This window comes from Pocillopora verrucosa, chromosome 11 (genome assembly GCF_036669915.1).
Source record: "Pocillopora verrucosa isolate sample1 chromosome 11, ASM3666991v2, whole genome shotgun sequence".
Lineage (NCBI taxonomy): Eukaryota > Metazoa > Cnidaria > Anthozoa > Scleractinia > Pocilloporidae > Pocillopora > Pocillopora verrucosa.
In genome coordinates, this window is record NC_089322.1 from 6949496 (window position 1) to 7004769 (window position 55274).

The 55274-nt window shown below is 37.6% G+C and overlaps 5 protein-coding genes and 1 non-coding gene across 7 annotated transcripts; 3 read left to right on the top strand and 3 right to left on the bottom strand.

Annotated features, from left to right (window-relative positions):
• Positions 1-3517: 3517 nt before the first annotated feature.
• On the bottom strand, positions 3518-27058 carry LOC131783624 (rRNA-processing protein UTP23 homolog). 2 transcript variants are annotated; one of them, XR_010719210.1, is made up of 9 exons: positions 26965-27058; positions 26710-26799; positions 25216-25362; positions 24774-24848; positions 24257-24336; positions 21074-21241; positions 20359-20454; positions 7896-18888; positions 6284-7671 (listed from the first exon to the last, which is right to left on the bottom strand). XR_010719210.1 is itself a non-coding variant. In XM_059100385.2 (8 exons), the coding sequence occupies exons 1-7, from the start codon at positions 27050-27052 to the stop codon at positions 20365-20367; spliced, it is 738 nt and encodes a 245-aa protein (XP_058956368.2). In that variant the 5' UTR covers positions 27053-27058; the 3' UTR covers positions 3518-4406; positions 20359-20364. The 2 variants fall into 2 exon arrangements, 1 of the variants encoding a protein (XP_058956368.2); XM_059100385.2 differs by lacking the exons at positions 6284-7671; positions 7896-18888 and adding an exon at positions 3518-4406.
• A 43-nt stretch (positions 27059-27101) lies between these two features.
• LOC131783661 (translocon-associated protein subunit delta-like) lies at positions 27102-31722 on the top strand. Its single transcript, XM_059100426.2, has 6 exons — positions 27102-27220; positions 27610-27728; positions 28542-28616; positions 29812-29901; positions 30727-30789; positions 31520-31722. The coding sequence occupies exons 1-6, from the start codon at positions 27109-27111 to the stop codon at positions 31628-31630; spliced, it is 570 nt and encodes a 189-aa protein (XP_058956409.2). The 5' UTR covers positions 27102-27108; the 3' UTR covers positions 31631-31722.
• LOC131784029 (small nucleolar RNA SNORD61) lies at positions 30904-30978 on the top strand. Its single transcript, XR_009340176.1, has one exon. It is a non-coding gene; the product is annotated as a small nucleolar RNA SNORD61 (small nucleolar RNA).
• A 144-nt stretch (positions 31723-31866) lies between the features above and the next one.
• Positions 31867-41121, bottom strand: LOC131783651 (N-fatty-acyl-amino acid synthase/hydrolase PM20D1.2). Its single transcript, XM_059100414.2, has 12 exons — positions 40855-41121; positions 39568-39800; positions 38634-38720; positions 37591-37724; positions 36735-36854; positions 36173-36251; positions 35349-35410; positions 34816-34894; positions 34303-34374; positions 33955-34068; positions 33415-33466; positions 31867-33166 (listed from the first exon to the last, which is right to left on the bottom strand). The coding sequence occupies exons 1-12, from the start codon at positions 41114-41116 to the stop codon at positions 32940-32942; spliced, it is 1521 nt and encodes a 506-aa protein (XP_058956397.2). The 5' UTR covers positions 41117-41121; the 3' UTR covers positions 31867-32939.
• A 1447-nt stretch (positions 41122-42568) lies between these two features.
• LOC131783840 (galanin receptor 2b-like) lies at positions 42569-44789 on the bottom strand. Its single transcript, XM_059100619.2, has one exon. The coding sequence runs from the start codon at positions 44689-44691 to the stop codon at positions 42898-42900; it is 1794 nt and encodes a 597-aa protein (XP_058956602.1). The 5' UTR covers positions 44692-44789; the 3' UTR covers positions 42569-42897.
• Positions 44790-49257: 4468 nt separating this feature from the next.
• On the top strand, positions 49258-51687 carry LOC131783806 (neuropeptide FF receptor 2-like). Its single transcript, XM_059100579.2, has one exon. The coding sequence runs from the start codon at positions 49705-49707 to the stop codon at positions 50998-51000; it is 1296 nt and encodes a 431-aa protein (XP_058956562.1). The 5' UTR covers positions 49258-49704; the 3' UTR covers positions 51001-51687.
• Positions 51688-55274: the final 3587 nt, after the last annotated feature.

Genomic DNA, 55274 nt, shown 5'->3' on the forward strand with positions numbered 1-55274 from the left:
TTAGTTAAACCTTACTAAAAGTAGTGGGAAAGACACGGACCGGAAACTGGGAGCCCACCAAAAAGCACAGAACACCAATTTGATTAAAATGTTTTGTGCATTATCAAGATTTTCCTAAAATAAAGCAAGTACAATACTAATAAACGAGGCAGTAAACGTCCGCCTTTTACCTTTTTAGGTATGGAAAAAAATGCTGTTGATATGCTTTATCGAAAAAAAAAAGCGCCTTGTTTGCTAGTCAAAAAATTACATTTGATATTAGACCCATCGCTTCTGAACTGATTTGTGATGGTAAACACGCAGAGTGAAAATAGAAACTTTGTTCTATAAAAAGCTCAGTTTCACAGATATTTTCTTCATCAATATATTCAGAATATTGCATGGGCATCTTGGGGCGCCGATATCCAACGCTTAGGGTATAAGCGAGTAACTGATAACGGTTAACTGATAACTGATCACGTCTTGCAAAAAGCGATTAATTTTTTTTTTTTAGTGCTTAAGAATCTTGCATTTGCTCTTAAATTATTCTCTGAAGCTGCTTTAAAAATTACTCTTATTTTTGTACAGGTGCACGGTTGGGGTCAACCATTCACCGAAAAAACAGCAAAAAAATTAGCCGTAGGTAAATTGGTAAATTTTAACCTACAGCGGTAAAAAAAGTTTTCAGTTAAAAATCTTCCTTTCCATCGCAACGTAAAATGGCTAAAATTTTAACTGTTTGCGGCAAAAGCCGTCACCCCATCGAGTTAACATAATTGTCTGTTTCTTCATGTATAGCATCGTACCCAGCATTTAAAATTTAATTTAGTTCACCTGTTCAGCTCTGTAAAAGCAACATTTGGGACTAATTCAGACATAAAATTTTTTTTTCACCGATTACTGAACGGGATTGACACGTTTGCAGATTAGAGGTCAGCATAAAAGAGCTCTCACATTGAACGTTAATAATAATTAAACCGTACAAAAAGTGTACTCTCGTTCCCGAAGGCCTGATAAGCCAAACGTTCTGGACGAGATTCATTATTGTCATTCGTTTAGTAATTGGGATTGTGGATCACCTCGTTAGTTTTAGGTCGCCCTTGACAATTATTTAAAGAACCCTTCAACAACCTTAAGGGCTCACTTAAACGCCGAACATTTCATGAAATAACCTAATTGCAAAATGTACTTTGTAATCAGTAAATTCCTTTGGCTTCCAAAAAAGTAAACATCGGTTACCTAGGTAGAAAGAACCGTCTTACGCTGGTTTCTAATATGTTTCCACATACTCGATATTCGATACTTAGTAAGTGAATGAAATACTTGTATTTCCTATTCATTACATCCAATTCTAAGGCGAATAATTCAATTTCAAGCTGCTGCACTTAATTTTTTTTCTCTAGCAAAAAGTAAATGTGGTTCCAATATTTTCAAGAGCGTATCGATAAAGTCCTTTCTCCGGAAACCCCGCCTCTACCCCCTGTGGATTTATTTTGGCGGAAGTTTACGGGACTTTCCCATTTAAACTGACCGGAAACAACTTGTGAGAACTCAAATATAAAAATACCTTGATAAACTACGACCGGAAATCATCTGCACGTAGAAATTATACGCGTTGATCATTACTTCAATGTCTCTAATACTGCAACTTTGAAAATGTCTCTTTGTTCTGTCAACACCGGCAAGTACTTTCCTCTCCACTTTAAACGGAAATCAATCGTTGTCAAAAAAGTTTGTTTTAAAACAACGATCGATATAAGTCACACAAATGTTGTTTTGTTTTCCAGTCGAGACAAGCCCGGGCATATCTACTCCGTACTACTATGTTTTCGCGCCAAAAACACGAAATCGACCGGTTTAATTTCAGCATGTTAACAGTTAACAACTTCCCCGATTTAACACTTCTTCTCGACTAGATTGCTGTCTATTTTACTACCAAACTTTTGTTAACGCGTTCAAAAAAACGTGACCAAAAGTTAATTTTCATTTCGTTTTCATTCTGAAGAGATCTGAGGAGGCAAATTTTTTACGTGTAGACTGCACGCTGTTTTCGTTAATGAAATAGTTCGTTTACGCAAAAAGAGATTACATCTGTCAGGGGTAAACTTAAACACACGCCATCGGGCACCCTTTCTTTCGGTTTTCGTGTTTTTATGATGAAAAATGAAACACACGCACGATATCGCCCCTGTCATCAAATGATGAAGTGTTTACATTAACGATTTTGTGTTGCTCTCGTTCCGGCAAAATTTGGCGGGAAATTAGCCGGGAGAAAAACTGGCTCAGACTTATTTTCACTGTGCCAAGGTCATACAGGATTAATTTAGGATTCAAATATTCAATATAAACCATTTTTGTTTACATCCACAAACGGGTGTACGTGCAGATGAATAAATTTTCTGTATTTCGCATGGCTATTTCCCAATATAAAAAAAAAAAAAAAAAAAAAAAAAAAAACCTCCTGCCGACATAAGGAACAGGTGAACACATTTCATGCATGAATTCGTGTCTGAATATTTCCGACGGCTTTTTAACATAGTCCTCAATTTCCAGTGTAATCCGTTCCGGAGACAAAGGGAGTCTATACTGCTTATTATCTCATACTAGAGAGGCGATATGGAAATTATTTCACGTCACATCTGTACGTGCGCATGTTATGTTCACGTGCTTTTTGTCAATAATTGTTGATGTAAGCTCATCCTTCATTTTGAGCCAAGATTCAATCAAAGCCAGATCCTTAAATATTGACATAAACAAGAAAAGAAAAAAGAAAAAGAAAAAACGACGAACCAGCCTTTAGCATAAAATTTCTGTTTTTCCACGACCTTGCAAGGAAGTGCAAGGTCAGGAGCCTGACAAGGTTAATTGCAACTATTTTACACGGTTACTTAAAAATAAAAAAAAATAAAAAAAAAAATGAAAGAGAAAGCACGCTAATGTTCCCCATTTTTAAAACAAATTGGTGCTGGGTCAGGCGAGTACAAAGTGTCTAATTGACGGAAAAAAAGAGGGCCATTATATGTACCTCTCTCCTGGGTTGTTTACACAACTCCGTTTTATACTGTTGGTTCAAAGTGGTTAGACTAACTTGTACCCAACAGTCCCAAGTTTGAAGACATTTGTTTGATATGCAGTCGCACTCCAATCTCTCATAATTTTTCAGAGTGAAATTAAAACTCTAGGTTGAGAATTGTTTTCGACAAGTAGTGTTTACTCAGCTGTCAAATTTGTTTCCTCCGTCGATAAATCGTAATTGTGTGACCGAATAAATGCTGTGACGTATTACCAAATGATGGTTCTTCCAAGGTCGCTCGGGCTTTGTGCAACTCGGAAAATGAAAACAGTCGTAGGTGTGAAAATGGAAGATTGAAACAGACTGATATAACTGACCAGTAACTGAAAAGTTGTACCACTTTAAAGGCTATAATCTGTGTAAATGGTTGACTATAGATGAGGCAATAGTGCGTGACGTGACCAGCCTCGTGCAAAATGTTATGCAACGTGACTTTGTTATGTAATGCCAAACCGCAAACTGTGACTATGACCTATGTTTAATTTCAACAAAACTCCGGAATAGAAATTACACGTTCACGAGGTTCCCTTCAAATTTCCGCGGATTTTTAAATTTTTCACGGATATGAAATTTGGATGACAAAAGCCATTAGTTTTACAATCATACTATATTTCCACGCAAGCTTCAAGGTCAAAATTAACCGGGTTCACGATAATAAGATGACTGATTTCACAGCCCGAAATAAGATTTACAATTCTTAAATCGTGTTTACTGGTGACCTTGCTTTACAAGTGCAAACTGATCGGAATCGAAAACAAAGCACACGAATGAAAACTTAGGGAGAACGCTACAATATAACGATTTTATTACGTAACTTTCCCAGCGTGATCACTTGTAGGATGGGATTTTACGGTCCTTTAATTGTTTACCAACGCAAAACTTCCAGATAAAGATGAATACGAATTAAAACGTTGTCGTTGCCCTCGCGTTGCCCTTGTAGTGTTATCAATATTGACGTCGTCAAGTCTTTGATATGACCTTGACAGGGGAATGCGGATTTCCGTCAACTACCCTTTTCCCTCGTCTTCTCGATCGTTTTCTACTAGTCGATGCAACTGAGGAGGAAAACCGCGACGATTCTAGTGTCAGACTGAATTTTTTTCCACTGAGTCCCGATGTTATCAATAACAGTTGCGAACTACATCAGCAGATTTTTTGTGCTATCATTAAAACAAGCAAGGTCAAATGCCTGATTTCATCACTATAAATGTTTACAGTCCAGAGTACATGACGACATGGCACCCATCCAAGAAGCAACACACTTAAAAATTTCGTGCTCTGCCGACCATAGATTGCATTAGAAGGAGAAGGATGACGAACTGGAAAGCATCATCTTGTTGTGGTTCAAATTTTCCTGTTTAAAAAAAAAATAAAGAAACAAATATATGCTTGCGTTACTTATGGATCACAGAAGCTCTTCGATACTCCAGTCTAGGTTGTGCAGGTGAGGCGGTTCGTCGTCATCTAGGTAGTTTAGACGGTTTAAAACAAAGAAAAATGCTAAAGAATAGAGTGCAAACGAGATGACGGACACCGAAAGCAAAACTGGGGAAATTATGTGACCACAGCGTGCGTGACAATCAACAAAGGAAATTACATGGAATTCTTGGAAGAAAAAAAGTTTCCTTGAACATAGAGTCAACTGACAACAATAAAAAATTAGGGAACAAGAGTAATATCAAATTTACAACAACACCTTCCGTTTAAATGAAAGGATTACCGTTGGCAAAATAATAATTTAATACATTTGTTTGTGTGCTACAACAAAAGTGAAAGCTAGGGAATTTTTCGATATTTTTAGTATGCACAAATCTTGATTCGTATAACTTATTCTTATTTTTTCCTCAATCTTAAGATAAAAAGAAAGCCATAAATTAGACTCAAGAAAAAAAATTCACGACAATTACACTGTCCGACAAATGAAAGGTATAAGAGGTTCTTCCACACGTATCTTTAACACAGGATAAGCTAAAACAAAACTACAAAAATTTCCAAAACGACTAGACTAAGGCAATTAATTTCTAGAAATTGTCTGGAGATCGTTGCACATAGCCAAAAGTAGGAAATTGTTCATCAAAAAAACACTTGACTCGAGAGAAACCGAAAAAAAATCGTGCCACTATTAAGCTCTAATTGCGTTAAACAATTTTTTGATGGATTGAAGATTTGATTTTCAACATCGATTCGGGCAAATTTCATCGTGTCAAAACAATTATATCAAAGCCCCTCAAAGTGGTAATATTTTCATAGAAAACAAGATCTTGCGTATTTTACAATATCCACTCTGGATTCAACTGAGTATAAAGCATGTTTTTCCTTGCGTTTACGGCAAGACAATATCGCTCTTTGGTTTTACCACTTCAAGTTAGTGTTGCGTTCGGACTTGTCGAATCCGAGAACCTTATCGCCAAAAGTCACTTTGAAACAAGTGTCTCAAATCTCATCGATACCATAAACGCCTTTCTGTAGAGCTCATTGGGAAGAGCTTTATAAAGACTTCTAACCAGATTAGCCAACGATCTGCCATAAGCACTATTTTTCATTTGTTGCCATCGAATTTCGACAGATTGTTTTTAACAGAGTTTTGGTAACGTTCCCAAGTCTAGACAATATTTCCCTTCTTCTACAGACAGCGGGAAGCTTACTTTCACCCACGCGGTAAAACAATAACACAAACGAGCCTTAGTTAAAACGTATATTGCTGACAGAGCGATAAATAGGAAGAGAATTATTTACCCTTTCGCATTAATATCAGAAATATCGACATTGCCCTTCATTCGCCGTACATGTTGTTTCTAATGGCTTTCCGCCTTTCGGCTAATTCACGTAGACCTTCAAATGAAGAAAAAAATAGCCGACATTCACGTTCAACAAAATCATATGCCGGTACCCATAACTGTCAGGATGAAATTTCAAGTCATATTCCCGAAATCTCATTTTAGTAGACAAAACCTAGCTAACGAGGGCGAAAATCAAAAGAAATCTGTCTCGGAAGGATGTGGTTAAATTTCCTTTCTGTATTGCTAATGACACATTATATTTGGTAATCTCGAACGTGTGGTAGCGAGATCAGTTTATAAATACACAAAACAAAGCCCTATTGTTTCGCGAGAAGATAAAGAGAAAAAGTGAAACTTCCAAAGAGGTCGACGCTTTTGCACTGTAATCTGTTAATTACAAAACCGCCCTTTTGAAACTTCGTACTTAACTAACGACACAAAAACAAGAGCGAGTTTTTCTTAAAGAAGCCTCTTTTATTACAAAAATAAGACCTCTGGAACATTTTTTTTTAAATAGAAGAATTGATGCAATTCATGCAGCCACATAGAATTGTCTAGTTTTAAGCTGCAGGTAAAAAACCCTTGAAAGGCGAATTAACATTACATTACAAATCTGTCGCATTTTCAGCGTTTATAGAAATAATATCATTAAGCTATTTACATATTTACATACGACTTTGGGTGATTATTTACAAAAAGTTTGATATTTACAAGAGTTTACAAAGTATTGCTCAAGTTCGATTAATTTAACGGGCTGAATGTATAAAAGCGCTCTATTTATATTTCCTATTGTTTTGTTTTTTTGTGGCAACAAGAACATTATTAATAATAATGGAAATAATCATGGAAAATGTCTGGTACCTGCCATAAAAGTAACCGTCTCTAACACGAAGGTTTCGTGATAAAAGCGTGCATCTGGGATCCTACACAGCAGTAACCTAACTAAACCTTTTCAGTTCTCTTCTTTTCTCTCAAAACAATACACATCGACAACAGATAAAAAATTTGCATATGAAAGACAATAAGAACGTGAAATGTTTATGTTGTTCTGTCACGACAGCATAGAAGAGAATTGTGTTTTCGCTCGAAGCACACACGCATACGACAACAGTTCGCCAGCGAACCGAGCAACGTGACTTCAGCGACACCTCACAAAAGTTTCCGGAAGAGAAATGTCAAGGTCGATGATTTTTCACTCTTTTCCCTAATTTTTTTTCCCGAGAAGCGCGTGTCTTTCAGAAAATGCAATATCAGTAATGATTTCGCGAGTCACAGTCTATTAATTATCTAATACTGCCAGTCAGCGCTGACGAATAAAAAGATGAAAAAAAAAACCTCTCTCGGTGACAGTCGATCGACGAATAAAATTTTGACCTTCGTTTGAAAGCTGCGCAATATACAGTGACAGAAAACTACGATATGCTAACGCCAGTACGTGAATGTCACTTACTAGCTGTTATTTTAGCGAAGCTCGATAAATTAAGCGGAATTTTTAAAACAAAGTCAGAGCGTCTCTCCTTGAATAGAAGTTATGGTCAAGCCGGGCTTTCGCGGATTCCGGCCACGGATGACTTGCGTTTTGTTGTTATGGAAAAGCGATTTTAGTTCTCTCCGCTGTGACATCCTGGTCTGTGAAGCGGAGGCTTCTCAGTGCTTTTAATCCTGTGTTTGTCAACAATAGGGCGATGAAACATGAGCCATCAGGTACAAAACCAAACACAGTTCTGTGCTTAATGTGCCAGTCTCGAAGCGAGTGTCGTATTGCGTGAAATAAAAATAATTTCTTGCGCTGTGCGAGTCAATCATCCTCAGGGCTAGCAAGTGAATACGCAGTGTCATCTGCAAAAGAGAAATAGAAAAATAAAGATTAGTTAAGTATTTCCAGAGCGCCACGATCGCTGACAAAAATCCAAACGCGAAGGGCAACGAAAACGATGATTACACTATCATTCCCGCGCTACACAAAAAGCGTCAAATTTGACCTCTCTGTAAGTATGCGATCAAGTCATGATTATTAATATCTGCGAATAACACAATTGTTTTCATCGCATCCAAGCGCTTACCTTATGAGTGAAACAACACGACAAAAAGGCTTTCAAGTGTTGAGCAGATTCCACACAAGTCTCCCAACAACGAAGACACCGGCAACAGCACACACAGCCTTGATTGCATCAACAACAATGGCCTGTTCATTGTTAACTTTCTCCCGTCTCGCGGATGCTTCTAGATCGTCCGCGATCTTTCGAAGCTCCCTTCCCACCGCAATGCACGCTCTCCGCTGTGATGGAGACTCGTCAGGTGATAGAAAAAGTGTGGATGCCATCCATAAACCAGCACTTTGGAGATAAGACATGTTTTGTTTTCGCCAGAAGCTTATGTTCTCTCGATTACAATGTTTTGATGCCTTCGGAAGATTTAAAATGGTCTGATGCGCGCTCGTGCCGAACACACGACTTTATTGCCTTACCTAAACTGGATTTTTGATTGACACCTCTGGACAAGCTGCGATTGGTGGCTTGTCATGCCACTGACTTCACGGTCATTGAAAACAAAAGGGGGCCCCCTCTAAAGCTAAATTCGTAAAATTAACTCATGGTGACATTTTGCAGTTTCTACACTCACGTACTTCGCGACAAAGCTCGGCGCGACCTTGGGAATTTCCTGAACGCAATGTATGTAAACAATCGAATTACGGGTTTGCGCACAACAAAAGAAAAATAACCCAGAGACACAACAGCCCCCTGAAATAGCCACAGACCTAGTATCCCCTCCCTCAAAGAAATCCTTTGAGTTCGCTACTATCACATGTATCTTCAGGGCTGCATGTGTTCGACGCGATCAGCAGTAAATTTCGTTTTTAGACGTGACTTCACATTGACCCAAAATTATCATACGCTGACTAACGCAGTTCATGCGACGAGCGCTGACCTAAATCACGGCCCAACCACCCACAAGTAGTGCACTAAAAAACCAGGGCTGATATAAGATCATGGCTTTGCGCCAAATTTGGCCTCTTCGCTTTAAAAAATAAAGAAAAACGAGAAAGATAAACATTACCACAAACTTTGATCACAACAGAATTAAAACAGTATGTTGCAATAACAAAGTGTTCGGTACCTCTGATTAATTTCGAATTAATTGCCATCTCCAAAATAACTAGAAAAATTTTTTATTCTTTCATATTCAAATGTCGCGAAATTACTAGTGCAAAGTTTACGCAAACTCATCACTTAATTTGAAAATGTTTAGAGCAGTGCCATAGCTACAGCTGCTGCTATTGAAATAATAATGGCAACTTTCCAGTTTTCGTATAACCAGTCTACTGACTCGTGAATAAGACACCTACGTTAATAAATAATAAGGAAAAAAAAAGTTCAAGACCTTTTAAGAAGATTACTTCGACTAAAAAATCGTCTCAGGACTTAAGCGCGTTCACAAGTCTTCGTTCGGTCGTCTCAGAGAAAGGTGTCAATTATAATACCGAGGACGAAAGTGAAAAAATTTGAAAATGATATTCTAATTGTTCCGTGTCTTGGCATGCGATCCTGAGGGTTGCTGATTCAGCAGGCGCATAAATTAGGGCGAAACATTTTTTCAGAGTAGGATTATAACGTCTTTACACAACAACTTCCTTCCCTTTCCTTTTTTTCGTGTTTTGGCGAGTGACATTGGCCTCTGGATGACTCTGCACTCGACCTCTCAGAGCCTCCATAAAATATTTCACCTGAAATGAAACTGAAATATTTGTACTCCACACACACACAAAAAAATCATACCCATGTTTTTAGCTCGGAGAAATACCCATTTTGCTGCGAAGTTAATGTGCCTGGACAGGAATTTCAAAAACATAATTTTACAAACCGGCAAAAATTAAAACAAAACCACCAACGGCTTCTTCAGAATGTCATCGAATATGAACCTGAAAGACTATTTAGATTAGCCATAATCATTATTTTTAAAAATCTGTTTTCAAACATACACATCAACTCGCTGTTGAAGTTCGAGAAGGTCTTACTCGCAAAGTATTCGTGCATCAGAAAATCCAACTCAAGGGTATATTTTAAGCAAATTTAGCTAACAATTAGCTAGAGAAGACAAGAACACTTATGTCTTTTGACGAGATTAAACACGAAAAAAAAACCAAAACCAGTAGTTTTCCCCGCTAAACAATCTGTCTTTTATGAGATCAAATTCTACAAGATAAACGGACTGCTGGATTTGAAGTATGAAGAAAAACCACAATCTGTGAATCTCCCTCGAGCCTCGAGCTTCGTACAGTAATACTAACCCATAAAAAAGCCCTAGCATTGACAACCCATGAAAATTCGTCAAATTTAAGTGCAGCACTAAATATATCTGAAACCTCTAAGGGGATTACTGCTGAAATCAGGCTAAGCCATGAATCAAGAATCAACAATCGAATGAGCTTTGGTCCGCTAAATTCCTCCTAACTTCTTAACAAGGTCACCTCTTTGAAGACACGACAAGATTTACCTCTAAATGACGAGTGGTTTATTAACTGACTGTGTGAAACGAACGCTACCCAGTTTTGTTGTTAGCATAAAAGAAGATAATTAAAAAAACGGAATTAAAAACTCAATTAATGAATAAGAGTCGCGAACATACAGGAAAACAACAAAAACCCATTTGAATATAAAAGGCTCTCGAAGGGTTTCCTGGCTTTAAGAGCATGTACCTGCACCTTGCATGGCTATATCCTTCACGTCTAAAAGATTAAAAACAAAAGTTCGATCTGGAGACGTTGTCACGAGGAAATGACGTCGCAATCTGTGTCCGCCCACGATCTGCACTCATTTTCAAAACAAAGGAAAATGAAAGCAAAAATACACTGAACAAATTTATGCCCCAAAGCCTTCTTGGAAAACATTTGTACTAGAGTCTAACTTGAATTTTCTATTGATTTGAATGGGTTCAGATGGCGTAAGCCATTTAAAGTTGTAACGGAATCGAACAATCTCAAAAGGCAAAGTTGTCTGATGATTCTAAATTGTACAGAACCGCAAGTTATACTTTAGGTTTCCTGTGCTTGCTAACACAGAAACCGTACCTGGAAACGAAAAAACTGTCTTAATTCTGTAACATTATTTTATGGTAACGTAAACAACCTCGCCACTGCCTTGTCAGTCCAAACAGTGATTTGAAACGAACACAATCGATTATGTCTTCCACTAGATTATAAGTGTTTTGATTTTGATCAAAGATTCTTACTGTTCGCAGCGAGGCAATATCGCAATTTCCATTGGCATAAACTCAAAATCTCAGGAAAAACTGTTTCTTTGGACAAAAACAACGCACCTTCCCACACAGATAATTCCCTTTCAATTCACAGGCCATCGAAAGTGAAAAGTATTGTAGTTGTTACCGAGCGAAGTGGGTAGACCCGCTTTTAGAACAATAGGTGACTATGTTTTTGCGGCGGTGTATTATTTTCAAGCACCTCGCGAATTTGATCAAAGACAACCGCAATATCAGGCTGAACCTTCACTTAGATTGTGGCTTTGAGCGTGAAAGCCGAATGGTTCTTCCTTGCAGACTGGTAGCGGTGCGCATTACCGTCGGCTATTGTTACAAAAAGTCAAAAATAGCGTCAAAGAATCGCCATAAAGATCTGAATACTTTCACCCTTTGTAATTTGTCTTAAGTGGAAGTGCAGAAACGGTGACAGACTGACGCCGGACAAGTGGAATCTTAAATAAACGTTACTTTGCATCTCTAAAGTCAAAAACAAGTTAATTATCAAGGGGTGAATAGGTCTGACAATAATTCTTTCCACCGTAGACCTGCATTAAATTCAAGATGCACTGATATAGGACGAGATAAAAATCTGCTCATGTTTGAATCAAATCTTCATACAAAAACAACACAACACACAAGTGCATTAGGGTTTTTCAAGTTCAATCTAAAATCGAAGATGCGTCACCATGAACGAGTAGTTTCTTTGTCAAAAGGCTCGACTTCCAAACCGTTGCAATCTAAAAACAGAGGTTCTTTGCAGAGCACGTGATAGCTCCACTACAAACCTAGCTCCATAAGAATAGCAAGACGCCTTTCACAATTTTGTGGGATTTAATTAAAATCCCAGAACCCATTCAAGTTCACTGCACTCGGACAATAGATGTTTACCTAAAAGTTGTTTTGATGCCCTTTGGACCACTGATATTTGACTGTGTTCAGTTCTGCCCTTCAAACCTCCGACACAGAGTACAAAACACCTTTTGTTCGGTGCATCACAACGACAGAAGTAATTTTCTTTGTAAGTTTAGCCGATATACCACAACTTGAAATTAAAAATTCAACCTTAAGCAATTAGCCTTGTATAATTGCTAAAATCGCAGAAAACCATTGTTTCTTTCTCAAACTCCGGAAGCACTCAAATTTTCACGGTGTATTGCTACACTAGTTTCTCCCGCTATCAGTGCAAAGTAATTAAGGAGTGATAAACCCGTAATTTCTCTTTTCAAAACAATATAAAGATATGCTTTCCAGTGGAGAGAATCGCTACGTTTATCAGGCAAAAAAAAAAGAGAAAACAACAGTCTATCGTTTTCTCTACGATTTATTGTATTGACCGGAGCGGCAAAGAAACCTCGAGGATCTAAAACTAGTTTCAGTCGATTCCAAGGCATTTAATAACGATTAACTTTGTTCATTATAATGTTTTGTGTACTCAAGAAATTCCCGACCCCAGAGACAATCGAAGCCATCAGTTTTTGCCATTGTGAATTCAATGCAAAAGGAAAACACATATTTTCTCAGAGTCATTTTCGAGATGTGTTACACAACCATGAGACTTACAATACCAGTTGAATTTAACGACGTGCCCCTTTTTTGTCAAAAATACCGAAAATGGAAACTTATTCTTTCACAGTCAGTTCTTTAGGGGAAGCTTCGAAAATGATTTTGAGGGAAAACCACTTGAAAACATACCTGTTACAGATAAACCTTCAAATTATAGGCTTTGTATTTTTGGGAACTTGTGGACATATATGTTTATTGGAAGCTCTCAGCTAGAATTCTTGACATCGCAACATAAAATGTTTGATACCAAATGTGGGATATATCTTAAGTTAAGAGATAAGCGAAATAATTCATCTGTTTGGATCATAAAAAACTTTGCATATCTCGTGTAAGCTGCATGCGACAAACACGCAGATATTAGAAAGCAATTTTTTTTTGACGTGTGTATGTTGAGCGTGGTCCAAATTTGAGAATATGACGCAAAACTTCCAAGTACAAATAGAACGAAGTGGAATTCAACACAAGAAATTTTGTCAAAAATGAAAATGAAAACTTCCCTAACAAAATTTTTCAGAAAAATGCAATGTAAGAAGTTTCGATCTCTTAAAATTTATGCACACAAATGAAAAGAACTATTAATTCGGATGACAGCAGGGAACTAAAAATAGCGATAGGCTGTATTCAATGCTACCTTGTTGTCGAGATGTAAACTTCGCAAGCAATGTGTATAAACTCGTTTTATTTGTAATGCATTAATACGAATGTTGCTTGCTACCGCTTTGGTAGTGAAAAAGACCTTACTGCAAGCGATTCGTAAAAATAACTAAAGCTACGAGGCATTACTCTAGTATTTCCGCGTGGAAAGACGCGGAAAGTTGCGCAATGCGTTCTTCGCGATGGAGTTTTCGATCTAGAAGACGTATCTTAAATGCGTCAATTCCAAAGAGCGAATTTACATTTACAATGCAAAATTGCGAAAAGGTGCATAAAAAATAAACTCTGGTTAGTGACTGTTCAAAAGAAAGTTTTTTTCTATATCGTGAGCAAGGAGTTTCGACCTTTTAATTTGCATTTTTCCGGCAACTGGCTATTCAAAATGGTTTGGCAGTAGTTATTATTTTTTTTAATTTTAATAAAGGTGCCTTGCGTGTATTTTTCTAATAACATTTATTTTAAGAGGGTGGATAGCCTGCAGTTAAACCAGATAACTAATTGTACGTTAAAAAAAATCACGGTTTCCATGTACAATAGATCATTGGTGTTTGCAATGGTCGCGCGACAGGTCAAAACAAATCCATTTTAAGCACATTGGTTCATCCAGTGTCCAGCTGTGTCAGAGGTACAAGCCTTATTAAATTCACTCTTCAATCTGAGATTGACTGTCGAGACCAAAAGGAAATGATGTGGTCAAACGAAGAAATATTTAAAACAGAACGCCATTATCTCTGTAAAATCAGCGTATGACCTAGTGACCTCGTCGCTTGTTTTTTACGAGAAGAGAACAATCAGTAGCAATATGGCTTCGTGGCCAGCAACACGCAAAGGTTGAGGCGCAAAGAAACATCTGACATTGCAAATAATAGACACTGTGATCCCATTCGGATAGTCAAGTCAAGATAGGAACGTGTTTCAGATCTGGTCAAAATAACTACTTCGTTTGAAATCGACTTCGACTGTCGCGTGGCTGAAAAGAAAAAAAAAACCGTCACAGGCACGATTCTGTATTTAATAAAAAAAACAGCAGAAATCTCAGTGGACTAATCACTGTTTTGCGTGCTTCTCTACAGCAGTCCGTTCACAATCCAGTCACGCGAAATAACACAGAACAGAGTAATTAAAAGCTTATGGAAACTGAACTGCAAACCCCGCAAAGTATAAATCTATCACTGTTTTGTAATGATTACTTAGCAACAGGGTGCAACTGAGCTCAAATGGCTTCTCGTAAATTCATCTCTAAGCGATGCTATTTTTAATTGTTAATCCTCTGTCTGCCAGGGAATCCTAACTCAAACAACCTGCTGTTTTCTATGAATAAATACGGTTTGTATCTTAACGATAGCAGTGTGGTATGTGTAATTCCTGGGGTTGCACTAACAAGAAATCCTTGCTTTGTCATGACACTGCGCTGACTACACAGTTTTTAACAGCTTTAATTGATACAGTACAGGCGTTTGACAAGATAGAACCATCCTACTTATGTCTGATTTACGGTACGCCTTTATTTGATTTGTCCCCCTAGGCAGTACAGTTCGTATCTGACACAACATTTCCTTAAAGATCTGGTAACCAATTTCGATGAACTGTTAGCTAGGAATTCCATTTCCCTGAAGGAGGATCGTTCGAACAGTTCACTACTGACTTTATGTATCGCTACTTGACAGAAACGTTCCAAAAAAACAAGAATCAATTATAAACATCTCTCTCACGCTTTCTTCAGTTAAAAATGAATCCTTTCGTAAAAGTGAAACCAAAGGATGTTTTCATGTAATCATATCATTAATCTTTTAGAAGAACAGGAGCGTCTAAAGAACTATTTAATATAAAGTTTAAATAAAAGCAACTAAAGCTACGATCCACGAGAGCGAGCGGCAATTTAAGCAATTGCAGAAAAACATTGTATAAAAAAAATTGTAAATAAAAAGCAGTTACTTTTTCAAAATGCAAGCCCTCACTGCTTTGTAAACAGAAACCACAACTACCGATAGTTATAATTGAAAATCTTTTTCCTAAAACTTTGTAGCAACTTTAATATCATCTTTCTTCGTTTCATAAGTTTCTTCCAAAAGCCAAACTATTTGATCAAAGTGTATTCGACCAATAAAGAAAGATCATTTTATATTTCTGCTATTAAAAAAAAAACAAAAAAAAAGAAACCCGTTTTGGGATGGTGCCATGCACCGAAGTTACTGGAAGCAACTCATTTTTTTTCTACAACGTGCTTGCAGAAATTTTTTCTATAAAACGGAAATCCTTAAAACTGGAAGTCCCTCTCGAAATCGTAGGCACAAAAAACACTCCACTTTCATTTCCTCTTCATCAAGACTACTAAACCATGAAATCTTTCCCCAAAAACCGCGACACGAGTGAAAACAAAGCTTCATTGTGAAATTAAACAAGGTGAACACGTCATAAAAATAGATATTCAGACCTCGGTTGAACATATTACGCAAGACCGAATTGTCGAGCGGAAGCCTACTTTACTGACAAGATTGCCCACGCAAGTTTGCTGTTACCCAAACAGAAATTTAGAGAGGATTATCAGATTTTTCTTTTACAGCAATTATCACGTGCTGGTTACTTCTTGATTACGCAGCCAACTTTCAACATACAATATCTCAATAATATCATTTTACACGACTTATTTTACAATGTACTTTTACAAGTAATGCCTTGAAAATTTACAGTTTCTGTAAGACGGAAATCCGTGGATTCGAGTGCAGTTTTAGCGAGCACGTAGCGTGGTTTGGAGCAATATTGGGTACTTCAGTTAATAGGGGTTAAAAAGACAACTCTCATTACTTTCCGTTTACTTAAAAAACTTTTTATTTGTCTAAACTACTCTGTCCTTTAACCCTGTTTACCGCCTTGCATACACCGAGGATTACCTCGGAAATACAACTACGTGATGTACAGCACGGACATGAACTAAACTCTTTGTCAACAAATTAAGGGAAGGATCAAAACCTCGAGAAAAACAACACCCAAATCTTTAAAAATAACACAGAATTAATTAACTGCAGCTGGAATCTTCTTTACGCGGATTCAACAATTCGGATATTGAAATTTTGCATATCAAAAATAGCAGTCAAAAGGTACGAATTCCGGCCTATGCGAACCCAATATAGATGATGACACGATCAGACAAAAACTCGGTATCACTTCCTAAATCAACAGACAGAGAAAGAATATTATGATTTGGCCAACGGATAGTTCCCTGAAATGCTGGAATCCTACCAAATATATATATATATATATGTGTATATATATGTATATATATATATATATATATATTATTTTTTCCTTTTTCCTCTCATAATATTTATTCTGCTCTGCTTCAACGTATTGAGCACTGTTCCACGCGAAAATCGACTTGCAGACTTTCTATATATATATATATATATATATATATATAAAGAGCGATTCTCTCAATAAAAAAAAAAAAGGTAACAAAAAGTGCTCCTTTCCGAATCATTTTCGTTAATTTCAAGTTTCTTTTCCCTGTGCTGTCAAGAAAGCATATTTCCATTTTTAAGAGTACTATGAACAGGAAACTTAATCATGTTATCAGGGCTAGGAAAGATTGATGAATTTTTACAAATTTTTAAAACTTTTTCCGTGGAATTTTCGGCATGCCACCGTTTTGCACGTGAGTGACAAAACGGACCTTAACATTTCAGGTCCTTCTGTGGTTAGATTCAACAGTTTTGGAAAGTCCAGTATTTTGATGCGTGAAGTATCATCTATAGAAAAGCGAAGTGACCTCATTTTGTAAAAGTCAGTGGGCACAGAGAAAATTTATTTCGCATCAACGTAAGCCTTAAAATAGGAAAAAATTAGCACCATCTGTCGCATGAGTATGAAAGTCCAAATTAGAATTGAACAATGTTAAAGTTTCTGTTTTAAGATGTTGCACAGGTTTCGAAAATGTGATGGTATGCAGAAATTATGCGAGGTATTTCACGTCTGTACTTAAAACACGAGTTTAAAAATAAACAAAAGAGAGGGCGAGGTTTGAGTTACAAGAACGAAACTAACTGTGATTTTATCACTGCCTGTTTAAAAATAGACCTGATCTCACTACATTCAACAATCTGTGAACTCAAAGAAAAAAGTATTTCTACAAATCTAAACGTGCCGTTGAAGAAAAAAAGATTAGCAAATTTGTATCTTGATGCAATTAACGGTCAACGCATGTTTCGCAAGGAATATTTCCGGCAAGCGTTACGCACTTCCTTAAGAATAACATTTCTATGTTTTCAATCTATCATGATCTCACTTTTTACGGCTAATTTTTACGATTTTTTTGTCCAACTTAGTGGAACATTAACATGGAAATATATAAGATGCGTTCATCTTTTCTTTATTACCAGTTGAGTTACAGCACCCTCTACTTGAAAGCACTGATTACAACAACAAAATTAAAGAAAAATCCTCTCCTCCTCTCTTGAAGCTTTTGCCAACTTCTATCAATTTCTAATTGTACTTTTGGTAGCATTTCAGTATGAGGGATCCAGTTATTAAGCTGTAGCTTTTTCTTACTGATAAAGAGCTGTCCGCTAAACTCCTAAAAATCAACCAACGAAATCCTTGTGCTAAAATTCTACTGAATAGAGTTATTTCTAACTTCGTTGTTCAAAGACTAGCGAATTCTAGAAGCAAGTACTTTTGTCGTTTGAACTATTTAACTTAACAGTACTAAAATGACAACTTAAATGACCGAGACAACGGAAAGATTACGATACACTTTTTATTGCAAACGGGAACGGCAAAATCCAACCCAAGACTCAATAACTTCTCTTCAAATCTTTTATTATTCAGTAAGTCAACAAAAAAACACCTCAGGATTTAAAGGCAGGAGGCAAAAGTTCAGTTCTCAGCCTATGGCACTCAAAAGCGAGCGTGAAGCATGTTCGAAACCTCCAGAGTTTTCTCTTTAACACACACACAAAAAAAATTACAAATATGGCATTCCAAGATTACCCGTACAAGAGAAGTGAAACGCAAAACAGAACAGTACTGTTCTTAGCACGTAGAAAAAAACGGGAGCAGTTTTATATCCAGTGGAGTTTTGCTTCTGTGTTGGCTTGCTTCACCGTGGGAGATAGAGGAAACCAAATTGGAAACTAAATTTAACAGATAAAAAAACCGAAGGTAAAAACTACCTGGCTTGATTTTTATCCAACAGAAAAAAAAAATGGGAGCCGTTTATTTCCAATGGAGTTTTGCTTCGATACTTGCTTGCTTAACCGTGAGAGATAGAGGAAAACAAATTGGACGCTATAAAAATTTAGTCGATAAAGAAACGAACTTAAAAACTACCTGGCTCAGTTTTTATCCACCCTTGAGGAAAAAAAACAAATTATTTTTACAGGCGATGAATATAAACGGAATGGATATAAACGCCAAAGGAATTGTTGTATTTTTTCCTTAACGATGATGACGTGTTTGAGGATGGATCAAATGCATGGTACTACCACGACTGCAACAACGGATGATTGAAAAACTAAACAGAACTTCGTGAACATATTTTCTACAGATATCAGCACAACTTCCTGGCACACCAGCTTGAACTTTCTTCTAAGAATATAACAAAAAAATCGGGAAAGACCTGCGAGTCAAAAGAAACTTCCTCTCTAAACAGGAATCACTCAAAATATCGAAAGAAAGAAAAACAAACTGGTATAAAATTAGTAAATTTCCGATAATTTGTATCATTTAAAAACTCCTCCTTTGTTGCCTAATTGCTCGCCTCCACTGTCCAATACTGTGCTTCTAATATTTAACGACATCGCAGGTTCTCGTCCATTTAGACTTCCTACACCCCCTACATGCCATCAATATAAAATAACTTCCTCTAAAATGCCAGTAACAATGCCCAAATTTTATTCTACGCCTGCAAGCTGTGTGACTCGTTCCTTATGTCAGAGCAAAACTTTGCATATCATTCACAATGTAACGAGGCCTAAGTTTCTTTCTCTGCGACTTTTCTTCTCTTCGAAACAATGGACAAAAGTAATTTTGAAGCCATGTGATTTTTAACAAGTCCACAAAACTTCAATATTGTTAATGACTCTGAAAAAAGAGGAAGTCCTTCCGTGTCCTAATATTTGCCTTCAGAGGACACCAACTCAGATCAAAAACAAAGAGAGAACCGAAATGACTAAAGAAATTACTTGAAAATCTTAAAACCTATTATTTGCAAGTGTTTTATTTTTTTTTCCGTTTTATGCAGCAACAGTACGGACTACTGGGAAAGTTGGCACTTAATACTGGATACCGGTTTTATTGAGTGCGGAGTCGATTTTCACCCTCAACTTTAAAAATTCTACTCTATCTTTCACTTAATTCGAATGTTTTAGCATCGCTCTTTCAACCGAAACACTTAAATATCGTAAAACGGTAACAACAACAACAACAACAAAAGCGTTCTACTTTTTTCCTAACTAAGAGTTCTTCGTTTCAACCACAATGCTTCCTCGCGTCGGTAAGACATTTGAGAAAAGTACCATCAAGAAAAACTATTAATTCACGAAACGTCGAAAGGAAAAACCAAGTCTCAAAAATGTTTGATAACTGCGAATCGATTCTTCACAGTGGATGAAGGGTTGAAGAACAATCGAAGCTCTACGGACATCAACTTTTACTACATGCCTTAAGAAAATAGACATAGAATGTACTTCCACGCCTGGTGAAATTGTAATCACACATTTACTCTTTGGAGCAATTTCCAATTGAGTCTCAAAAGTAATCGGGTTTTGCGCTCTGTGATTGGTCCAGCAGAAAAGTTGCACCATCCTCTCGATTAATCAGATGGAAAACGAAAGAAAATGGCAACCTGGTCACACGCGTTTTCCCGCGCTTCAAGAAGTTTGCTTCTTTTTGCTCTCAGTTCTCATTGGCTACTGAAAATACAAACCTTTGTTCTGGTTGGCACTGTGATTATTATAGTTTTGGTTTTTCAACGCTTGATTTAAGACTGCTCCATAAATGAGTATGAGAGTAAAATTTTCGTAAATAAATGAAACATTTTGCTTCATATTTTCCAACCTTGGATTATGAAGAACATCCTGTCATCTGTTCCTGCAGCGCTTGTTGCACGTGCTCGGCCAGTTTTCTTCTTTTTCTTTTACGGATTCGCTTTTTCTAAGAAGGAGAGAATTAATTTATATTATTATTATTATTAAGATTCAAGATATCCTGAAAATTTATCGCGGGGGGGGGGGGGGGGGGGGGAGGGAGGGTCGGGAGATGGTGTGGAAGGGGAGGTCACATGGTTTTTAGGGGGGAACGGATGAGGATCAGTCATCGCCATCAGAGTATAGACAAGGTCTATAGAACATTGACTGCCAATCTACTGCTAATGACGGGAAAGGATCAGAAGAAAATTGCAGAGCCCCATGGGGAAGCAGGTAAACTGAAATCCTTGGGCGAAATTCCGCAATTGGCTGCAAGTGTTTGTTGTATTTTGCCGCAGCATACCTCAACTTAAGCACAATGTATGTGAGCAGCGTTTAGTTCCAAATGGCTATTCAAATAATTTGCCGTTGGGGTTTCTGTTCTCAGACCGCGCAAATTCTGGTGATTTCCCGTTGTTTTTATTGCAAAGGACGGCTAAGAGATGTACAATGATTTGAAACGCCCGTGCTAAGCCATTATTCTTGCCAATTGATCATTTGGGTCATCGTCATCGTCATTGTCTTCATCATCATCATCATTATTATCATCACTATCATAATAACAATAAACAGCCAGGTATTCCCACCTTAGTTTCATCACCAGTCTTCCTCTTCTTGCTTTTCAACATGGACAGAGGGTTTGGTCCCCCGGGCCTCTTCCGTTTACGTTTCGGTTGAGCATCCGTAGCGGAGTCCTTCAGTCGAACTAACGTTTCTTTCTCGTGAGCAGAGGGCTGCAGACGGGAAATTTGAACCTTAAACGCAAAAGATGGCATTGATTAGAGTGAAATAAAGCGTGAAACTCAAAACAAGTAGTTTGGAAGATAAGATATTCTAAATCCGAAGGGGGGACGACGTCGGCGAAGGTAAAACATGGCAAAGGCTTCACCCTTTACAGCCTAACATCAGTATGTATATTCTCCTTACTGTTCTCTATACTTATCCTAAGGTGCTGACAAGGAGAATTTGTTTAACAATCAAGAGCTTTTTAAATTGGTGATCATTTCTTTTATTCTCGTGCCCTTAATGTATGATTCAAAGGGTGATATTGTAAGGAGAAATTAGATGCTGATTACTCTTAGGGGGTTAAAGTTACCAGAAAAAAAGCTTGTCTTTGAAAGAAGCATAAAGCTGCAGATAAGTCGCTTGTTTATTGGAATATGCCACATGGCCGTGCATCGTTTCTAACTGAGCATAGGTTCGCGCGACATCGCATGGCTTCCTACTTCAAAAACAACAGAAAAAGTGGCATATCTTAGAAAAAGAAAACGACAAAAAATAATGGCACGTACTGTATATTCTCAATTTAATTTTAGACCAAAACAAGTAAAGGGAAAAAAACTTATCGCAGCTTCCCATTCGACCGGAAAAAACAAGTTACGAAACGCTGCGAAACCGCGACACTATGCTTCGTTTTATGTTTACTTTCTTTTAATGCCTTTAAAATGTGTCCTGAGGGCAACACTATAAAGAGAATCACAATCAAGAAAGAATGAAATAATGAGCGTAAATTCGAATAAAGACGAAAAATCCAGATTTCAGGAAACAAACTTGAACGTGCCCGGCGAAATAGCCGTCACGAACTCTTGTCTAAATTTGTCACGCGACGTCGGGAAAAACAACCTTTCTTTTCCTTTTTTTTTTCTTTGAACGGGCAAATAAAATTTAAATTCAAACGAGCCTTAAAAGAAGAGTAACACTACTAATATATATAAAAAACCGAGCACTGTTATAATAACTCCTTTGGTCTCAAAAGTAAGAACAAATAAAAAAACTACTGTTATCTTAATAACGTGACAAAATGTTCAAGTGGAACTGATGCACGAGCGAGGCGAGTGATTTTCACTACAAAGTTCAAAATCCGGTTGAAAACTCGAGTGGAATCGCCCAATCTTTAAGTGTACAACTCGCTTGACTCGTGTTTTCCATTCTACTTTGTAGCATACCAAGGACTTTGCCCGAGTTTTTGACTCTGTAGTAAGTTTTGAATCTCCGGAAAATGGAGACTTCATGTCTCTCATACCGGTCGAGTGCCAAGAACAACTGAACAACCGAGATACGCCCCACATATTGACACGTCACAGCCAGGTAAATTAAAGGAATTCTCATTTCCTTGTAAAAAAATTTGATCACATTCTTTCCGGTAGATGTTACGCGAAGACTTTAGGGTCGGACACAAAACCCGCACGAAAAAAAATAACGAAATGGAGATAAAATGTTTCCCGACTCGGAAAAACATTTATGAATGTGAATACTAACAATTGCGGGGAAAATATTGCAAAGAACTACCATTAAAACGAAATACCTTTCATTCCAATACTGAGTGTGCTTCTTCACTTGGCCGGTTAGCGAGTGAAAAACGATTTTCCTGACCAAACCTTCGCAGCGTTGTATCAAAGCACTATGATATATTACATGACATACATGTAGTCCGTAGAAAATTATATCTTGCACTTGCGTGTTTCATGAGCCCAAATTTTGTTTTCTATTTATCAGTTCAAACGATAATCAAAGCCTGCCCGGCAAAAATAACAGCCATATGAAGTTTGCACCCCGAAAACAACGTTTTAATCGACTTTTTAGCACTTTACGAACAAAGTGCAACTCTTCGCTCGGCCAATGAGCTGACGAGGTAATTTAAAGAGGTTGTTGAGATGGCTTTTCAGGTAATTACACAATTTTGTCGATGACACAACTTTTCAATGGCAGTAAGCAAAATGCTACGAATCTGGTTTTTTTTTTTTTCTTTTAATTTTTTTGTTTTTGTTTTTTAAAAATGCATGGTTTATTTGCAGTGTTTTGATGAAATAAAACGGTGAAACTTTTCCAAAGTAAGACTCTAAAAGCTTCTGACTAAAAATATTCGAGTTAAGGATACACTTGGCAAAACACGTGAACAACTCACACGTGTAACTAAACAAACCATGTCGGTTAGAGAGTGTATCTTGTGAAATGTTTCATGACTCCAATTGTCGACATTGCTCAAATATTCTAGAGGTGTACAAGACGCGTGTCACATACATATTTGACCCTAATAATAGCCTATCTCTCTATAGAGTCTCAGTGACTCTGTGGTAGAGCATCGGAGAGCGGAATCCGGAGGTTTGAGGTTCGATTCTTCATGGGGACTTAGAATAGTTTCTTTGTCGCGCGCTCGTGACAAGACGAATAAACATCTTCCTATATTTGATTACCGAGCTCAAACTGTACCGTACAATTGTTTTTTAAAGAATCTATTTGTTTTAAACAATAATCAAAAGATAAAACTTCTTGAGTGAGACGTCTTCAACAGTAACGCTCGCGTGTGCTGCAGTAAATACGCGCGCGTAAAGCACGTGTAATTCGTACACGCACTTCCAGTGCGTGCACTTTCGCGGGGTTTCGTCTATTTGAAAACGTGTTTTGTTAATCTCTTTATGTATATGCGTGTACTCTTTCACACGGATTCAACGGCTGAGGAAGATTGCATTTCAACCTATCCCCTAAATGATGATAAGGAAGAGCCAATCAAAATACTGATATAATTCAGCCTATCACATGTATATTAACCCTTTAACTCTCAGAGATGATTTACATGTAAATTCTCCCCACAATATTCACATGTTATCCAGCAAACAGGTAATGAGAATACTTAAACTTATCAGGTAAAAGTTGTTATTGTAATCTAACACCAAATTCTCCAAACTCAATCATAAGGTAATGTGCAAAAGCTAGAGGGGAGAAGTAACAATCAGATCTTGGGAGTTTAAGGGTTCAAAGAGATAACAAACCTGGTCAGAGGCTTGATGAGACGCCCTTGAAGGTTTCTCCAGGAGTATTGTGTTGTGGTTAATAAATAAAAGTGGTACTCCTGTAAAATATTTGAACAAAGTCAGGAAAATCATGAATTTTATAATTAAGGGCTACCCAAAAAAAATCCTTCTACAATCAAAAAAAAGAAGATTATTAGGTAATGATCAGAGCAGCATTGGTTTGTAAACTGCATATCATAGTGTTAGGTGTGCAACCTGGTCTTAAAACACCTTAACCCTTTAACCCCTAAGAGTGACCAGCATCTAATTTCTCCATACAACTTCACCCCTCAATCATGCTTTATGGTCATGAGAATAAAGGAAATTATCACCAACTAAAGAAACTCTTGATTGCTGAACAAATTCTCCTAGTCAGCACCTTAGGAAATGTATAGAGAACAGTAATGAGAATATGGATGTTGATGTCAGGGTGTAAAGGGTTAAGGAGAGACAGATTCACTGTAGAGGATAAGAATTAAATGAAACAGAGTGTTACCTGGAATTTTCTGCAAGTGACTTCTGAGAGTTCTGTCTTGTGAGGCAACAAAGTAGCCATTTCTATTTTCAGTTCCTTTCAAAGAGAAACAACAGGAAGAATTAACATGTATTAAAGGATCTTGAGCAACATATTGCAATTTGTTAGTCAAGGCAAATAAATCATTTGCCAAAGCTATGCCAACTGGGATATAATCTGTGTGGCTTACAAAAAGAACAAGACAGGACAATTGAGATTTAAACAAAGGATGAACTGCAAGAAATTAACCTGGCTGTAATCTCTCACTGAACAGAAGCAGAACAACATGGAACCTAAATGCTATGTTATTATAAAGCAACTGGTGTTGATGGTGATGTCATCTGATCAATATGTTTGTCTACCAATCGATCAAAAGCATGACGCAATCAAAATGTGCATACAATTAATTTCATTATACAGTTACCTATCATATTCATAATACATTCTGCAGCTGGCACAGCTTCCTTATGGTGGCCACATTTCCGCAGCTGAAATCTCTTTAAAATCAGCACAGCGCCTGCCAGCTGAGGACCAAGTGCCTTTCCTTCTTCTATTACACATTTTGTCGTCACTTGTCACAAGTCAAGTTAAATTTGTACAAAAAATAACTTTAACCCTTTAACTCCTGGAAGTGATTTACATGTAACTTCTCCCAACAATATTCACACATTATCCCACAAACAGGTCATGAGATTACTAAAACTTATCAGTTAAAGGTTGTTATCATGATATACCACCAAATTATTGTAACTTCATTACAAGGAAATGTGAAACAGCTAGATGGGAGAATTAATAATCAGATCATGGGAGTGAAAGGGTTTAAGGCTGTAAACATACATTTTGGCTTTGAGACTCAAATAGCATGCGTTCTAGCAATAGTTCATTCATCTAGAATCTGTAAAGCTTGTAAAAATTTACCAACTTCTGATTTCATTCTTGTACAACATACCAGTTTTTAACTAAAATATGTAAGTGGTACCTACTGTTCCCTTGTTCTCTAGAAATTTGTTTTATCTTCATAACAAATCAAAAGTTGTAACTCCTTGCTATTACCAAGGCTATAGTTTGATTCTAATGCCAGGTATGATTTCTGAATAACAGGAAAATGTTGTGTCCAAGTTCTGATGTCTTCTTTTGCATTTACCATTGTGAATCATCAGCTTCTAAATAACTATATTTTCTTGTGACAGCAATCAAATAAACCCTTGAATCACTCTTTTGACTAACTGATAAAGAATGCTACCTTTGCCACTTTGTGACCATACATGTAACTCTACCCCATTAATATTTTGAGTCAATTATTCCAAAATGAAAAATTACCTTTAATGAGAAGGAAGGCAGAAAATGTTACTTTGGTAAGATAAACAAAAACCAAATTAGAAAGAATTCACATTCAAGAAATGTCATAGTTGGTCTACAATGTAAAGATTTAAACAGATTGCGGTGGACAAACTTGAAGTTGCTGTTCCTTTAAGCAAAGGTTTCCTACTCCTAAGAGAAGTAGGAGTTGGAAACCTAGAAAAGGATAACTCACTAAAATGGTCTCATTTCCACAAAGTCTTGTTCAGACAAGAAGCAATACACTGTACCTGGAAGTAAGGTGAGGTATTTCTTATTGAGAAGTTGACTGGATTTTTTCCTCTGAAAAGCAGTCGTAAATATTAATATTCCCTTAAACTCTTTTATTTTCCCCATGACGCTTCTTACGCCAGATGATCATCTCACAGCTGAAGCTTGGGCTGCCAAAGCACTGGCGGCCCAAGCACTGCCCCAAAACACTGGCAGCCCAAAAGAATTAAAAAAAAAATTCAGTAGCGCTATTTTGTTTCAAGGGTTGGTACAGGTATGTGCACGTTTCTTTCACGTATTTTCTTGAACAAGTGCAGAGTAATTTTGAACTTTCATGAATAAAGGATACATAACTGAACAGATCCATCCAAGTATTTGGGAAGCTGTTCCTTGATATTGATCTTGGTCTGCAGTGCTGCCTGACAGAAAGTGCCGTCAACTGAGAACAGAACAACACCGAAATAAAATTACACTCGCAAGCATGGCCGACCAGTTAAACTGCCGGAAGTCACATAAAATCAGTGTGCAAAACACACAGACGCTCTCCATTGACTCCAAACTGCGACAGGTTAGAGAAGAAAATGTGTTTAACAATTCCACTCACCTAAAATTTGATAAGGTTCAAATATCCCGAAGGAATTTTTGAACAAAGTTAAATATCTCTTTGCATGCTTCACCCGTTTGACTTTCATTTTCAACGCTTAGGGAAGTAACCGCTGGTTGGTGTGTTTCTTGTCTCAGCTAAAGAATGCCACGTGATGTTCTTAGTTCGTTCTCTTCGAGCGTGGACGGGACCAACATGGCTGCCCTGTTCTTTGTTCTCGCCGTTTTAGCTGTTTCTGCGCCTCTGAAGTCATCTGGTAAGCTGAAAATAACTTTAATTGAACGTTAAATCTAAAGTGTAGGGTAATTATAAAGTTAAAAGTCTCCATCGGGAAGTTAATGTGAGAAATTTTCAGCACTTTTTTTCGCCACACGAGGCAGGACTCTATTGGTCAATCTACTTTGACCTTTTCTAGAGTGTTTTTTGCTTTTCAAACTTCCTAATTTTTATCAGACGCTGTACAATTATTGATTGACACATTTAGCCGTCTACATCGTTTTGTAACATTCAGCGACGTGTTACTGTATTTGATGAAGGCGAGCACAACCTCCAGAATAAAATTGAAGTAACAGTATGGATGAAATGCCTTGAGTGTGTCACGAAATGTCTTCTTAACGTTGATTTCACTTTGTGGTTTTGAATTAGGTGATGCTTGCGTAGGAGCTAGGCCAACCACAGACATTTATACCACAAGGAACATTTTGCTGTCATCAGAGAGTGTGTTCATTGTTGAATTTTCCCTCAAATGTGACAATGGTGCAAAGGTGCGGTATATTTGCGGATGGGTGAAGTAGTCTGTAGTTTGATGGTCTTATTTTTATGCTGTCTGAAAAATTTCCATTTCCATGATATGAGTACCAGAGAGAAAAATACAATTCAAGAAACTACTGGATAGTTCTGCTCAGATACAACTGTAGCTGAGAGAGAGTTTACTTTAAATATAGAACGATATTTTGTAGAATTTAAGAAGTTGCCCAAGACTCCTTTGTTTTTGTTAAACCATTTTCTTTGATTAGTGAAGAAGGGAAAGGCCCTTGCACAACCCCATGCTAAATTTGTATACACTTAGAATTACAAGGAAAAAGGAAATGATCACTGACTAATGAAGCTCTTGACTGTTAAACAAATTCTCCTTGTCAGCACTTCACATGTTCCTCAAATGTATGAAGAACAGAATATGTTTACTGATGTAAGGGTGTAGAGGGTTTATTTGCATAACTGGAACAAATTGCTCATTTGTGCACTATGAAGAACATTAAATTATGATTGGTTATTGTGATTGCCATAGATGCATGCTAACTTTTTCAACATGGAACATAAAAGCATACCAATAAAAAATGGTGCAATGCTTACAAGATAAGGAAACTCCTAATATATTTCTTAAGACATTTATGATATATGTAAATCAACCACTATATTGTTCATTGTTAAACTTTTCAAATTGCTGAAAAGTCTTGGGAATCATTGCATGACTTCAGTGGCTCACTTGAGATTTTTTGGTGAGCAAACTGAACAGTTTTGCTCTTTAAATGCAGGTAAAGGAATTTATTCTTTCATATGTTTTATTATGTAAACAGGATGTGAATCTGTATGCTGAAGTGAATGGAAAAGTTATGCCAGTTACAAGATCGACTGATGATGCAAAATACCAGGTTTGTAATTATTTGTAGCTGATTTTAGAAAGATCAATGTGAACTTGGCAGGGAATAATTCCTATGTACCTCACACAGGCTGATTGGTTAGGTCTAAGTAAACAGCAAATGCATTTACTTTTCAACTCAGAACAGCTGATGAGATAAAACTGTGCTTCAAGAGTTTAATTTCTCATAATTTTCAATTTACTGGCATTGAAAGGAATAAACTACCGTGTAGTTTTTCAGTTGTGGTATATTCTAAAATGATAATGAACCCCAGTGTCAGTGAAAGTGGTACATACTGTATCTACCTTGCTGCCTTATGGCTTAGTAAAAATCAACTACTTTTCACCTCCACATCAGTAAATAAATATAAAATGTTCTTCCCCATGGATGGAAAACTAGTCCATCACAAGTTACCCTGGGCATTATCAGGCTTCTCTAAAAGTTACAGAGTTAGCTGCCCCTATTCAAACTCCTGGGTGAAGGGAGGGATCATCAGAGTGAAGTGTCTTATCCAAGAATGCAGGACAAGATTTAGCCAGGTTGCAAGGCCAGATCTCTTGACATTAAGTCCAGGGTGCCAGCCTTTTGACAAGTGGGTCTTCCAAATTGTTGGCTCAGTGGCATATTTGACCCTTAATACACTAACATTGGTATGCATATTCTCCATACTGTTCTCTATACATTTCCTTGGGTACTGACAAGGAGAATTAGTTAAACAATGAACAGCTTCTATAGTCAGTGATCATGTCTTTTATCCTCAACCTTAATATTTGATTCAGGGGAGATATTGTAATGAGAAATCATATGTTAGTCACTCTTAGGTATTATAGGGTTAAATGAAATCCAAGGAGCTAACATGGAGTTCTTCCATCTCATGACACCCTGTTTCAATTCCCAGCTGTTAAAATCTTGAGGATTGAATCTTCTCCTGGTTCTCATCTTTTCTTTCTTTATAGCAACTAATATGCCAAATTCCATGGTAACCCAGAATCAGTGAAGCTAGAAACCATGCCTTGAGTATTTCTTTGTTCAATAATTGTCCCAAAGACATGAATGATGAATGTGAATCAGCTACCCTGAGTGTACAAAGTACATATGATTACACTATTACATGTTCTGATATGTCTTTGGATAACTCAATGTTGAACTTTTTTTTTTTAGTACCTGAATGACGCACCAACTTGCTTTTTGTTATTTTTATTATTAGGTCAGCTGGGCAGAGGAGCACAAGGAGGCTAAAGCTGGTGTCTACAAATTGAGTTTCTATGATGATGAGGGATATGCAGCCTATAGAAAGGTACACTGGTCAAATTAAGGGTGGTTTAATATTGGGAAACAATTTGGTCATTTTAATACATCTTTGTGGTCCCCACCTCCCCCCCCCATACTGCACCCAACTAGTTTGTTATAAACCTTTTTATTTATTGCAAGGACATACTGTTGGTATGGATGATTTTGAACCAGTTTGAGTCATTTCAAGTAATTTTGGATAACAATGTCTAAAACCCACTGTTCTGATTGTCAGCTATCCCCTCTAGCTGCTACACATCCTTGTAAATTAGTTATAAGAAATTGTCCTATTATCAAGGTAACAACTTCTCCATGATAAGTTGAGTATTCTCACTACATGTTTTCTGGATACTGTTTGGATATTCTAAGGAGAAGTTATGTGTTAATCACTCCACTCTGGAGTGGCAAAGAACTCTTGATCTTATCACAGAAAAAAAATTGTCTCTGCAACCTGTTTGCTGTTAAAATATCTGCTAAGAAAATTTTATTCCTTCTAAGTCTTGTCCTTGGTGGAGACGAGGGAGGGAGTGTATCAAAACTCCTTTGTTCTACCTCTGTTTTTTCTTGTCCTTCTTGTTAACTATGTTAAATTTATAAGGAGAAGGATTCAAACTCAACTTGCAGATGTTGAGCATTTCAAAGGGCTGTCCAGTAAATGATGACTTGTATAATTATCTGTCAATCCAATGAGAAAGATGATTACAAAATATACCGGAAGTCTGATATATGTGACTTGCTCTTTGATAATCAGAATAATCAGAAACAAATGATAGGATTTTAATATATTTAGGATGGTACAAACATGTTCTCATCTACCACAATTTGCTTTTAGGCACAGAGAAGTGGTACACCAAGTGAGGCCAAGGCCTTGTTCTCCATCGATGTTAATCATCGGGTGAGGAATGCTTCCACATCCATTGTTTTTATTCCATTTTATGACATTTCTCTCTTTTAGTTACTCCTAAGAAACAATTGATTTTCTAGATGAGTGTCTAACTTCCCAAAGACCTTTGTGATGAACACAATCGCTACCATGATGCAAAATCATGATTAGACTCTTTATCCTCTAAGAAGTTCTGAGATGTCTTTGGGAAGGTGTACACTGGGCTCTTTGGGTTTTTGTATCATGAAAATTTTGCCAAACTTTCCAGTTGAATACCTACAATCTTCTCCATCCATTTTTAACTCATGGTATGATGGTGGTCATTCCATGAGGATTAAGTAGCAACCTAAAATTCACTTACTCACTCACTTGCACTATTCTGATCTGTTAGACCATAAATTTATGATTTGAACATGGATGAAATTCATTAAGGCCTGCCTCCCTAACTAGGTTTGGTTCTCTCCCCAAAGTCATACCATTGTCTTCTGTATATCTATCTGGTGGGGAGGGACAGGTTCAGAAATGTTATTTGATCTACATGATCTACATACTTGTCATATTTACTTGTTTTCCCAACCCATCCAACCAATGGTTTTTGATGACCCTCATGTAGAGTGTAACCTTACTTTTGGCAGAAAGTAACTCAAGTTATGGAGGCCTGGCACCCCAGCAGGTTGATTCTAACTTTCTCTTACTGTTATGTTTCCTAAAGGTTAATTCAAAGTTGATTTGTTGTTTTTAGGGAGCTGGCCGTGAAGGACTCTATGTACAAACAGAGTTTATTGCCGTTGTAGCAGCTTTATTGATTTGGTGGAGTGCCAACAATGTTAAAAGTAAACTGCAGGAATCCTAGGCTAGCTCAATTGGTTTAAAATTTTTAACTTTATCCACAACTGTAAAACACTTTTTCTTTGTATTTAATAAAATTGGATACAAAAACAAGAACTTTGAGTAATGATGCTGAATTTTAAATAAATTGCGGTTAAGCAAGTCTTGATTGTGAATTTCAAGGCAACCACTTACTGATTTACAGAGTTTGCAGATACTGTGCAGTCATTAATATAATTACAAATAGAAAGCGTAAATATAAGTGATCTGATTCTTCACAAAATATATTAAGAATAAAAATCCATTTTACTGTTATAGGGTTAAATAACTGTTTCTCTTACATACTGAAATGCTATTAGCATTATTAACATTATTATTATTATTTCTACTATTGTTATTATAATAATTTAATAATAAACAATTATTGGCCTTAGTAGAGGTGAATATTTACACAGCCGTGTAGCAGCAAGGTAAATATCCACTACTTTCGCCAACACTGAGGTGAATAATTGTTTTAGTATATACCAAACAAATTTTAAAATAATAAGGTGCAATCAACTGAGTTGAAAATGTAAATTAGCCACCATAAAGAGTTTAAAGGCTGACGTTTTGAGTGTTAGCCCTTCATCAGAGCAATTGGCGAAAGGCTAATGCCTTTAAAGTCTTTACAGTGGTCAATTTATGCTTTTATCTCGCTTGATTAGACTAAATTACCCTGTTATACTCTCCCACCAATGCAGCACCACAATTCCTTTAAAAACGTACCCCCCTTAATCAAAATAATTAGTCAATATACCAGAAAAATGGCCAGAAATAAATATCTCTTCAGTGTAATAGAGATGAATTATACACGCAAATCATTTCTGAACCAGCCAGCCAATGAGCATGCACAAAAAGGACACCTGAGTGGGATATGCTTATTAAAAATATCTACAATCATTAAAGTAGGGGCTCATTACCTGTGTCTTGGCTTTGATTGGTGCCGTCAGACGCTAAAACAGGAGCCAAGAGAAACAGCTATGGCAGTTGCCTCTCCCTGATCTACTGAGATGAGAGTTTCATCCCATAGCTACATGAACACTAGTCCAATAGATGTTCCTGAAACCACCTTACAAAAAATACTTTATGGGTGGTACTCAACATAATTAATTATGGTAAGAAAACTTGTAGGACGTTGTACCTGCAGATAAAATATTTTCGCGATAAATATCAAAACATTCTTTAAAAATTTGAATTTTTTTTTCGGTTAACGAAGTCAGATTTAGCATCAGCATGGATTCGCTTCGTGTTCCAGAAGCTTCCTGAAGTCTTCGGAAGTCATCTTTCCTCGCTTGTTATAGTTCGGTGTGTTCAGTATCTGTGTCTAAACTTGCTGCATCTGCATTAATCATCACGTGATAGAAGTAATTTATTGTCTTTTCATAATTCTTGACTCCAATTCTTTCATTAAACCCATGGATTCGTTTGGCGTCCTCGGGTGTCAAAACTGATGGCATAAATCTGTAGACGGCATCTGTGAGCTCTAGATAATACTTGGTATCTGTGTTTGCTATCATAAGTCCTGAAAAGAAATCCAACGGGGAAAAGAGTTCTTAATACCTTGAACTAAAAAGCTTAGGGTTGTTAACAACACATATAGGGGAGGAGGGGGTCGTTTGTCCCTCCCCACCCTGGACGAATAACTATTCATCTATATTCATCTTTTTCTCAAATTTCTCCATCAGTTTGTTTATTTTTTTTCCAAAACAATAAATAAATTGCCAAAACTACTAGGATACCCTGTGTAAGATTTGTATTTCAGGCGCTTACCTGGCGATACGCCAACTTCTGGGAAAACTTGCCGCACGCTTTGAGAAATAACCTGTGAGGAACACAAATTAAAAAATAAATAAATGAAAGAAAACAATTTTACATGAATGAATGTATGCATCTCTGACAAAAAATTAATTTGTTGAATTAGCTTTAAAGATCAAAGTAGATCTTTACATCGTTAGCCAAGGCAAGGAATCAATGTCTCTATCGGAACAACTGCACACCTACCCTTCCCTCAACCCGACAACAGTCGAGGGTTAGGGGAGGGTTATTGCTGGATTTGGGGGAGGGGTAGGTGCACAACAGTTAAGATACTGACTTTGATCCAATAGTCAAAGTACAACAAACTACTTACAGGTCACATTTCGACAGGGTCCACAAACAGCCAAATAAAACGTAACCAACATCAAATAGACACCCTCCCCTCCCCGAACTTGTTTCCTTAAAGCGCCCCTCCTCCCCCCGCCCCACCATGAACTCTATTTCCGAGAGTTTCTTGCAATAATCCTGTTTTGTTCATTGTTTTGTTTTTTATACCTGGAATCCAAATGAATGTTTATCCCAGCTAGAGACGGGTGAGGGCTTTGCTGACTGCATTACACGAATGCTAACACGATCATCGTTAATACAGCGACGGTCATGCTCCAGAACCTACACAAGAGAACAAAACTTTATTTATTTTTTCCCTGTTATGTTTTGAACTTTTTTCTTTAAGTTAATCTGTGTTTTACTTTAAGCGTACTTCCCCTTGTCTGATTGGTTGAGAAAGTAGCGCGAGTTTTCTACACCAATCACAGAGCGAAGCAAGAAAAACAAAACAATCCCGGAATACTTGCCACACTCAACTTAAGGTTGCTGTAAATAAGCAGAGCGATGTGTCCTCACCTCTTCAATCGTGTTACTCGGATGAACCCGATGGTTTACAGTGACTCTTGCAGAGGAGGGTATCACGTTGGCCTATTTGGTGGTGAAAAGAGAAAGAATGAAAGATAAAAGATATGATATCATATTTTTCTTGGTTGCACGCCTATATTGATTATTTTATTCGCCGACCTATCTCAATATCTACCACACATGATGCTTTGATATTTGATCCCGGTATGATGCACATGAAAGCTTTGTGCAGGGTCAAGCAACCTCATTCCCAAGGTCCTCTCTCTTCCTCCTTCGTGAAAGGACCTTGGTGGCAGCTGGTCACGTAACTATGCAAAGAACGCCGCAGGGATGGTGGGTGCTCGACTTAATTTAGTCACTAGTGCAATTAAATTCTATCGTTTGGAGGGACAAATCGCGAGTGCTTTATGCAGCTGGTACTGACAAAAATTTTACACATGAGCCTCTCCCTCGATTTCAAAACATCAAAACGTTGACATTGTTCAAAATAATTTTAACACAAACCTTGACTCCGGCGTTAAACTGAGTTACAGCAGTTGTTGTCCGAAGGAAAGCATTTGTTGTAGGTTTCTTCTCAAGGATTCTATATGGAAAGAACAACTTTTACATCAGGTGAGAAAACGTTCCTTGGAGTCTTCCCAAATTCGAACTACCCTCAGCTTTTCTCACTGAAACGGGTGGCATGTTGAAAAATCACAAGTCTCGCAAAATTATCATCTAATCTAAAAATCTCGTCAGCTTTTGCAATAAGTATTTAAGTATCGTATTTCTTTGAAATTTCCCGAGTGTAGCATTTCTGCGTACATCTAGTGTACCTTGGTAGGGAGTTCTCGTTGTTAGTGGCGAAATTCTGAGCACATTGTGGTTTGAAAAACCGATAAAAATTGTAATCTAGTGCTTTTATAAAATATCCATGTTTTACTGGTACAATTCAACCAATCAGGGCGCTCGTAGTATCTCACTTATTATATAATAATTTGTCCCACGTTCGTGGCAGATCGATTGGCATGGGTAGCTATTTTTGATATGTAACAAACCTGACAACAATTGGGCTGAAAAGCCACAGGTTTGCCAAGATAGCCCTCAGATAGACTGGAACCTGGGAAATAAAGATACCTTATTAGCAACTTGCTTGTTAGAACTTTTCGGTGTAACACTCAAAGTTTATGAAAATATAACATACGCGGACAAATATCCAAATTTGGTATAACTACTCAGGTGATTATAGAGATGTGCGCATTCTGATTGGTCGAGGATTGCGCCATAGCTTGCTATAACCACCTTGCGTGAGGTGATTATAGCAGGTGCGCTTAATTTCAAAATGACTGCCTCGCGTCATGCCAATTAAATAAACCCGTAAAACTGCATGTTCATCTTGACAATAAATATTGCCTATTTATAGTCAAAGGTAGCCTCGTGTACCTTTTTGTACCACTGTAATATTAGTTGGTATGCGACATCGGGAAATACAAGGATTTGTGTAGGAAAACAGCTCCATTTAAACAGCTCCATTTATGAACAAAAGAACGTCCTGGTCTCAATAAACCCAAAACCCCCTTCAATCAGTGTTTTTTTGGTCGCCAGTGTGGTTATCAAGTCAAAATGTGACGATTCAGTTTTTTTTTTCAATTTTAGCTCCCCAGACTAGATTAATGTGAATCGGCTTCAAAACAACCCTGAAACGCACTACAGTGCGTATTTTCCAAATCAAATCACAAAACATTTTTTTTTTGTTTGTCAAGACAACCGTTTTTCGTAAACGAATCCTTTTGTTGCTGCTGTTGCGCAAAAGTATCACCGATGTACCTGTACATCGAGATTGGGGTACCTTTGGTATACTACGCCTTTCAGTTGGCTTTACCTGAGGGGCAAAATTTTCAAACATTTCCCTTACTGGACCAGTGGAATCAAATACAGCAGGAATGGGACAGGTCTCTAATCTATGAAAAAAAAATGGAATGGGGTTATTCAAGAGGGTAAGACAATCAGAAATTGGAGAGAGAGACGAAAGGGAAGGATGAAGAGCCAAGAACCTAATGAATGAAAACAATGGAAGAGGTAGACTGAATAAACAAATGAACGCAAGGGAAAAACTAACCAAGAAACAAACGAGGTCGTCCGAGGGGGCGAACGAACGACGGAACGAGTGAACGAACAAGAAAGCGAACGAGCGAACGAACGAATGAACGGGGGCGAGCGCACGAATGAATGTCGACGAACGAGATGATAACCGAAACGTGCAAAGAAACGAACAGACAGAAGGACAATCGCACGCACGTTTGCACGCACGCACGCACGGATGGACCAAAACAGAAGAAACGAAAAGAAGGATTGGAAAACGGATAAAAAGAATGAAAAGTTGGAAAGCGACCAAAGCAGTTAACAACGAAAGTTATTACGAATTTACAATGCCAAAGACTTACTTTGCAACAGCATTTGACAGGATTCCAATACTGCTCTCCCTAGGTGGCATTGACGAATGCCCAGCTGAAGTTTGCACACTTAGTTCTAGCGTTATGTAGCCTTTTTCTGCTACTCCAATTCTATAGACAAAATAATACTCACGATCACAGATCCAATATATATTGTTACCGCCTTGTTGCCTCTTACGATGCTAATAATCAACCCTTTCACTCCCAAGATCTCATTAGTAATTCTCCTTACTATATGCCATACAATTCTTATGATGTTAGCTAAGAGAATTTGGTATTGGATCAACTAAATATCTCCTTATCGTTATTTCCTTTTTATTCTCATCACTTGTCTGCTTGATATTGTATTGATATCGTAAGGAGAACTTCACTCTTGGTCACTCATAAGATTTGAGGAGGTTACAGGTACAAATCATTCTCTGCCTCCTTTTTAGTCAGAACTAATAACAGCTTTGAACTATGAGCAAAAAGCAAGAAACATTGGTGGCAACTGCAGAGCATAAGGATCATTTTCTTCTTTGTTCATTTATTCTTTTTTTCCTCAGCTGGGGAGTTTCTGGGAATGAGGCAAAATAAACCCAATTACAGCAAATGATAAAGTGGAGACCCATGCAAAGAAGGGACCATTCTCTCTTGACCCCACCCCACATTTCTCACCCCTTACACTCCACTCAGGGTGTGGCTCGCCCTTAAAACAGGAAAGATGACACCCATTCTGCAGGCTACAAAATCAGTGACAAATATTTCAATTTCTTTTACACTGACGGGAAGTGCCTTCCACCATAACTATTCTAAAACTATGGTATATATTGAGTTGAAAAAAAAAACAGGTTTTTGTCTTACTCACAAAGCATATGACTTCTTTAGACCTGGAAAAGCATCTTTAACAATGACTGTTCCCTCATCGACTAAAAATTCCAGCTTCACTCCTTGAGATTTTAAATATGCTGCAATTTGCTTTGCTCCATCGATTCCTAGGACCTTTTTGAAAAATCAACTATCCACATAAGCAAACAAGAAAAGACAGCAACAACCTCCTTACCAAGCTCTCTCTTTTTCCTGTACCTCTCCACCCCTCTCTCTGTCTTACCCTAACAGTGGGGGGAGGGGGAAGGGGGAGAAGAGAGAGAGAGAGAGAAAGGGGGGGGGTGGGAAGGAAAAGACCCTTTGAAAGTGGTTGGGAGTCTTAGTTCATAATCTTCAAATGAGTTAGTATGATGTACTGCCATATCACAAATGAGCACAGCGTGACATGGGATGGGTGTGATATGACATTTTGTGACATGAGGTAACATAACATGAAATGGCACTTCTCAACATGACTTGTCAAAAGAGACATGACATTTTGACATGTGATGTGACATCAATACACAACATGTCATGACATTGATGTGACATGATTAAAGTGACATCATATTTGATATCAAACCACACTAAAAGTCATCAGATTTGTAACGTGACATGACGACATAAAATGATTTTAAAAATAGCATGTTTGAACTGTCTTGACATGAGTGAGTGCCATTGATAAGAGATTAAAGAGTTTTAAAATAAGCAGGGTTGTAATCAAAAACTGGTAGCTGGCTGTCAGACCATATTCTACCAACCACTTTGAGAATTGTGATCAACAACAGAAAATAAGTATTTTTTAACTGAGTCTATCATCAATTTACTGCAAAAAAGAGTTACTCAAATATTTCCCAGAATGCTATAGATCATGTCTCAGAAAATTTCTAATTTTAAAATTTTTTCCAAGGGAACACAAAACATGCCATACAAGCAAAATTCAATTCCACCACCTACTAAGATCATAAATCTATTTCAATTTCTATTGATAACTCCACGAAAAACCAAAATGCAATCAGAATAAATCATTTTACATCAACTCACCTCTTCATCATGTCCAAAAGCTAAGAAAAAGCTGCGCTGTGGTTGGTGGCCTTGTTTGAGAAGAAATTTGAGAGCCTCCAGGGAGCCCTACATAGGATGAAAAACACCAATGATTTACATTAAATTGCTAAGTTGGAATTAGCACCTAACTTAGTATGAGGTTTGTAAAACTGTACTAAAATTTTATTCAAACAGAGCAAATCAGCCAAACTCTGCAGGTAATAGTAAGGATAAAAGAGCTTATAATGTGAATTAACCCTTTGACTCCCATGAGTGACCAAGACAGAATTTCTCCTTACAATATCAACACAATGTCAACCAGATAAGTGATGAGAGTAAAGAAAAATATGAATTTGGGGATAATAAGTTGATCCAATGCTAAATTCTCTGAACTAACATTATAATAATTGTATGGCTGGGAGTAAGGAGAATTACAAATTTGATGTGGGAGTTAAATGGTTAAAATAAAAAACCAGTAATGCTCATGATAAGGGTAACCATAATGAAAGAAAGTGGGTCAAAAATAATTAGTTTCACACAGTTACTGTGCAAACAACTAAAATGTGACCTCTTCACTGACCTTCACAAGAAGGATAACTAACATTTCAAAATTATCTCCTTGCTGACAATGATAATGATGACATTTGTCTTTCGCTGAAAAAAGATGCCAATGACTTCCTGTACAACTGGGAGTTATGAGTGTGAAGATGGCTGAAAGTCAAATCCTTGCTCAAAACAGTTGCAATGCAGACACAGGATTGCTCGAAGTGGGCAATTCTGTGTCTGCATTGAACAATAAAAATGAAGCCAACTGCTGGCAATCAATGTAGATATCATTGATTGCATTTCCTGTTTTTTATGAGATTTTATAAGATATTTTTGATAATCCTTAAACTAAGAACTCCTTTATAAAACGAAAGCACTTCCAAAGTACCATGACTCCATTTTTGTGATCCAAAGTTCCTCTTCCCCAGAAGTACCCATCTTGAACACGCCCTTCAAAGGGGGGTACTTCCCATGATTCATTGGTGGCAGGTACTACATCAAAGTGACCAGCAATCAGATAGGGCTTTAGCAATGGGTTACTTCCTTTTACGGAAACAAGCAAACTGTAGTTTCCAATAATTTTGTGTTCAACAAAGGAATGGCTAAACACATCTGAAAACTCTGCAAGAAATAGATGAGTCAAATAATTCCTTGCCATCCAATTTGTGTTGTACTTATCTTCTCATAAATTTTCTGAGCTACCATAGGTCAGCATACATCCACTAAATTCAAGCATCAAACTAATAAATCTATTTTTTTTTTCACTTTAGAAAAGTTGGGCCACTTGAATTTAACCATTGCTAAAACATTTCTATTTAGGAAACCTTTTAGTTTGTTTCAATAGTTCTAATGTTTATTGCCTTTGAATACTTTAATTTTAATTAATATAGAACTTGAACTCATGTAAAGCGCTTCTGATTATTGTTTACAGTTTTAGCACTATATAAATTCCTTATCAATATCATTATCATTATCCTTATTAAGGATGACATTAATCGTAAATTAAATAGTTTTCACATAAACACTTATTAATTTCAAGTATTGTTCCATTTTGCATGTCTTCCCAAATAATAGTATGTTCTATTTCTGTATCTAAGAAGAAAAAACTCCCAGCCTTTCTTTGACAAACTTGCTGAACAATACCACACACAAACTAAAAATGTCAGATCATTACCCGTCTCCATTATGCACGACAGTTCTGGATTAAATTTAGAGGGCAATAGGCAACGCAAACTTGCAGACTGTCAGATCATTTTTCACCCCAGTTACTTTACGAACTGTGATCAAAGACAGTAAAAAAGAACTTTTTAACTGATTCTAATATAAACGTGTCCCTAAGCATATTTCAATTCAGCCACCTTCTCAGTTCAGATCATACCCCTATTACGATTTCTCTGACATCCCTGCATAATAGCTGAGGATTATAAAAACATCTTTTTGCACCATGAAATGGGACAGGAGAGAATCACTTCTGAGTAACACTTAAATTCAATTCCGCTATTACGTACCAGCTGTTTTTGAATTTACAGTTCAAAGCTTATGAAAACTAAGACCAATTAATACACTGCAATATTTATATATATCCTTGAAATCAGCTAAAATTTGAAAGGTCTGCCCTAATAGAGTGAGAAAAAAAGCAGAAAATCATCATAAATCTTGCCTATGCAATCCTCACCTCTCAGAATAAACTGAAGGAAATTGTGTAACTCTTCTCGATTGTAATTTCCAACATTCCAGGAAACCGTTTGGATAGAAAGCGCAGTTTGAAACCTTCTCTTCACGTCCTCGTCTACATTGATATAATCTAGATCACTTGGTTTGCATGGGTAGGCAGCTGTTGGCTGATGAGAATACATCACAGTTCTTGTGATAATTATTAAAACGACTGTGAAAAAGGCTGTCAGAGAAAGGTATGAAAGTTCGCGAACACCCGCCATGTTTGAAATCCTCTTCACGTTAAGAGCCAGGCGTCCCTGTTCAGTCACGCAAATTTACTAGAGCCTAGTTTCGCGAAAAAATGGAAGGGGTAGACTGGTGAAGAGACAAGCGCGGGGAACGAAACGTGAACCGCCTCGCCACCACTCTGCCATTGCTGTCCCATTTTGAAAAAGTATTTAACAATGCTGTATGATTTGATTCTCAAAAAGTCGTTGCAAAGAAAATGAAAAAGAAAAAAGTTTGTGAGCCATCGAGGATCCTAAAAAATGACATTAATTTCAAAACAGACCACAATTTTCTAAAGATCCCCACTCATTGGCAGTCAATTTTCCACAGTCCTCCCTTTATACTCTGTAAAAGACGAATGATCCCCCTCTGTTCCCCTGAAAACCAAGTGACACCCACCCCCCCCAAAAAAACCTCCCACCCCTCCCTACAGCGATAAATAATGGCTGTCTTCTTAGGCCGGAGTTAAGAACCTTTAACTATGACGGCGGTGGCAACGAGGTCATGGTTAATCAAAAGATCTAATTTCTTAGCCGACCACTGCAAAATAACAACATGAAATCATCAAAATTTGCATAACCTGAGAAAAGAAACCCCAACGGCAAATTATTTAAGTTTCCATTTGGAACTCATATGGGACGCTGCTCTCTACGTTAAGCTGAGATTAAACACATCTGGATGGTAAACACGTCAAGCAATTTGCGAAATTCTTACAAAAAAATACATCTTCATTTTTTAATCGATGTCTCTCTTGGCGTTACCGTCCTACCTACTAAATGTCCTTATTAAGATTATAAGTGATTTATGACTCAAAGCAAGAAGCTTCTTTTCAATCAACAAACATGTAAAATGATCTTCATCTTGCCTGCAAATTCTTCATATATAATTTCTGCTATATAGGGTGTATCCCTCAAAGTGATATGTGCCAGGTAGGATCTCTATCTGATTGTGGTAACAACACATCTCGCGGGGAGAACGCGCAGGGCACACCGACTTTAGAACAACATCCGCGTCTCGTGTGTTGGTGTTTCGATTTTCTAGTGTTACTTTGTTTTTCGTGTGATATGTTGCATAGACTGGAAAAGCAAACAATATTGATCTAAATTTGTTTGATAGCAAGAGAAGACGATAGAACTTCGGATGAGTTCTCGTGGAAGTTAATTTAATGGAACTCATGGCGTAAGAAGAGGCAGTTCCAATCTTTTACCTATAACTTTCACAAATGCGTCACAGCCAAAACTTAGAACGTACAGGCGACTTTTATTTCACATTTAAATTGTCTGTTCAGTTTTCAACAGTTATCAACAAATCTTATAACTTGAATCACCTGCAATCACTTACAAACGAAAGCACTTAAACTACTTTGTCTGAAATGCCTTTCTATAGTTTTTTTCGCTAAATATAGTATTATTCATATCTAAAAATATTCAAAATTATCCATATAGTTTAGTCTACATGTTTGCATCGACCATCGAAGAACACGATAAAGAAAGAAAATAACAGAAAGAGCGATTGTCTTAGGGGATGGTTTCGCGTATCAAGTTGACTTCGAAGCCCCGGGGTCTCGTGATAAATTATTCTGAACGAGCAGGATTGGCGACGCGCCGCTGAGAATAACTCAAACAAAAATAAGCTCCCTATTAAAGATTAAAACATTTAAAGGGCTGTGGCAAATTAAAATGGTGCCGCATTTGCTGATTTCGAACTCTTCTGCACGCAACAATCAGCGGTAAATTGGTTAAATTCATTTACGCTAAGACAGATGGCAACCAAATTAACATCGGGTTTCTTTCAATGCAGCTAAGTTTAAAAGCGACGATGAAAATTTGAAGTAAATCGATGGCAAATCTCGATGATTTAAAAACGTTTCCTTTCTGCAATCGCCGCCGCTGTCATTTTTCATGTTGTCAAACGAGCATTTAATTTCTAAGGATGATACTTTATCAGATATGGGCTGCGAGTTTTCTTTCTCCGCTAAATCGATTGATTCGATCGTCTCGTCAATCATTTCGTTTGGGAAAAATGTCAAACCGTCAGTCGCAATTTGTGTAGTCTCTAGAATGGTATGCTCGCTTAAGGGTCGTGCGCTCGGTAGCTCTACTGTACCTAATCGTCTGATTCTGACGATTCCATGTTCTTGAGCTGAATCAAATGAAGATTCCTCGCCACTCTTTGACAGTCTAGGTTGCGAAGGCGACATAATAAATCTAAAAGAATCGTCAAGTTGAACTGACCCGGGTATTTTCCTCTTTGTCATTCCTAATAAGGTCTTGTCCGGGCCGTGGGCAAATTCCTCGCTATGAAAAGAAATCTTCCTTGACGTTTTTTTAGGGGAACTCTCTGGACTGTTCGAAATTGTGGGCTTGAAAAGCCTCTGATTCTCCTTGAGTTCCATAGGACTGTCTTTGTCACTTTTTGATCGGCTCAATTTTCGCCAAACAAAAGAAAAAGATTCGTTAATAGAACTGATCTTTCTTAAGTGACTTTCACTTTTATCCAGAGAGTCGTCAAATAACCCATCCTGTTTACGTTTCCATACGCTAGTAAATATTCGTTTGAACCCTCTTTTGAAATCCCTACTGAACATCCAGTAGATAACGGGGTTGAAGATACTGTTGGTGTAGGTGAACATTCTACAGATGATTCCGACTATTGGTGAGTGATCTTGGTCCTGTCCGTTCCCGAAATCTGACCAAAGCCAGAAAATCTCGTTGGGCAACCTGCAAGTGGCGAAGACTATCACAACCGTCACGAACATTTTGGTTGCTCGAATGTTCTGACCAGCTTTGCCGACCAAGATGTTGTGTCTCTGACCTAGTGTCACTCGGCTGGCTTTACGCTGGAAATCGGGAGAGATCTCCATTTTGCGGTTGTTTAAGTTTCCATCTACGGCCACTCGACTGGGACGTTGTTGAACTTTCTCAAAGATACTTGCACTAGCGCGCAAGTTGCATAAAGTCATAGTGTACATCACGCTCATGAACGCCAAGGGAATTCCATACTGACCAATAAAAAGCACCAACGTGTACACCTGCCTGTAGGAAAACAGCGGCCACGTTTCCTCGCAAAACTTAGTGGACTCTTCCCCAACCAAATCCAGGTAATAGATGTACGGCAGTACAAACAGCAGAGCCACTAAATGCATCATCGCTATGGAATATTTTACTTGCCTCGAGCTGAGTCTTTGTTTAAAAGGATGCATGATGACTCGATAACGATCCAGCGAGATGATGGCCAGTGTCAGAGATGCAGAAATGGTCGATAACGTCGCAAGTGGCCAAAGAGTTTTGCAAAGGACTCTTCCAAAGGGCCAGATGTAGCCTTTTTCCTCCAGTGCCAGATCAAATGGAATGCTTGCGAGAGGGGTTATTAAATCGCAAACTGCAAGGTTGAGAATGAGCAGATTTGATGGAATCCTCATTCGCTTGGTCTTGCAGATGACGATCATCACCAGAGTATTCCCAAGAAGACACAAAAGAAGAATTACAGAGTACACTGTGATTTTGAAAACCTTAAACGGAAGAGCTTCCTTGTTACTATCTTCTGTTAAATTTACGTTGGCCGCCATTTTTCAAATAACAATATCCAGTAATTTCTTTGTGGATCCAAGTCACGTACCTGTTGTAAGCTTTTCCGAATTCCAGTATTTGCTTACAGGTGAAGAAAGCTCGGAATTCTATTGTGCACGATTTGATCTGCGTGACGAGAAAGCTTTGCGTCCATAAGTGTCTCGCTGATCACGCGAGACAAACAACTTTAAACAGGAAGTGGAAGATGTGATACATGCGGAGGAGATGGCGCTTCTGCGATCAGCCTAAAGCGTGGAAGAAGAAAACACATTGATAAAAGATTGAATGCATCTTGTTTTGACAGAGATTTATTATCATTGTCGAGGGCAAGTACCACGATGATAAGATATGAGTATGACGTTTAGAGCACTGGTGATTAGCGACACGATACAAAGCATTTGATTTGCTCTTGGGAAGACTTTAGTCTCAGCTCACAGCGGGACAAACTCATTTTCAAGATAGCAACATGTTTTACATGTGGCTGGGATGAAAAGGTTACAACTGAGGGCTTTTCTCGTGCTTCGTGTGTAATCTAGATACTTCAGTCGAACAGTCCCGTGTCATTTACAAGTACGTACTTCATGCCCTCTCGAGTGGTGCATGCCTTCTTCAAATAAAGATTTGTATCTTGAATAGTCTATCGAATGAAATATGTTCTCCAGGTCATATTTGTTTTTTTAATAGCTGGATCATTTAACGGGCCATGCTCAGTGACTCAATTTCATCTGTTTTCTAAATAATGCATATCAAATATAGCTAACTGAATTTTTTTTGTTTTTAAAGTTGGTAAAAAAGATTGATATGCGCTACTTGTCTTTCGTTGATGCTTGTTATGTCTATTTCATGAGCTGTGGATATCTTGTCGCCTTAAGTAGTTAAATTTACATTTAACAACTCGTTAGAAAATTGTCTTTTCAGTGATCTTAGAAATACGACTTTGCAACCATAGGGCTTTGCTCGAAATTATCTTTTCAGGATTCGTTCTAAATCCCAAAAGCAAAAACCGGAATACTGACCTGCAAATAAGATATTTTTCGTAACCTTCCATCAGCTTCAGTGTCAGTGCTAATCCGTTTGCTCTATTTTTGTTTTCGCCAGTTGAAAGAAATGATAGTCTATTTTTATGGCAATATATCAAAACAAAATTAGGCGACGTTTGGCCATGGATGGCGGGCAAACAGGCTTTTGCGGAATGAATGCCATTCAAAGATAACATTGTCGGTGTGAATTGACACAAATCAAGCCCCAAACCTTAGAAAAAGGGGAAAAATAGACTGTAGAACCGTAGGAAGTATGGAGGAGATGGAAATCAGCCCAAGCGCCCGAGAAACAACTAACAAGGTATCTCGCTAATACAACTATGTAAACACATCAGTTGAAAAGAAGATACTCTTTGGTTTTTCATGGAAATATTTTTATTTCAGGAGAAACGATTGAAAACCATAAAACAGCTGCCGTTTAAAGTGTCAAAAAAAACAGAAAAAAAAAAACGTGAACCGAGTGCTAATGAAACTTCTTGCTAATCCTTTTATGACGATTTGTTCAGTAGAGCACGACATTTACACCTTGACATCAGTGTTCAAATTCTCCTTAATGTTCTCTATACATTTCCCGGGGTGCTGACAAGGAGAACTTGTGCACATTCGCCATTCTGTTTTCTACACACATGATAAATTTCTTTCCTTCACTACTGAAAACAAAATCTACGGTTAAACTTTTTTTTGTCCAACTAACGGTTTCAATTTGTCAATTGTTAGGTCTAACGCTTTTCGCCGTTTTTAGGCCAACAGTTAACCCTATGGAGACCCTCCGCGAGCCAAAGATAATTCCTGGATAGCCTGAAAATTTCAAGGCGAGGATTTTCTAATCAAATTACGAGGGAAAAATAACCCAAATAAATAGATAAATAATGAAAAGATAGATAAATTCTAGGATAGATTAGACACATTTTCTTTATTTTAACATTCTGGCTTTCGTCACTACCATCATTTAGTCAGATTGCCTTAGTGAAATCAGGCTTTTGCTGATAAAAGCTATAACGAAAGTTCCTTAATAGCTATTTCATAATTAATGTGTAAGGTTTGATAATCAGAAAAAAGGCTTCCTCCGTTGTTGTATTTATGAAAAACGGTGTTAAAAGTCACGTTCTGCGACTCCATATACCTTATCGACTAGTTGCAAGATACAATCCCTGAGCGAAAGTTATCTTTGGCTACCGGTTAGATGCCTATCCGATAAACTCGTTGAGCTCTGCCGGACAAAAATAACTGCTCTCTGAGATTTTTTCCCCAAACAGCGATAAAAGCTCCTCATTTATTTGCCATTATCTTGATAATATCCGGTATGCAAAGATCTTAAATGGGCATCAGATGGAACTTGTTTAAATTTTTGGCAACCCTTAAAGAAAGATTTGACCAACGAAAAAAGGAAAGGGAATAGTCGTGAAAAAACGTTTCTGTGAGTATTTCCATTCAACTGATTGTTTAAAGTTTTATCATACAGGAAGTAACAACATTCTTTCCTTAAAAAAAATCGGTAACAAAAAAGAAAAGAAATCGCTAGAGAAAAGAAAAAAAGGGGAAAGTATAGACCGTTTGTAAGACTCCTACCCATCCCTTCCCTTTTTTTTAATCACTTGTGGAACAACCCCCCCCCCCCCCCCCCCTTGTCCACGTCTGGGTGGTCGAATCTCTCTCCAAGGCCGGCATCAGCGGCCAATTTCAAATATTTGTGACCAGAAACGTTAAAACCTTAAATGTTCCGTTAAAGCTCTCGAGAGCTGCACGTTTTAGTTCCAATCACTGCTTATTTTTCAAGAACTGGATTTAACAGAAAAACGCCGACCAACTCATTTTATTTTCTTTTTTTTTAATTAGTTACGGCATTTAGTTCTATTGTGCCGGCCGCTGTAATAATTAACACGCAAATTAGTTCGCATGAAGAATGCCACAAAGGAGGTTTTCTTCGTAGGTGATAAAAATATTTTAGCGATTTAAAAAAAATTGTATTACAAACAGATTGCACCTTGAAAGAGTAATTATTTAAAATATTTTTGCAGAAATTCTTTTCATAGTTCCATCATTTATTTTTCATCCAGGTTTGCAGATGCATCGGAACCGAGTGTTTCAATTTGGATCCGGGTAAAGCATATCATTCAATTGTTATCGAAAATTCACGCATTGTTACCTCATATATTTTTATTTATTCGTCTAGAGAGAAAAAACGGTTCTATTCCTGATAGAAGAGAAGGTAAGGAAAGAATAAATAAATAGAGCAAAAAATTTTTTTAACCAGGAACCTCTTTTTTTCAGAATAATTTTCTCAAAAATTAAGATAGTGAAATCTAGCCCGCTTTATTACATGGTATTCACACTAAGAATTCTCGGTCATACCTGCAAATTAGTCAATCGCTAAAAACCTTGGACAAATTTTTAGGATGAAATTTGAGTAACTCGCTGATGCGGTAGAAAATCTACTTAGACCACCCTTGCTAACTGAATTATTATTTTTTAAATAATAATAAATAACAATTTTGTACCTGCTTGGGCTACACTGGAATGGAAAGGAGATACTTCATCTGTTGCCTAGTTCCTTGTCGTTTTATTCGTAAATTAGAATCGGCGGTTGTAAGCATATCCATGGGTAAGGCATCAAGTGTTGCGGCTCTTCGCATTAAAGTTCGATTTTATTAGACAAGTTACCTTTAAGAGATACTAAAAAGATTATCGTTGTCTCGTTGTTATTGTCCCAGCTAAATCACGTGATTTCTGGTGCTTTTTTACAAGAACAAAGTGTTTCCGGCAAAACCTGACTTATTTTGCGCAACAAATTTGTTCTTAACAATTTTTTTTTTCGCCCCGCTCCCAATGTATGGTTTCTTAACTCAATTGATAGTATCTGGGAGCCCGCTGAAGCCTGAATTTTTAAAGCATTTTTTGATGCAATTGCATAAAATGCAGCCCTTTGCGGGAATCATTGCTTTTCCTTTATGCTCGTTCTTTCTTTCTCTTTTTAGCTGTCTTGCATCCAAGGTAGAAAAAAGCCGCTAATCGCAATCTTCTCTCGCTTTGACCGTCAAATCCATTTATCACCTTATTCTTAGGCGTTAAAGCGCAAAAGGATTAAAACTCCTTTCCAAGGGTACGCTACCTAAAAAAATCAACGTCGCTTTGCACGCGAGGACTCATAGATCAGATCATAGATTTAATTCAACATTAAAACATTGCAGTATTTTTTTTTTAAAAGAATTGTGGTTTGGAAGACCATTTATGTTAGTAAAATACCGGCCAAATTAACTATTTAGCTCAGAGGCCAATACGATGTCTTCTATCAAGATTATAAACGTACTTATCAACAAAACATTTCAATTAAATTTTTCCGTAGATCGCTGGTTTGATTTCGCGTAAATCCGTCTCATCTGTAGCCCTTATGTTTCTCCATTTTATTGTCACAACGCTGGTGAAAAAGGTTGGAAGTATAACCCGTTAAATTCACCTGTAGTTCCTCTGTAGCCACGCGAAAAAATTGTAAATTATTGAATAGTTTTTTCGCTTTCTTGGCGAAGATCTCTGATATTTTCACACGATACTCCGCATTAATTTTCTACATGTCACTCTCGCCCTCCTCGGAGTTGTACATTCACACAATTTCCGTCGCGATAACGGCAGCGGGTTATTACGTTCGAAGCCCTGAGGCCCTGTTAGGAATTTCAAGATCTTATGCGCGGATGGACTGCTGTAGATGACGATCAGTCCTCATCGAAGGAAAACACGGATTTCAAGGACATGTAACAACTTACACTCAAATTATTAGCTCTGTGTCGTGACGAATTCAGCAGTGCAATAAGAACAGACGTTACAGACGGGTAGAAGTTTGTTTATCAAGCTAATACAATTTAAAGAAGCCGGGTGAATGATTTTACCGCGGCAGCTCGCTCTCATCAAACAGGATAAAATACGTTGACATCTCCAAAGCTTATACTTCGTAGCAAAGACACAATTTTTGTCGAAAAGATGAATTCTAACACAACATTTAATGCAAAGGACACAACGCCTTTTCCGTTCTATTCCAGCCAGCTGAATGATGTCACTGATGCGTTGAATGAGAGCTATGCAAACGTTTCTACAGACAACCCAGATACGGTGCAGTCACTCGACTTCTGGATCGTAAAGATTGTGCTTTACGGCGTTATTCTGCTAGGAAGCTCTATAGGGAACAGCCTTGTTATTTATATCATCGTCAGTAACGTCCGAATGAGGACAGGATCCAACTATTTGATAATGAACTTGGCGCTGTGTGATTTTGTCACGCCGGTTTTCAGCATTCCTTTTGATTACTTTCTCGAAGAATATAACTACATCTGGATGTATGGCTCAGTTATGTGCAAACTTCTGTGGCCGTTGACAACCATGTCTTCTACGTCGGCTGCTTTAACCCTTGCAGCGATCTCGCTTGATCGCTATCGCGTGATAATGCATCCATTTCGACCTCGTTTGACGAAGTTTAAAATAAAATGCATTATTGTCGCAGTTTACGTGTTTTCACTATTGGTGGTAACTCCGTACTCGTACGTTCTCGATCTGAAAGGACACCAATGCCGTGAAATATGGCCTGATATCTCGTACAAGAAGTACTACACCCTGGGACTTTTCCATGTGCAATATTTCCTTCCTCTGATTTTTATGGTGTTCATGTATTCGCTTGCGCTGAAAAACTTGTACACTAGCGCAGACAAGACTAGCGGCCAGAAAGCCGAGCAGGAACCGGCTGCTGTCAGCCGAAAAGTCAGCCGGACATCAACGAACTCACGGCGATCATCAGTAGCCGAAACTGAGCCGAAACTGAAAAAGGTTTCGTCCACGGTGCGTCTGGTGCGCAAATTCTCTTCAACTGTCAGGAGAGGGAAGACAGAAGCAAACAAAAGAGCAACTAAGATGTTTATGGCCGTCGTAGGAGTTTTTACTATTTGTATGTTCCCCAATCAAGCACTTTGGCTATGGGCGGACTTCCATAATGAGGGACAGAACCCAAGGTTCTTAAACGCGGTTATAATCTGTTGGCTATTCACGTATGCTAATAGTGTCTGTAACCCAGTTATCTACGCTGTTTTTAGCCGGGACTTTCGTCGAGGCTTCAAAAGAGCTTTTCGAAAAGTGTTCTGTTTACACCGCCGCAAAAACCGACAGGTGTATAAAACAGACATGGTGGAAACTTTGACAACAGAATTGAAATGCGTAGCTTCTGGAGAGACAGAGAAACGAAAAAGAAAAAATGCTACTGTCCAACGACCTAAGCTTTATCTTCTGTGATCGTTAAATTAATGCGCAGAAGAAAATAAGTTTCAGAAATGATGTAATATATAAAGGTTTGCAAAGTAACTATAACGTCAGGAAAGAAAAGATCGCCTTACAGTAACGAACAAAATTATCCTTTGCTTTAAAAATAAAGCTTTTAGCTGCATTTTTCTTAAGAAAAAAAATGGCAAAAATATGTTTAAGACAAACTGCAATGAAACATTCGAAGATAAAAACTTTGGGCGTAGAGAAGATTAACTTTAGATAGACACTTGATTTGTGAACAAGGTTAAAACAGATGCTAAATTATAGTTGGCGACCAATGGCGAAATTTTTGTCCTAAAAAAGAAAAAACTAGACAGATTTCTGAAGCTATCAACTCTGATAGCTTTTTTTACTGTAAAACGAAACAACTATATACGGCTCCCCTTGTGGAAGATTTTGTGGATTAACAGAAGTTTCATGGTCTAGCAAACTTTTAGCAATGGGAAGATCTTAAAATTCTTATAAAACACTTAGATAGCGTGCTGGAATAGTACTTAAATTAGTAATTTGGAGGTTAATATCAATGGTATGTTGCACATAGAATGTCTAGTGTTACCTGGTATCAACTTGAGCAGCTTTATGTATCCAAGTGTCACTTGAGATTTCTCCGCAGCTGGTGAAGAAAATTTGTCTCATTAGTAAAGACTGAGGGATGAGTAATTGCATTTACATCCGACGATGTCTGTTCCATGTGGTATAATTTGTTTTTGTATTCCAAAAAGAAAGTTCTGTAATTCTGCATTCTGTCATGCACATGCACTCGTTAAAATAGACAGAAAGTCTGCTCTATGATTTATTTCACTTTTAAATTACGATCTGCTATTTCAGATCTTTGTCTACAGCCGGTAGATTAAAAAAAAAACCTAAAAAAAGCGAGTAGAAAATTCATACCTCGAATTATCATCATTTCTACTGTTGAGAAAATTAGTTAGATTCTAGTGACAAAAGATTTAGCTCGTAAACAGATCCATCAACATCCATTAGAGGCAGTTCACCGGTTGACTTACGTTTTCATTGAAATATCTTCCGTTTTACAGTGACACGTCCTCTTACAAAATTGGCCATTTTCGAGCTCCGAGAGCCCTTGTAAGACTCATATCTTTCATGGTAATAATATACACATAATGCGTGGCCCCGAGGGAAACAGTTAGTTTTGTTTCCCGAGGGTCCTGATGTTTCCTGTGACGAAGTTGAGGGAAACATCCAGACTCGAGGGAAAACAAAACTAACTAGTAATGATTTTAGATATATGAAATTCATACATTTGCACTGCGGTGAATAAACGAATTTAAGAGCTCCTCGTAGCTAAGAACACTACTGAACCAGTAGTTGAAAATAGGACCTGAAAAAAATTTATTCATTCGTTTCTTCACCGCAGTGCAAATATATGAATTTCATATATCTAAAATCATTATTCATCACTTGGATGGTTTATTTGGACCCAACGTATTGACCAGCTCCCAGTTGGCTCGTTAGCTCAGTTGGTATAGCGCTGCACCGGTATCGCAGAGGTCATGCGTTCAAATCCCGTACGGGCCTGAATTTTTCTCAGGTCCAATTTTCAACTACTAGTTTTGTAGTGTTCTTAGCTGCGAGGATCTCTTGAAAACTAACTAGTTTCCCGAGGGACCATACATTAAGAGCTTTGTTATATATTTAGACTTTCCCTTAAACAGTCATATGGAAAAAACATGCTGTTGTATTCGGCGCACGGGAAACAACTGCGCAATTGTATCCCGGTTGAGATGCATTTGAATTTGATCAGGGGCGCGTGACCAAGAATCAATCAAAATGCTCGTTTTATTGAGTGATAGTCTCGGTAGATAACAATGAGTGTGATATGTACAAGTCATTTGCTCATAAAGTAGTTTCGATCTACCCTCCTTGGTTTGAAACAGAGGCAAGAGACATCTCGTAAAGTTGGGGCAGTCGACGCGCTCGGAAAGAAGGAGCACCTCACGATTATTTATTTATCTAGTTTTGTTTTGAATCGCACCACAGCCAGCGTCGAAAAAGAGGGACTATTCGTAGTCTAGACCAAGTTTTCAAGAATCACAACTTTTGACAGACCTCATCCATAGCTGCACTCCTGATTCAGGCAGTAAATCTGTAGAACAAAGCGCGAGTGAAAAAACGAGAAAGGCCTGGGTCGGCTAGGCAATCCGATCCAGACCTCCATGAACGCCTGTAGTTCACAGAGGTTCCGCTGCCTCAAGTGATAGTTAAAAAGTGACAAATCACGTACATGTGAAAGTCAATCAAACATCGTCATTCTTCTAATCCATCCTTTGACCCACGATGTTATCTTTCGAGTTAATGCACCTCCATTCCACCCTGGAACCTGATCATCAAATGTTTGAGTTAAAACTACTTCACGTATACCCTGTAAGTCATTTATTAAGGAGAAGCTTTCCACTCCTCGTTCTCATCAAGCGAAATGAAAATAGAAAATTCATTTCGTGCAATTTCTCGCATACGGAAACAACTGCTGTTTTCTTACACTGCGTGAACAAAAAACAAAACGGAATTTAAAGAGCAAACAAACGTCAAATGGATATTATTTTATCTCATCTTGATTGCAATGATAGGAAGAAGTGAAATTCAGTGAGTCTCGCAAAGCGGTCTTCTTTTAATATTTGGCATAGTCCTTCAACTGTTTACTTGGAATCTCAATTTAATCATACACAACCCTTGAGTTGCTTAGGTTGAAGAAACTTTGCATTTCACTCGAGCTTTGATATGGTAATTTTTTTTTCGAGTGAATACGTCTGTGATTTAAAACGACGAACGCAAATTGTAATCCTTCGATGTACGTGTTCATTCTTCGTCGATATTTAAAAAAAATACTCGGCCTATTCGTGATAGCATTTTGATTTGGCATAAGGTTGTTCACTGATTGTGATAAAAACTTGTTTATTTTGGATAAGATACAAAGTTGTGGAGTGAAAATCTTCTTCGAGGTTAACCCCTAGCGGGAATACCTGCACATATGGACCAAGTGTGACGAGGTTAAATGGAAAGGGAACAACTTGTGCGTGGGTGGTAAAAACTCGCCTCAAACGATTATGCATCGTCACAACTACAATACATTTCGAAAGAAACTTTCATTTCCACAAGCTTCTTGCTGTTGTGCTTAAAACTCGATGGTCTACCAACTACTTTAAACATTTTATGGCCTCTTTTGAAATTACAATTGATTTTTTTATCTCTGTATTCCGTTACGTGCCTTTCCATTTTCATTTAGGGGGAGTTTTTTCTCACGAGTGGGAGAATTTTTCGTCATAATCGCGTTTTTTAGGCGCCGGAAAATGTAACTAGCTTCTAAATTCATCCATTCGTTTAGAGGACCGTTTACATGATTTAACAGCTTATTTCAGATACTTTATTTTAGGCCTAATGGACATCTACTGATTGTACAATAAGCTCTGACGTAGCATTTTCCTTTCAGTAGGAACAATTTCACACTTTACTAGATTAGAGACTTTTATATGAAGACATTTTGTCGCTTCTGGCTTATTACTTTTATATTGTTTTTGTTTAATATAAAATGCAAAATAGGTATATTTCATGTTACAAGAAGACGTTGTAAACACAAGTTTTAGTCGCGAATCGATTGAATAGCTGCTGGGCTACCCCGGTAACCTTCCTATTCAAAGTATGGTTGAATTGGTTGAATTTAATAAAGGTTAATTTGCTAAGATATTTAACATGTGGCTTGGCTTTCAAATTGATCTGGGATTAGAATTTTCAATGAAATTTAAACAAAGGGTTGGTAGCCGCTACCAAATGATTTTATTAAAAGGTTATGAGGTCAGAGCTTGCTTCCCAAGTAGCCATTTATCGCCTGAAAGATTTCTCGCGAGAAACAAAGGTTTTTGTACTCTACCGCTTCAATTCAGAGAAATAAAGTACGAGAACCGTTATTATTTTTATGATGCGTTCATAAATATTCAGGACGAAAACGCTAACACGCGAGAAGATTTGTATTATGCGTAAGTTTATATATATCTCTTAAGAAAAAAGGGATTTCTGTCACAGGAGATGACAGTACACTTCAAAGGAAAGATTTTATCGAAAGCCTCTCAAAGATAACCTCTCAGGAATAATGCGCTTTAAAGTGTTGCGTGTCGGAAAACAAAATACGTCAAGCAAATTAAAACATCGAGTGAAACCATGGACAAAAATAGAATTTACAATGACTAAAGATTGTTAGTGATGCGCGAATCACAATTTTTGCATCACGC

Bases quoted from the DNA above. Each gene is read 5' to 3' on its own strand.
- LOC131783624 (XM_059100385.2), bottom strand. From the start codon at position 27,052: ATGAAAGTCAAACGGGTGAAGCATGCAAAGAGATATTTAACTTTGTTC. The intron at 26,800-26,964 runs GTGAGTGGAATT...TTCTGTTCTCAG, and splicing joins TGAACCTTATCAAATTTTAG to TTGACGGCACTTTCTGTCAG. The intron at 25,363-26,709 runs GTATCCTTTATT...ACTTGTGACAAG, and splicing joins GGATGGATCTGTTCAGTTAT to TGACGACAAAATGTGTAATA.
- LOC131783661 (XM_059100426.2), top strand. From the start codon at position 27,109: ATGCCACGTGATGTTCTTAGTTCGTTCTCTTCGAGCGTGGACGGGACC. The intron at 27,221-27,609 runs GTAAGCTGAAAA...GTTTTGAATTAG, and splicing joins TGCGCCTCTGAAGTCATCTG to GTGATGCTTGCGTAGGAGCT. The intron at 30,790-31,519 runs GTGAGGAATGCT...TGTTGTTTTTAG, and splicing joins CCATCGATGTTAATCATCGG to GGAGCTGGCCGTGAAGGACT.
- LOC131783651 (XM_059100414.2), bottom strand. From the start codon at position 41,116: ATGGCGGGTGTTCGCGAACTTTCATACCTTTCTCTGACAGCCTTTTTC. The intron at 33,467-33,954 runs GTATAAAAAACA...TGTTCCTCACAG, and splicing joins AACATTCATTTGGATTCCAG to GTTATTTCTCAAAGCGTGCG. The intron at 33,167-33,414 runs GTAAGCGCCTGA...ATTTCTTTTCAG, and splicing joins AGAAGTTGGCGTATCGCCAG to GACTTATGATAGCAAACACA.
- LOC131783840 (XM_059100619.2), bottom strand. From the start codon at position 44,691: ATGGCGGCCAACGTAAATTTAACAGAAGATAGTAACAAGGAAGCTCTT.
- LOC131783806 (XM_059100579.2), top strand. From the start codon at position 49,705: ATGAATTCTAACACAACATTTAATGCAAAGGACACAACGCCTTTTCCG.